The sequence below is a fragment of the Cyprinus carpio genome, chromosome A5 (assembly GCF_018340385.1).
Source record: "Cyprinus carpio isolate SPL01 chromosome A5, ASM1834038v1, whole genome shotgun sequence".
In the NCBI taxonomy this organism is placed as follows: domain Eukaryota; kingdom Metazoa; phylum Chordata; class Actinopteri; order Cypriniformes; family Cyprinidae; genus Cyprinus; species Cyprinus carpio.
In genome coordinates this window covers 18,824,998-18,896,806 of record NC_056576.1, presented here as the reverse complement: position 1 = coordinate 18,896,806, position 71,809 = coordinate 18,824,998, and the positions used below count along the sequence as shown (strand labels likewise).

The 71,809-nt window shown below is 37.4% G+C and overlaps 4 protein-coding genes, 2 long non-coding RNA genes and 1 other non-coding gene across 14 annotated transcripts in view; 5 read left to right on the top strand and 2 right to left on the bottom strand.

Moving 5' to 3' along the window:
- The window catches only part of LOC109061934 (KN motif and ankyrin repeat domain-containing protein 1-like), a 10,916-nt gene extending 8,668 nt beyond the window's left edge, over positions 1–2,248 (top strand). The window contains exons 9-12 of one of the 2 annotated variants that reach the window (XM_042756314.1): positions 961–1,103; positions 1,227–1,427; positions 1,567–1,665; positions 1,762–2,248. In XM_042756314.1, the coding sequence (XP_042612248.1) occupies positions 961–1,103; positions 1,227–1,427; positions 1,567–1,665; positions 1,762–1,848 (530 nt within the window). In that variant the 3' untranslated portion in view covers positions 1,849–2,248. The remainder of the gene's footprint in view (positions 1–960; positions 1,104–1,226; positions 1,428–1,566; positions 1,666–1,761) is intronic. The other variant, XM_042756315.1, reaches the window with a different exon arrangement.
- A 3,636-nt stretch (positions 2,249–5,884) lies between these two features.
- On the top strand, positions 5,885–15,860 carry LOC109061979 (probable global transcription activator SNF2L2). 5 transcript variants are annotated; one of them, XM_042756309.1, is made up of 6 exons: positions 5,885–6,067; positions 12,939–13,168; positions 13,419–13,524; positions 13,938–14,039; positions 14,569–14,701; positions 14,880–15,860. In XM_042756309.1, the coding sequence occupies exons 1-6, from the start codon at positions 5,984–5,986 to the stop codon at positions 15,017–15,019; spliced, it is 795 nt and encodes a 264-aa protein (XP_042612243.1). In that variant the 5' UTR covers positions 5,885–5,983; the 3' UTR covers positions 15,020–15,860. The 5 variants fall into 5 exon arrangements, with proteins under 5 accessions (XP_042612243.1, XP_042612247.1, XP_042612246.1 ...); XM_042756313.1 differs by lacking the exon at positions 5,885–6,067 and adding an exon at positions 6,189–6,236; XM_042756312.1 differs by lacking the exon at positions 5,885–6,067 and adding an exon at positions 6,243–6,551.
- Positions 15,861–19,716: 3,856 nt separating this feature from the next.
- LOC122141874 lies at positions 19,717–21,385 on the bottom strand. Its single transcript, XR_006158165.1, has 3 exons — positions 20,279–21,385; positions 20,147–20,211; positions 19,717–20,001 (listed from the first exon to the last, which is right to left on the bottom strand). It is a non-coding gene; the product is annotated as an uncharacterized LOC122141874 (long non-coding RNA).
- A 1,945-nt stretch (positions 21,386–23,330) lies between these two features.
- Positions 23,331–37,926, top strand: LOC109061977 (ancylostoma secreted protein-like). Of its 3 annotated transcripts, none has more exons than XM_042756306.1 (13): positions 23,331–23,578; positions 26,232–26,258; positions 29,772–29,981; positions 30,352–30,429; positions 30,514–30,696; positions 30,934–31,062; positions 31,432–31,641; positions 31,836–31,913; positions 31,992–32,183; positions 32,315–32,437; positions 36,866–37,084; positions 37,173–37,250; positions 37,430–37,926. In XM_042756306.1, exons 2-13 carry the CDS (start codon positions 26,252–26,254, stop codon positions 37,588–37,590), a joined length of 1,668 nt encoding a protein of 555 aa, XP_042612240.1. In that variant the 5' UTR covers positions 23,331–23,578; positions 26,232–26,251; the 3' UTR covers positions 37,591–37,926. The 3 variants fall into 3 exon arrangements, with proteins under 3 accessions (XP_042612240.1, XP_042612239.1, XP_042612241.1); XM_042756305.1 differs by having other exon boundaries at positions 31,429–31,641; XM_042756307.1 differs by having other exon boundaries at positions 23,341–23,578; positions 31,429–31,641; positions 31,992–32,174.
- On the bottom strand, positions 35,225–36,261 carry LOC122145041. Its single transcript, XR_006160050.1, has 2 exons — positions 36,122–36,261; positions 35,225–36,051 (listed from the first exon to the last, which is right to left on the bottom strand). It is a non-coding gene; the product is annotated as an uncharacterized LOC122145041 (long non-coding RNA).
- A 4,051-nt stretch (positions 37,927–41,977) lies between the features above and the next one.
- LOC122134152 (tubulin beta-4B chain-like) lies at positions 41,978–44,195 on the top strand. Its single transcript, XM_042756304.1, has 4 exons — positions 41,978–42,161; positions 42,562–42,665; positions 42,787–42,902; positions 42,989–44,195. The coding sequence occupies exons 1-4, from the start codon at positions 42,105–42,107 to the stop codon at positions 44,047–44,049; spliced, it is 1,338 nt and encodes a 445-aa protein (XP_042612238.1). The 5' UTR covers positions 41,978–42,104; the 3' UTR covers positions 44,050–44,195.
- A 2,213-nt stretch (positions 44,196–46,408) lies between these two features.
- On the top strand, positions 46,409–54,760 carry LOC109061972. The gene is made up of 3 exons (XR_006158164.1): positions 46,409–46,522; positions 53,616–53,652; positions 54,073–54,760. It is a non-coding gene; the product is annotated as a beta-tubulin family protein (transcript).
- Positions 54,761–71,809: the final 17,049 nt, after the last annotated feature.

Here is a 71,809-nt window from a genome sequence, read left to right as displayed (position 1 = left end):
TTTTTCTTTCTTTTTTTTAAATAAAATCAATACTTTTATTCAGCAAGGATGTGTTTAAATTGATAAAAAGTGATAGTAAAGAATACATATTATTACAATTTTTATTATTAGAATTTTTATTTTTATTTTGAATAAATGCAGTTCTTTTTAACCTTTTATTCATCAAATATATTATACAGCAGAACTTTCCAGTGTTTCCAACACTCATAATAAATCAGAATATTAGAATGATTTCTAAATGATCATGTGATAGACTGGATGTTACATGTGACACTGAAGGCTGGAGTAATGATGCTGAAAATTCAGCTTTGCATCACAGGAATAAATTATTTTTTTTAAAGTATATTCCAATAGAAAACTATTATTTTAAGTTGTAATAATATTTCACAATATTACTGTTATTTTTTCTGTATTTTTGATCAAATAAATGCAGGCTTGATGAGCAGAAGAGACTTCTTTCAAAAACATTAAAAATAGTAATGTTTCCAAATTTTTAACCTTTAATCAGTGTATACAAATAAAACTAAAAAAAACTTTTGTTGGTTGTGATTGTTTCTATTGTCCTCATTTGTATACATATATACAGTCAAATCAAAAATGAGGCACCAGATATAATTTTTGAAGGTTTTTTTTACTAGTGGGTGCAAAATAAAGTAAACTCCAACATATTTTACCCAAAAATTCTCTGTAAAGTGGACTACCAGTAAAATTGATAAAAATTTGAGACCAAAAATTATTCAGATACTTTGACCTGACCATGTTTTGCTTAAGTGTTATCTGACATTATGAAGATGAATTTGTTCTGGCACAGTGTATCTCTGAGTTCTCATCACAATTTTTTACCATTTTCTAAACTGAGTTTTGAGAGACACTAAACTGTTTTAAAGGGGTTCCAATTGTGGCTCCTTTAATGTTATTTATTGTAGGTAATTCATATGGTCTTGATTGCTTCTCATGCAGGAGTATGTAATGTTGATAATCAGAATAAGGCCGGTTATACTCCCATAATGCTTGCCTCCCTGGCTGCCGTGGAAACGAAAGACGACATGATGGCGGTGCAAGAACTCTTCAGCAGAGGAGATGTTAATGCCAAGGCCAGCCAGGTATCTGCCTCAATGTGTTTTTGAGTGAATATTGAGCTATGTTTATTTGAGTAACAGAGAAAAGTTTCTGCCTAAGAGTATCTGTGTATGCTTTTTGTGTTTACTGTACTTTTTGCTCAACAGGCTGGTCAGACAGCTCTCATGCTAGCAGTCAGTCATGGGCGTTTAGATATGGTCAGGGCTCTTCTGGCTGCTGGGGCAGAGGTCAACATCCAGGATGATGAGGGGTCAACTGCTCTAATGTGTGCTGGTGAACATGGCCATGCTGACATAGTCAAACTCTTACTGGCCCAACCAGGCTGTGATGCCACACTGACTGACAATGTGAGTAACCACATGGCTATCTGAGAGAAAAGATTTAAATTAATGATTTATTTTTGTCATTTGTGTTTTAAATTTGCATTCTTGTTTAAATTTGTCTGTGTGCTTTTGCTTGGTATGTTTTGTGTCTGTGTGCTGGTAGGATGAGAGCACTGCTCTGTCCATTGCTCTGGAGGCTGGACACAAAGACATCGCTATGCTTCTCTATGCCCATGTCAACTACTCAAAGGGCCAACCTAGGGTATAACAGTTCCTTATCTACATCTGTACTCTCTAAATATTTTATTTACTTACCAATAACATAGTTTACCAATGACTCACATTAGCTGCACAACAGTTTCTGTTTGTGTGTGTGAATGTTCATCCACAGGGATCCCCTCGAAGCAAGACTCCACCTGTTGCACGCATAAGCTCTTCTGACTGATATGACATTTTTCCATGCTCTCTTCACCCATTCAGACATCCCCTCTGGACTATCTGTTCAATCATATGACTGAGATGAATATAACAGGTTATGTTTTCCATACGGTATAATATGAGGTGTAATATTAAAGAGAGCAGTCATTTTAAAAGGGCAGTGCACTCACTTTTGGCAGTATGAGCTGCATCATCTATTTCCCAGGTATAAAATTACCAGTTATGCAGACTGACAGTAATAAAGACCTATATATTAACTCAAAACTGTTATACTATAAATGTAAACTGCATGTCAAAAAAAATTATGTATTCATTTTAGGTGATATATAAATTATATGCATTTTAGGATTATATAATTTTTTTTTATTTTTTAACATTTACAAGCTTGATTTAATTTCTTGTAATATATATTTTTACCAAGTGTACACTATTAATTTCTAAAATCTAGATTTTAAGAACTCTTAATAAAAATGAATGAAATGTAAATGTCATGTTCATATATATAAGTAAATAAATGATTAAATCACCACCTTCTTTAATGCAAATATTGCTTTACTTTGCTCTCAAGTTGTACAGTAATCTAGATCTGTAGAATTCATACAGTTATAATGCCATCTAATGGTGAAAAGCTGGATTGCAGATGATCAGCAGACATGAGGAAGGTTGCGCTAGTTGCAACTTTGAGGAACAAATCTGTTAAGTTATATTATTTATTTATTTATTTATTATTGCAACAATCGAACCTCACTCCGTGAAATGGAAAACAGTAGGCTTTAAAACAGAACCACCAGAGCCCTGGAAGTGATTATTTGACTACAATTAATCTGTCGTTTGTCAGCGATGAAGTAGGTCAAGTTCAGCACCTGCATATGCAGTGAATGACTGCAGGTTAAGACATTTTCGGAACAAAGGAGTATCAAAACATTACATGAAAACACCAAACGTACAATGACATTACCATGTAATAAGCACCATGGTAACATGAATATAGTAATAATTAAATACCGAGTTGTTAAAGTGCGTGGTTTTACCATGTAAATGCTACAACAGAAATGTGAAAATTCTGTGGAATTTCATAATGACATTCATTATTCATTAAACTGTTTTCCTCAAGAGGAACTTTAGCTGGTCCCTCAGAAGACAAAATATATTCAAATGTTGATCTTTGCCTGTGCTGTATAATTCATTAATTTAAGATGGGGAAAAAATGGGGCTTTTGAAAACACCTGGCCTTCTTGAGGCATATATTACAGCTGCTTAGAATGCTTTCAATGAGGCATTTATAGAAACTGGTCTGGATATGTGAACATATGCCATTTGACTATGATCTGCTCTTCTTAACCCCATAGAGAATTGTGGCGTCCCAACCCAAACAGATGGGTAATTATTACACTGATAAGAAATGCCATGCAGTGTGAAGGGCGTTTGATTGTTCAGACATCATCTGAATTTAGAACTTGTCTTGAAGAGGTTACCATTTGTTACAACTGAATATGAAAACATGATGAAACTCCAAAGACTTGCTTAGAGCACTAGTAGTAATGGACCACTTTTATGATACTGCTTTTCAGTGGCATATCACAAATCTTAGGAGAGGATCTCTTGAGAGCCATGAGGCTGAAAAATACATCAGACAATTCAAAAATATATGCGTCCATATGTATCAGATGGATGTCTTTTGCCATTGCATCTTGCTATTTTTTCAGTTACAAAAAATACGAAATATTAGACATATTTTGTGGTTGTGTAAATAACCACTGGGCAACCTTTTTATTTTTTTAATGATTTTTTTTTAAGCTTAAAAGCTACATTGCCCATTCATTGTAACTGCATGAAAAAAAGAGCAGCCAGTTAATTTTTCAATATTTTTTCGTTCCACAGAGGAGGGGCAAAAGGTCTTACTGTACATGTTTGGAACAACTTGAGGGCGAGTAACTGATGACAGGTTTTTTAATTCATTTTTGTGTGATTTAATCTTTTAAATGAAATCTTATATCATTACATTCTACTGCATAATGACAATCAGTCTGAGCCCATTTTTTGAAGTTACACAATCATGTTTGCAATTGTTTAACATGACAAAAGACATTCTTCACAAAATGAAGGACATTATTATTTAAGAAAAAGGAAAGAATAACATGTGAAAAGGACAACAGCTGACATTCAATACTTACGTAGAATCAGTGCAGCTGAAAAAGATAGCTATCAGATAAAAGACAGCCCTTAGTATTACACAAACAATATCATGTGGTGAGAAATTGATTTTAAAGGCTGCATTCATTTAGATTAGCTTAGAAGAGTTGCTTTTTGTGTAGATTTTGACAAATTTAAGCTATATTTTTGTGTTGGAATTCTATACCCAACACGTCACCTGTATAAGATGCATGCATGGGCTTAAATTATTTTGAATAAATCTTCACTGATTATACTTCAGCATGTCTTTGGATTTTAGCTCATCTTTATGTAGCTCATTGTGTTTGATCATGTTCAGCTCAGTGTGTCTGTACGACAAAGTGTGTGTCTGTGTTTTGTGATGGAATGCTATAGCATTACAGCTCTGTGCGGTCTGCAGCCAGTAAAATGTGGTGTTGCCATGGAAACCGCCTGAGATGTTTTACCAAAATGCCCTTGTCGACCTGATAGCAAAACATGCATATGAAATGTAAAATTATGACAGCATGTAATCATACCACAACACAAGCATACACTAAAAATGTGCTCTTCCGTAATAAAATAATATCGATACTTCTCAGAGGCTTGTCAGAAATATAAGATTATTTGATAAAGCAAACAATGCCTAATAAGGCTGTTGCCATGGCAAATTTAAATGAATGATGTTGCACCTTAAAACTGCATCTGATTTTAAACAGACACTTAAGAGGCATATTTTATTCATGAAAATTATTATGGAAAATACTGAAAGCAGAAATATGACTCATTACAGAGATTTCTGATGACAGATGGCAATTTAGCCTCGTAGAAAGTTTTGACAATTTATTAAACTTTCATAATGGATTTAAAACTAGATTACATAATGCAAAAATGGATAACACGTGACATTATATATATAATATTATATATTTTACTTACTATCACAACCTCTTGTAAGTTATTTTGCTGTTCACGTGTACAGGTATTATGGTTTATTGCTAAGATTACTTTTAAGTAGAAATATGATAAACACATGCCCAGTTTTATTTTTATGGTTGTATGTGTCCCTGACACAAAATTTCAGCTTTATTCCAAGGTCTGTTTTGTCCATTTCAATTATCTTCTGCTTTTTATTTTATTTTATTTTATTTTATTTATTTTTTGTTTTGTTTTGTTTTAGTTAGTTATACAGCACATTTTTACACCTAATTCAGCAACATTGTTTCAACATAAATGTGTCTCAGGTCTGCCATCATCTGATCATATTTGAACAACAATAAATTCTATTCAATAAATTCTAATATTAGGACACCGCTGAGCCCTTACAATAATACAGCATAAGGATAATTAGGCATATAAGCTACTTTGTAAGTTATTAGTCTCAGTTCTCAAAGGGAAGCAGACAGAAACTATTATGTTTTGGACTATCTGGTAATATTTATAGCCCCAAATGATTTCACCAGAATCTCTATGCTTTTTTATGTTGTAAAAGCTCCCAGACGCAGATACGAACATGCCACTAGCCAATTTATGTGCATGTGCGTTTGAGTGTGTGCAACACAACATTAACAACCCTGGCGTCCTCTCAAGATGTAAGTAAAGTTTGCAAAAAACAAAACAAAAAAACATCTCCATAAGCACAAAAATGGAGCCCGATTCTTTTAACACAGGGGCGGTTAAAAAAGACTGAACACGAGTATTAAAGAGAGGGAGAGGGGGAAAGAAAAAAAAAGGAAAAGAAACCAGATTGCGACAGTCGATATTAAAACATGCAGTGAAGGGGGGTGGGGGGAATAGCGAGCTGCAGGCCTTTCCACAGGGATAAACTAGCAGAAAGGCATCTCGCAGCTATCCGCTCCCCCATCCCCCCCTCTCTCTCTCTCTCTCTCTCTCTCTCTCTCTCTCAACATCCTAACGGCAATTGATTTGTGTATGAAAAGCTGGGCGCTTTTCGTCCCCCTTTTGGGCTGTGCGTTTTGAGTGATCAGCTGATGAAGAGACTGGCTGCGCGCTGCAATGCTGGTCTGCTAATTCTCTCTCCTCCAGACTGGAGCCAGCCTGGAGACCACAGTCAGGTAAATCGCCCCCTCTCTCTCTCTCTCTCTCTCTCTCTCTCTCTCTCTCTCTCTATCTCTCTCTATCTCTCTCTCTCTCTCTCTCTCTCTCTCCTTCTCACTTGCTCTCTCTCCTGCGCATAGAGCACGCAGTCACACAGGCTTCAGCACATGGGCACACTGACATAAAGTGAGAGAGGGAATGTGCGCGCGTATGTGTGTGTGTGAACTGTGTCTGGTGAAGGAAAAGATTGCCCAGACAAATCGGTTGTGTGGAATCTGACACCTTTTTTCTTTTTAGAGGTTACAGGAACAGACGTGTGTAGCGTAACGGGGTTTGGCTTGCTGCACCATGTACAGACTCTTCTGAATGTGCTTTTTGCATATTTTGCGTGCAGCGGTTCAGATGTGCGTCTGTGCATGCGAGCGTATGCGTGTGTCAGTGTGCATTCCATTTTTATGCTTTTGATTATTAGGCCTCCTTCTTTCCACATGGTCCCATGGGGTACGTGTGAATAAATGCATTCCGTGTGTTTCTCTGCACGCTCGCGCTTTCATATTTATCTCACGGCCGGATATTTGCATGAAATGTTTGCTTCTATGGGGGCTGCTCTCTCACGTCAATACATTGCGTCTTGTTTTGTCTGATATCTTTGTGCATGTAAGTATATGAGAACTTATTGTGTGCGCGCGCGTTTGATTTAGACAATGATTTAGCCTGCATAACGTCATACTCAGAATTCATAATTTCATTCTGCGGCAGGCGTATCACTGCACTTTAACTGCCTTTATGTAAAACACAGACTCGGCAGCACACACACACACTCTCAGTGAATTCTGCATTTGCTTATTCTCACACGTGAGACGTGTGTACGTTGCTAGCCGCTGCGTCGAGTACCGTGTTTATTGAAACAAGTTCGGCGGACTGTATGGTGAACCGTACGCCACTGACCCGTTATGCAAACTCCAAGGCGTGTTGGCTGGAGATCAGCATCGCCGTAAACGTCAATCATTTCATTCACAATGGGACTGAAGATCAGTGTACCAGCGTCTCCTGCCTCCCCAGCAGCCCCTGTGTTGAACTACACAGAGCTCGTGGAATATTAAGTGATTCTTTATCAAATATTAAAAGGGAAGTGAAAGCAGCTGCTCGTTTTAGAGGGGACTGAAGACTGAAGGCAGATTGCCTGGTGAGACGCATAACCAAGATGTTGATTTGGACCTGGAACTGTTCGGATGAAAGGCCAGAAAGTTCATCAAACTGCTTAGTAATTTAATGCTGACTATATTGCATTAGTATTATTATTTAAAATACATGGCAAATATCCTAAATACTGCAAACTTTTTCATGTTCATAGTGAATGAATTACCACAAAGTCTATTAGCTGTTATTTGAATAGAGAAAGCTGATGATGACACAAAAAAGTTTTGCAATGGTTATTAATCCCTCCATATGCCTTAAGAATATTACATAAATGAGCAGAAAATTAGCATGCACCGTGCATTTAATACATTTTTTGAATGATAATGTCTTAAATAGCTCTTATACATTATAGAATATGGTTTATAAGAATAAGAATTTTAGAAATTTTCACCTAACTCTGGAGAACTTATAACTCAGAAGAACAATAAAGTTTAAATTGTTAAAAGAATAGTTACCCAAAAATGAAAATTTACTGACAATTAAGTCACCCTCACCCAATCCATGATGTTGATGAGTTTGCTTCTTCATTGAATCAGATTAGGAGAAGTTTGGCATTACACCACTTGCTCACCAATGGATCCTCTGCAGTAAATAGGTGCCGCCAGAGTGAAAGTTCCAAAGCATCACAAGAGATAAAAACATCACAATAATCCACAAATTTAATTTTTTTGTGTGAATTATCCTTTAAACATTAATTAATGCATTAGGTATCATGAAAGAACAGTTGTTATATAGCCTAGTATCATTCTGACATTTGCCACTGTCTCTTGCTCTGTAGTGGTTAAACATGAGATATTAGTTTTGGGTATATCTAAAAGGCAATCTTTGGTCTCATGAATCTATTATTTGTTCCTGGTCATATCGTTTTGGCTGAGCACAAAGTTTCCTAACTTTAAATATTTATCTTTACCGTCATGCAGCGCTGATGTATCATACATTTGCCTGAATTGTTTGCTTTTGTCTTTATTTCCTACTATAAAAGACTTTTATATTTCATACTTATACATGTTTAATGGCTATTATTGTTTATTAAAATTAACATTTAACAAAAAGATGCAGAGCGTTTTGTCATACATTTATACATACAGTAAAAGATGATCAGAGTGTGTATATATATGTATGTATAGTATTGTCTGAAAAAAGACAGACAAAAGACACTCTTTGTCTTCACTTTTTAATTAGAACCAGGACAACCATTTTTCAGATGCACCAGCCTAACTTGCTCGTCTCTCTCGCTTCCAGGTCTTGAACTCCCCGCATTAACCCTATTACCGCCGGTGCAGCAATGACAGCAATTTCCTCAAGATTACAAAGTCTGTGCGCTACACTACCCCCCTCCCTTAAGAGACAACAGTCCCAGTGTCCATAAATGAACTCAGTAGCGTGTAATAATCTCTGATTGCAACAACTCTAGTCCTTTATCATTACTTATATACGAGCAGCATCACAGATGTAGTCTCGTAAGTTTCTCGGTTGTCTCCTCTGACGCTGAGGCCGTCCCTCCCCCACCGTAGCAAGTGGACTAGCCGGGAAATAGGCTTCATGTGGTATCATGCTTGCCTGCAGTATCTCCTCCTCTGGGTCCTCTTCTGAGAATTCCACAGCCATGGGGTGGTAAGGGGCAAGTCGATCACAATGGAGCACCACTGTTTGCCGTCGTTGTCTTCCCAGCTTGACTCGGTACACAACATCAGAAATCTTGGCCAGCACTCCATGTGGGCCGTGGCAGAGACTGTGGAGCTTCGGAGAGAAGCCCTTTTTCCTTTTAGGGGAGTAAACCCAAACTCTGTACCCAGCAGCAAAGTCTCTGTTGTTCCTATGGACATCGTATGCCCATTTCTGCTTGGCTGACGCAGCTCCCTGCCGGTCCCGGGCTCCCTCATGCACTACCTGGAGTCTGTTCTGCAGCTTTTGCAAATACTCCAACACCGGTACCCCAGGAATCTCTGGTTCAGGTGAGGGGCCGAAAACCAATTCCAACGGTGTCTGTAGTTCCAGGCCAAACATAAGGGGCAGTTGGTGTGCACGCCGTAGACTTGTGAACTGTCATTCGGTAGGCCTAGAGTAGCAGGAGTATGTGTCAGTCCCAGTCCCTAGTTAGGATGGCTAGCTGGGTTGTCAGTCTACGGTTGAAGCATTCCACCAATCCATCACTCTGTGGATGGAGGGGAGTTGTGGATGTCTTGCGTATCCCCAGGAGTCGACACACCTCAGCCTCAACACTTCAGCCTCGAAATTGCGTCCCTGAATCTGTGGATCTACAAAACATCTCCGCTACCAATTTCTCTGCTGTGGTGGCTACACTCTGGTCGGAGATTGCGTATGCCTCCAGCCACTTAGTGAAGTAGTCCATGGCAATTAGGACATAACGGTTCCCAGCCTCTGAGACTGGAAAAGGGACCAGGATGTCAACCCTCACATGCTCCATGGGAGCCCCAACCAGGTACTGTTGTAGCGGGGCATGGGGTCACCGTGTGGGTCCCTTCTTGGCTGTCCATGCATCACAGCAGAATAATCCCGCCCAATAGAACCGGCTTCTCAATCTCCACAGGGTCTTTGCTACTCCAAAATGGCCGGTTCCTGCTGAGCCATGCACTAGCCGTAGAACTTGACACCACAAGGAGCAGTTCAGCGATGTTCTTTGGAACAGATCTTTTGCTTTTTTGCTCTTTTGCGGTCTGTTTGACCAGTGCTAACTGGAGTGTTCGCAAGAGGATAGGAGAAGCTGTGCCGGTATCAATGTTATGCTGTACTAGCTCCGTTCGTCCACAGTCTTCATCTCATTCGGTGAAGGTGTTCTGGTTGCAGTTAAGCACGTCCCTGCTCCATTGTCACAGCTCCTTAACGGCCTGTACCGTCTCTTTTGATGGGGATGTTACTGGCGCGGTGAACTGGGCCGGCATGGTACTGACATCCCCGGGATTAGCTTTTAATGGGCGTGCTTGACTATTCTGCCCAGTAGCTTGACTCCTTGTTTGGCCCAAGGGCACATCAACAGTCCTTTGCCCTTTCTTTAAGAGAATGACTTCCAGACCGATTTGAAGGTAAGCTCCGGCCACGTTTATACAGTCCTTACTCAACGTCAAAAAGTCTAGTCTCATAATACAAGCATCTTCTATGTCCGCCAACCAAAACTCATGGATGAAAACATTTGTGCCCACCATCACCCATAGGACATATCTCTTCAGATTTATCGACATCAGCATGCTCGGCTTGGTGTACTCAGGCTGGAGGGTGATAAAAGTGAGCTGTTGCTTGGGCTGTCAGGAATATAGTCTCTGCTCGCTCTGCCTCTGCCAGTGCTTGAGTCAGGGTTCGGGGGGCAGATAATCGAACATGCTGTCTCAGCTTCTCTGGAAGCAGGGCTTGCAGGAATGCGTGGAGAGCCAGCTCCTCCTGTGAAGCTGCGACACACTGTGGGTATCCTCACTGCACATTGGCGGCCAAAGCACCCAGACTCTCCCCTTCTTTCCTCTTTCTACCATCCAGTTGCTCTCATCTTTACTCTGCTGTCTGTCATGCCCCAAACTGCTGTTCAAGTGCCCCTATAAGAGTCACATAGTCTCTCTGCTCTGCCGGAGTGAGATCAAGCAGCACTTGTAATACTGGCCCTTCCAGTGCTAATGCCAGCTGAGCCGCTGAATCCTCTTTACTCCACCCAGCCCACCAGGCTGCGAGCTGCACTTGCGCAAAATAGGGCTCAGGTGGCACAGATCCATCATACCTGGGCAGCTTAACATGCACCTGCGCCGGGCCAGACTCAACCCTATTCACCTCCTTTTCAGTTATGGAAGGATGGCACTTCCTCAACAGCTCAAAACCTGCATGTGTGCTTTCACCAGCTGAAGCCTCGTCATTCCAGGATGGCTCTCCAGATCTCGCGTTTTCACCACTAAAGTGGCTCCAACCACTTCTCTCACTCCCAGCGCGGGTGTCCACATCGCGGCAGCCACGGGGTTTTCCCCTTCATAAAACTTCTGACATCAGTGTTATGTCTGAAGAAAGACAGACAAAAGTCGCTCCTAGTCTTCACTTTTTAATTAGAACCAGAACAACCATTTTTCGGACACACCAGCCTAACTTGCTCGTCTTTCTCGCTTCCAGGTCTTGAACTCCCAGAATTAACCCTTTTGTGGCTATTAATAGCTTTTGTAGCCACAAATATTGCACAATGCTACAATATGTTTAAATGACAACGAAAAGAGGCAGTGGTGTTTGATATCATATTTCATCTTATTGTAAATATACATTGAGGGGTAGCCAAAGCGAGCTGGGTGACGTTATCAGGTACGCTGCTGTCCCATTTGGAGGACTACTAGATTTGTGTCCTCCTGTCCTCAGGAGTTCGCACTCCCAAGTTGAACTTGCCAAGTCCGAACTACCAAGGACGCAAGTCCGAACTTAGTTTACTTGGTATTAAGAAACAGACCATGTCTGCAGCCAGGCCAAAGCCACTAGAAGGCAAGCCTGCAACCTTTAGCCAAAAAAGTGAAATGGCTAATGCTAATGCTTCTGGTCTGCCAGTACGTGGGAAAGGAGACCGGAGGCAGTTTTTTGAATGGATGTCAATAGAGGAGAGGCTTCACTATACTAAATAAAGAGCTTTTTAGAGGAAACAGCTTATAATTTAATGAATCGACAGCCTATCAACTAATCTCCAACATGTTTTACACTAAGCAATACTTTGGGATTGGACTATTTTTAGAGTTTACACCGATAAAAAAGGCATTTTATAAGAGAAGTCACTAACTTTTTGTGAAAGCTGGGATACAGCTTAGAGCATTTCTTATTCATTCTTATGGTATCCGTAAACATGTCGCACAACTGACTGAAATTCAATTATGTCAAAGCTGTACTGTGAATGGTTATTAAGGCACACGTGATCCAAGTTGACTGTTATGCTTTCTCTAATAGAAAGTAATACAGACCCTCGTATCTCCCTATATTAAGACAATCTCTGGCCAGACTCTTCTCAAATATTTGCGCTGCTGAGTGAATTGCGTATGTGAAGCGTGCCAGTGAAAGAAATGTCAGTTTGACGTTTTGTTGTAAAACTGGCAGCACATAGTCTAGAACTATGCTTTCAGTTTGAATGGAAATCTTATATAGAATTATAGTTAGTTGTTAGTCGATCTATAACAGTGAATGTGCATTAACAGCTGTCATCCATGTTGGTACGCAAATGAGCAGTCTGAACTTATTTACCCACCACTTTTTTATTTTGGTTTCACATGCGCTCCACATGCACCCCTATATAAATATATCCTTATTATGAAAGAACATGAATTTACAATGAACAATAATTAATTTATAAATTAACATTAACCTTTATTAAATTAATTATCATGACAGGCTACCTGAAGTTAATGGATTGAACCTTCTTGTAAAGTGTTCCTCCTAACTAGTCTCTAAAAACAAGTATTAACAAACCATCACTTTTCTTTCTTGTTAATTAGCTAACATAAAGCAAGTTAATGACAATGCAACAAAAGAAAGAAATGTATAGAATAATGACTATTCATTGTTTTAAGTATTATTTTTGATCTCAAGTTGTCCACACTGAGAATAGGCTACTCTTCAGTTCCAGTTCATGATCACAGTTTTATGTTCTTAAAACTACAAAATCCTTATTTCTGTTAAATCCAGTACTGCTCATCACTCTTCCAATGGATTATGTCTTTTCCTCAGTCTCAGGCTATCCAAAACGGAGTGTCTGAGGTTATGGAGGAGGAAAGGAACTTGAAGAAACGAAAAAGCGATCAACAAGGCAACCAGGGCTCTGAGACTGGTCAGGAGGTGGTGGAGAAGGTCAAAAAGCGACGGGGTCGACCTCCTGCTGAGAAGCTGCCACCCAACCCTCCCAAGCTCACAAAACAGATGAACACCATCGTAGACATGGTCATCAACTACAAGGACACGTTAGTAGTTAAACACACAGACTTAATTGGTTGTTGTTGACTGTTTTTACTTCATGACATGATGTAAATGGTGACACAAAAACAAAAGGATTTACACTGAACTGTTTGAAGTTCATACTCATTCCCTTTGTTTGTCTGTTTATAAGTCAGGTCAGTGCATGTGTGATGTCAGACAGTACAATAAAATGCATAATAGCTCTTTTTTGTACTCCTTTTTTTTTTTTTTTTTGAATTTATCACCATTCTACAGGTTGGGCCGACAGATCAGTAAAGGTTTCGTTCAGCTGCCCTCAAGAAAAGAGGTGCCAGAGTACTATGAGCTTATCCGCAAGCCAGTCGACTTCAGGAGGATCAGGGTGAACTTGAATTGTTCTCAGATACAGTATATTTAAAATCCTATCAGCATGTTTATTCGAGATCCCATAGTCCTGTCTTATTTTTCTAAAATGACCAATCCTCACCCTCTGGTTCGTCACCCCCTTTTCCACCAGACCGTTCTTCACTCAACGCACCCCCCCCCACTTACTGTATATCCGCCCTGACATAACTTCAGCTCAAGAAATGCATTGATTCTGCTCGTCACACAGGTTGTGTGTTTTTTGCTGGCTGTGTTTTAGAGTAATATAAAGGAAGCTGAATTTTTTTTGCAGATTCAATTAAAATCTGTCATTACTTTAAATGTTTCACAGGAAATACATGCATGGCTCTTTATATAACTTTTTCATTGTTCTTGTATTGATTTGAATCTTTCCTGGTTTTGTTTATGCAGGAGAGAGTGCGTAATCACAAATACAGGTGCATTGCAGACCTGGAAAAGGATATTATGCAAATGTGCCATAATGCTCAGACGTTTAATCTGGAAGGATCTCAGGTGTGCCTTAAGAACATTTTCTTCTTTTAAAAAATACTTTTTAAAACATTTTGAATTCAAATTTCTTTGCATTCCCTGTTTTCAAATGGTATTTACACAATGAACCAGTTTTCTCACTTTGATCACACATTTAGAATCATTTTTTATTTTGTTTTTTTAATGTTTTATTTGCAAGTTCTTGACTTATATGGGTATATGGGTATATGTAAACTTATAGCCTGTATAACATAAAAAAACAGTCTGCTCATATTTGCATTTAACATTAAAATTATTACTTTAGTACTTAAATGGATAGTTCACTCAAAGATGAAAACTCACATTTACTTACAAATTGTTCCAAACCTGTTGACAGCAGCCATTGACTTCCATAGTATTTTTCCCCATACTATTTTCATTTTGGGGTGAACTGACCCTTTAACGGGTGTGATAAATAGGTCTGAATATTTTCAAAAACTTATGTTTCAGTGAATATAGAAGGTGAACTGTGTAGAGATTGTTAAATGTCTTTGTATTTTTCTATAAATCTTAGATTTTTGAGGACTCCATTGTTTTGAAGTCCGTTTTCGAGAGTGCAAGGCAGCGAATAGTGGAACTCAGCGAGGAAGACAATGATGCTGTTGGAAGCAGTGAAGCAGATGGTGGCCGTCTTTTAAATCTAAAGCGTAAGTCAAAATGCATCTTTGACTTGTCCCATTAGAGATGAAATGCATATTAAAATATGTGGAAATTGAATCAAATTCTGGCAAATTATTAATGATACAGTGTGCAAATCTTTGTTTTTTTAAGTGTAAAGTACATTTTTTTATTATTATTATTTTTTTTTAATTTTGTCTATATAAGGTACAACGAATCCCAAGATGGATGAAAAACATGAGAAAAATAAAACCAGTCCTATTAATTCCAGCCCAAAGGAGGTCACAAACAGTGATGAAGATATTGGAAAAGAATGTGAGACTTACACAAGAGGACTATTAAATTAGACCCCAAATGACAGCTTCATACAGTATAACGAGCATTGTAACATGGTATGGCTATTTCAGTCCAATTTCCTCGATATTTCCGTCAAGGATTTGCTCAGAATGTGATCTCTCATTATAATGGTTCCTTAAAACACCTTTGTAAACGTTTGTATTCTAAAAATGACATTGTTAATGCAGTTTCTCTGCATTAATACATCTGAAATTGGCATTGTTTTCATGTATTTATAAAGTGTAAATAAGTCATAAAACCAAAATTGATAATATCATGGTGAAATAAGTTCAGACTACCTGAAAACCTTCACTCTTTTTTCCGCAAGGATGGAAAAATTATAGTATAACATATGATATTGTATGATCATTTAAATGGATGCATTCAATTTTCAAGATGGTTTAAGCTGTGCTGAATTTTGCAAGCTATTATGTCTCTGTTTCAGAGAATTTTTAATCTGTGGTTTTTGTGACTATGAGCACTTGGTCATTCCCTCTTTGTACGTTTCCCTTTCCTTCATTAACTGTCAACATCTTTAAAAAAATGTAAATTTTTATCTAGCAGCTCTTTATCTTTCTTTAGTTATCACAGGATCTTAACTATCTGTACATAGAGGAGCTTGGGCATGATGGCAATGTATGCTTTGGTGACAGATCAGATACTGCCCTCAAAGAGAGGCACCTAATTGATGATGCTGTCACGTTTGTGTGTTCAGTTTATGATGAATGGGAGATGTGGTGTGTTTGTGGACAGATTTTGGAATGAAAATTTATGTGGTTTATATGATGTGAAAGGGCAAGAAGGTTTGAGACATCATCTTACAAAAATAAACATTTTTATGAAATTGCAGGAGCTAATGTGAATCAGTTTCCTCTTATTTGATTTGAAGGTAATCAAAAGCTGTTGTGTGTTATATTTCAGATTTACATTTGGATATTTTGACTTTGCAAAAAGCAGTGAAACAATAATTAAGCATTGAGTTCCTGTTCATTTAGTAATCTGGCTTTGTAAATGCTTTATTTTACAGTGGGATAATTGATGTCTTGTTACACTGATTCGTGAATAGCACTTTTTTAATTGAAAAATTGAAGTTGAGAATTAAGTGTGTCCTTTAACAACATTTGTGGTGAGAAATACGGCATATAACTACATAACCCGATTTCATGAAAGTGCATATAAATAGTACGCCAAAAAAAAACTTTAAAACTTTATGAACCGTAATCTCTAGCTTCCACTAACTGACATACAGTATGCATGTTCACAATTTTTGGTTCAGATATGTTTTATGTAGTATAGTTTCACAAAACTAAAGTCAGGCCATTCTGTTTTTGCTTCAAATTTCGAAATTATACAGTCTTATTTAGATTAAAAACTACTCATGCTGCATGTATGCTGCATCTTTGTTTGGATCATGATTAAAATCCAGTGGCTGCCTCTAATTTTAAATGGAAAGAGCACAGACAAAGCCTTAGTTTGTTCATATTAAGGGATTTCTTTTATTTGTGTAACTTACTTGTTTGATTTGGGGTTTGTTTTAAAATCTCAATTTAGTTTTGTTATATTTCAATTTCACAAAGAAACGTGCAGCAGTAGCATAATAAAACAACACCTTTTCATTTACTGTATAATGTCTTCAATCTCATTTTGTTTTAAAAAAAAAAAAATCGAATCGTGAAATCAAAATGGTGAATCAAATCGAATCGAAAATGAAGTGAAAAGTTACATCCCGAAACCCAGTCGAAAAAAAAAAACAAAACAAAAGTAACCAACAACTAAAAACAAAAAAAAGAGCAAAACAAAACAAAAATCACAGATTAAAAGTACAAAATGAGGATTTGTAAAGAAAAATGTCAGAGGATTTCGATATAAGCCAAGAGGAGACTGGTTTTCCTTTGCTAAACAAAGGAAAATTTGCTTCCTTTGCTCCTGTAAACAAAACTTGATTCTCGCGAGACTAGAATATTCTCACTTGAGCTTACTCTACGCCTACGTCATCCGACTCAACGGCGTTCTATTGCATCATGGGGTAATTTTCTTTTTTGGGTGAACTATCCCTTTAAGTGGGTTCTTTTTAAAGTTCTTCTTTCAAAAGTCCCCGGAAGGTCTACTATTTCATGATAGTATGTCCCAAAGCTTGCCTACTCTTCTACTACACACTCAGAAGTGTGTACGTTTTCTTCACCAAAAGAGTTCATACTTTAAGGGGGTAGAATTAGGCACATTGAGTAACAGCAGTTTCTTAATATGCGTTCTTGTCTGTACTTGCGTTCTTGTGCACTTGTAAAATAAACAACGATTGTATTCGTCTGTAAGAAGAAAGTCGTTAACACATAGGATGCCTTGAGGGTGTGTAAATCATAATTTTCTGTTTTGGGTGACCTATCCATTTAAGTGGGTTCTTTTAAAGCACCAAGTATGGATTTGTAAAGAAACATAGAATATTTTCTATGATATGTACATAAATGTTATTAGAATTAATGGGAATCATAAACGCTTTAAACCTATACTATACCTATAACATACCTATACATTTTTGAAACCTTTAGTTTTAAGCGTAACCAGTGGGTGTTTTCCTAAAGACACATTATCTGCATGAGAGTATTCCACAAAACCACAAGATGGCGCCAACAAACTAAAGTTGCACGTGGAGAAGCGGGAAAATATCAAAACCATGTGCAGAGACAAAACAACAGCAGCTGCACCAGTAATGCAAATGTTTTTGATTTTTTTTTTCCTTTTTCTTTTTGAGATTGCGCTTTTACATTTTTGCAAGCAGACTGTAATTCTGAGACCTTACAGATAGTCTACTATAAATAGGTACATACATAGATTACTAGAAGATAGATGAGTCAGTCAGATGAGTCATGTCCTGAAAGGGATAGCTCACCCAAAAATGAAAAGGGTGTTATCATTTACTCATCCTCAAGTTGTACTACACATGTATGATTGTGACAGTTGACGGTGACTTCCATAGTATGAAAAAATGCATTTGGCAGATGTTTTTATCTGAATTATCTGAATCTTACACTGCATTGATGCTGTACATTTTTATCAGTTCATGGATGCTAATTTTATTGGGAATCCAACCCATGATAGGCGATGCTACAGTCCCATGCTTTTACTAAAAAAACATGCAGAATAAGTGCACAAGAACAGTTTTTTACTGTTTACAATGTTAAAATGTCTTTAAAATTTAAAAAAAAAAAAAAAAAAAAAAAAAAAAAATTGTAATACAGTTTATAAAATTTGCCATTTGTAAAAAAAAAATAATAATAATAAAAATAAATAAATAAAGGTTTTAAAAATAAAAAGGCTAAATTTTCATTTACATTTTTATATTACTTTTTTAATTAAAGGGTGATTTTGATTAATTAGTATGTATCTAACTGAATTTGTACCTCTAGCCTTCTAAGGATGTCAGTGTTAGAGGAGAGTGGCAAAAATGTATTTTAAATTTTAACAAAAAAGTTGAATACTTGAAATTAATTTGCTAGTATCTTGGCAAGTGATTACTAGCAATCTTCTTTATTATTAGAAAGTACAAAAAAGGTGCTCAGTGCATTTTATAAAACGAATAGTTCCGGTCCTTGATTCTGATAGATTGAGCCCAGAGCCGCGTTCGAAACATACGCCTTTGTTTATTTCTGTGTGTAGCCCACTGATCTATATATGTTCTATATTATAGATCAGTGGTGTAGCCCAACAACCACTTTGTTGGAACCACAACTGTTTCTGAGGAACTACATTGTTTGGTGGATGAATACTGTTTTTATTTATATCGATACACTTTATTTGCTCTGTTTTATTCTGTGAAACTCCGCTTCGCGTCATGACTATACAACGCCCCTTAGCTGTTATAAATTCACTGTAAACCACGGCTTCTTGAGGCTTATTGCTTTATTAAAATGTGGGGAGGGGGAACTTTCCATTATATATATATAGCTATATATAAAAGACAGAACGAAATTTTCATTCAAACCATTTTGTTTTACAGCATTAAGGCGAAAAATCCATTTACTTTCAGTTTTAAATAACTTCTGTTCCAAATTCGTATAACGACCACTGATCTATAATATAAAATATATTAGCTATCGATTGGTTTTACCCACATATTAAAGACCACAAGGGCAAGAATATCACATTGGTTGAACGACAAGAAATAAAATGTCTAATTTCAAAATCCTGTTTTCTAGAATATAACTCACAAACTTATTTTTTTTTTTTTTAAATTGCGACAAGCCAACCAATGTCTGCATGGAAAATATTCCAGTGGCCCTTTGTTTTTGGATGCGTTTCAGAGCTGTATCGGCGCGCAACAAAATTGCGTTAATTTCTTCCCTTATACACAAACAGAGGCCCATTATTAAACAGTTCTTAACATTTTTCTTCTGCAGGCTACTTAGAACAGCCTATGCCAATGTTTTTTGATGATGTTTTTAAGATCCTTACTATTGGTGTGTACGTATAAAACATAAAACAGACGATTTTTCTTTTTTCCAGATCTTTATGCAACCCTCCTCAGACCTTACAAGTGATGGGGAAGATGTAAAAGAAGGGCAACAACCACAGTGTGTTTATTTGCAAGTACAACAAAATTTATTGAACACAGAAGGTAATTAGAAGTGGCCAAGAAACAAAAATTAAACAAAGAAAAAACTAAATACAAAACATATCCCCAACCAAACACAAAGAAAATCAATCCGCAAAAAAAAACAAAAAAAAAAATACTCACAATCACAGCATGAAACCAAATAACACTACAAGTGTCAAAACCCAACACTCACTTGACTCAGACCACTACAAATTGCTCCCTCTCACCTTTACAGAGTCAACTATGTGTAAGAAATTGGGAACCCTGCTGTTTGCTGGTTCAAACAAAACAAAAACACAATCTCACAAATTCAAGCCACTTATAACATTTAAAGTCATATCTTACGACCTAACATCAAGCCTCCAATATTTTCAATAAAAGTAAACGACAATCACGCATCATCTGTAAAAAAGAAAATACAATTCATGATTGCCCCTTTAAAATATTAGAATAAAAAACACTTAACACAATAAAACATAACACCACTAAGAATAGAAAGCTAAAAAACAAAGTTCACATACTCCAGTAATTCAATTAAAATCAGTACCTTTGTTATTGAATAAATCTACTCAATTCTCTGAGACACCCATCAGTATATCTCCAGTAAGCACACTATGAAAAATAAACACACGTTAAAACTAAACACACTAACTATAACCATGTTAACCACAACCCTTACCTCCACCCTGTTCACAAGGCAACTAGTCGTTTCATCCATCACACAGCCTTGAAACATGCCACACAGCTTCTCCTGCTTGGCACATGGTACCACAAATAGGAAGGCCAAAAAGTTGGATATCCTCTTAACAGTACTTGGACTCATGGGATTTGTAGTCCAACACATTTGTAGTACTAAACAAGCCTAATATAGAGCCACTACCAGTACTACCTCCACCCCACTACAATTCCTTAATCGAAACATCATCTAAATTATTCACTTTTTCCAAGGCTGAATCCAGCCTTTTATATCCTCATGCTAAAAATGGATCATACAGTTTTCTTGACGCAAGATCAAAGTCTGTTCTATAAGAACAAATACGTTTAAATCTTAAGAACAGGGTAAACCCTGCTATAATGGTCCAACATGGCTTCTTGAAGCACGTATTAGACTGTTTCTATCTGTCAGTTTACGATACACCTTTAAGGTTTGATCAACTTTCAAAACTTTAGTATCAAGAAATGGAAGCTCTCCATCATTACACTACATATTGCATTTAATCAAACCACAAAAACTATTCATATATATGTAAAAAGATTGTAATTCCTCCTGTGAGCCCTTGAAAAGTATAAAAATGCTGTTGAAATATCTCTGATAAAACAGAAGTTTACTGGAGAAGGGGTTGTTGAAAAACACTAACCTTTCCTCCTTGCTTAAATTCAATTGCTAAATCCAGTGTGAAAGAAGAACACATCGCAATACCTTGTGTTTGCAAATAGCAATCATTGTCATACAGAAAATAATTTTTAGTAAGAATCAATCTTGCCATATATACCAATACAGCAGGTGGAGAGTTAATATCTTCACAAAGATCTAAATAAAACCTCAAAGACTCCAAACCTATTCATGTGGGATGGTTGTACATGAGCTAACCACATCCAAAGAAACTAAATAGGTACCAACAATAAAAGATTTATAAAGTAGCTTGTGTCTTGTAAATACGATGGAATATTAACCACTAAAGGACGCAAATGTACATCAACAAACTTATGTACAAACAAATGTATTCCCCTCAACAACTGGTCTTCCCGGTACATTATGATTTATGAACTTTGGGAAGAATTTATAAAACCGATAGTCATAATTATAAACTAATTTTAACAAATAAATAATTTATCATTTGTAATAAAATAATTTATAACAATAATTTATAATAAAATCTTTAATCATTTAATATTTAATAATTTTAAAATGTATAATAAAAAAGTTATTATAAAATAATTTATAGCAAATATATTAAAGATAAAAAGAGTCACTCTAAAAACAAAGAATGAAACAAAGAAAGTGGTATTTTAGGATGCAATTGACTCTTTGCAACCCCACCAGTTATTGTTTCTATGTCCGACAAGCGATCTCAGGCCACACATCATGTTCTCATGCAGTGAAAAATACATAGCGGAGTAAAGAAGACACTGACAATGCGCGGACAGACAAGACAGAGCAGGTTACTTCTGGTATGAAACAAATTAATTCAAACAACAAATACTGTTTTGTGGTTCTTTAATGTGTCGCGACAGATCGCTGTAGCGTCTCAGTTCAAGCACCATGTGAAAAGATCATCTCTTCCTCTTTACTAGTCATAGCATGAAATAAACATGAATGAACATCAGAAGGTATCTTGTTTGACATCAATTGAAAGACGTCAATAAACGCGATTTGTCAAGTCCACCAACGTTAATCTACTACTGGTTTGCTTGTCAGACCAAACGTCTGGCATTTGATTGATCAGATCGCTGAACTGAACTAAAACTAAATGAGGAGAACTTATGCAATTTCTTTGCTTTGTTCTTATGCACTTTAGATAGTCATAGCCTGTTTGTTCTTCCACTTTAGATAGTCATAGCCTACATCACAGCTTACCCCACTTTGATAGGAACAGCCAATCACAGTATAGAAATGGAGAAGCGCCAAATTGCAATCTCCTCCTCATTGGAAATGGATAAAGGTACCCTTCAAACAGACACTCCTTCTTCTGAGTCTCTGGCCTGCATGATAGGAAACATTAGCAGATACACACATTCTGAGTCTCTGGCCTGGAAATCTTTCATTTATTTGTTTGAAGCATAATAATGTTCTTCACCTGATTAGTTTCAGTTTAACTTTTGATAAGATAATGTAACTCTGCCATAGCAACACCCAACTGAATCACTTTATTCCTTTTTCATTTATGGTATTCATTTAGTAGTTGTCTATTACTCTTATCTATCTTTTGTTAATAAAATGTATTTTATTACACAAGTGTCTTCTTTGTCTTGTGCAAGGAACCACACAGAAGTCAGTGTTCATTAATTGATAATCTGCCTCATAATCATAATTTTCATGAAAAATAATAAAAGTTGTTGGTGTTTTACAACCTCTAGTGTTTATTTCAGCTGAAAACTGCAGTGAATTGTGTACGGGTACATTTCGTTTTAGTTTTGTCAAAATGTTGGTAGAGGCACGTTTTTCCAATGACCCTGGGTTGTGCAATTAATATGCCTAAATCCATAAAAGAACTGTGGAAACTCCTCAGAGATGCATAAAGCAACCTATCTACAAGATATAAATTGAAAAGGATATAAATAACCTTTTTTTCAGCATCTAAGGTGCCAAAGACTTTAACATAGTACTTGCATAGTATATTGTAATGAGCACAAGCACATTCCACTGCACCACAGCTCAGACACATAAGGTTTGTGGAAATATATTCGTTCTCATTTCTAAGCACATCATAGTATTTTTTAAATGTTTATGACCTTTCTAAAACACCTCAATTGGAACAAAATGACCTGTATCTGATTGAGAAATTGTGTGCATTATTAATACTCATTGTGGGTGATAAACGGAAAAAAAAAAAGTCTGTGGAAACAACCACAAGAGAGGAAGTGCTATCGCAACATGCAAGTGTAAGGGCAACACTGAAAGAGAGAAGATGGCAGGAGTGAACATGAACTGAAGAAATTAAATCTCACATGATTGAACAAGTCAGACACACTTTGTTCTCCTGTTCTTAAAAGCATTCAAATTAGTTTGTGATAAAGAGTGAGCGTGAGTGAATGTGTGTGTTGTATGTTTGTGCAATTCAGTAAAACTGAAAAAATGTGGGACTGTGTGTAGTGTCGTCAGAGTGCTCTTTCCTGGAGGGCGTTGCATCACTTGACAGATACAGGCTATACAGTACATAGATTTCACTGCTTGTCCGCAAGATACAGGGAAGGAGAGGAAGAGAAATACAGTCAGCGTTCATAGACAAATTCCTGCCTTAAGGAGACTACAGGACAGGTATGTATGCATTTTAAGTATGATTGCTAGTAAAACCAACTGTATAATGCCTACTGTTGCCTAATGCATTTTTATTTTATTTTTTTAAATATAAGACACTAATTAAAAATCTATGTATCAAAAAGTGCACCGCTGATGCTTTAAGCACAATAGATGAAAAGAACATATAGCTTTTATTCATACAACATTTATGTTATTTGAATTGTAAAGAACATTTGGAGTCCCTTCAGCAGATGCATTTTGGTCTCAGACACCATCTGTGTTTGTTGCAGTAATGCTTTTCTGCCAATCTTCAAACTATGCAAGTTCACTATAATGGTATGCCATCAAACCTGTTTCACTCTAAACAACAAACTAGACTTAAGAACAAAATTACGACAAATACAAACATGCTCATTGCTTTAAGGAAAGTTAAGAGTGGCTTGTAGGTGTTCCGTTACACTTCATTTTAATGCCGCTTGACTACATGCAAATTACAACCCATATCATATCCTGCAGTTAAGTGTTGCTGTCCTGCAAGAAGTTTAATATCAAAAGAATAACAGTCTTGCAAAAGTAAAATTTTTGCTCTTTCATTGACTGTGCAACAGCAGAGCAGTTTCCTGTCACGTACACAAGCTCACATGTGGACACCTACTCATAAAAAAAAAGAAATGAAACCTTTTCATGTGCAAACCCTTAGTGTAGCTAAAGGTTAAATTCAGTCAAAAGTTAAACAAAAATGGTCCATACACCTGACAGTTTCCTAGAATCACAAGGAGCCAACTGAAGTGTTCTACTGTATTATGTTAAAAATATGAATACTTGTGTAGAGATCTAATCAATAAGAAAAGGGATTATAACATTCTTAATATCAGGCAGAGAGGGCCATCATAAGTCAAAGCAACCATACTATGAATTTGGAGAGAAGGCATGTAAGGTAATGGCATGGCAGCTTAAGGCAGACCAAAACAGGCAAAAATGATAAATTCTATAGATATCGGTCATAACATTTCCCATAACCCTACAGAGATAAACAATGCTTTTAAAGAATTTTATGAAGCACTTTACACATCCCAAGTAAATGAAAATCTTAACCAAATGTAAGCTTTTGTCTCCTCTGTCGATCTACCATCCTTATCTGAAGAGAATTGATCTAGCTTGGATAAACCATTCTCTATATCTGAGCTGAATGAAGCTATTACAGTTATTGTCTTCCAATAAGCAACGAGGGGAGGATGGCTTACCCCCCTGAATTCTATAAGAAATTTAGATATTTGCTTACACCATTTTTAATGGATGTTATGGACCAATCCAGACATGATAAATGCTTCCCAGATACTTTTTCTAATGCAATCATTTCAGTTATTTATAAGAAAGGTAAAGACCCGTTACAATGTACTCATTTTTTAATAAAGACTATTAAATAGTAACTAAAATGATTGCTAGGAGAAAATTTGCTACCTGTATTGGTGAAGCCAGACCAAACAGGATTTAGGTTGTCCTCAGATAACCTAAGGCATTTTTATTTATATAACTAACTGCTAATGTCAATCAGATACCTGGAGTAGCTGTTTCCCTCGACACAGAAAAGGCATTTGACAGTGTCGAATGGCCATACTTATTTCAAGTGCTTGAAAAATTTGGTTTTGGTGTAGAATTCATAGACTTGACTCAATCACTTTACAAATCTCCTAAAGCTAAAATTGTCACCAATGGAGTCACCTCTGCTCCATTTCCTCTGTCTCGAGGATGCAGACAGGGATGCCCACTTGCAAAAGACATTTGGACAGAAATAATTTCTTTCCCCTAAGACACCAATATGGGGCAACAGATTGCTTCCAAAATGTTTTCAGAATAAACACTTTAAAATATGTGCTGATAAAGGAATTATTTGTCTAGAGCAAAGGCACGAGGATGGAATATTATTCTTTTGAACAGCTGAAATCCAGGTATAATTAATTTATATAAATTATTATAAAATTGGTTTATATGAGCCAACAAACCTATAAGATAATCTTTAGAATATATAATGCCCTTATGACAAATAAACCTCCACCTGAACTAGATAAATCTAAAGTCAGATAGGAACGTGATCTAGGCATTAGTCTGGAGTGAATATGCAAGAAAGGAAACACATCTTATTAGAACTCTTGGTATAGACTCTAGTGCATTGCAATGAAGTGGAAATCGGATTATTCCAATAAGTTTGTGGTCATCTGAGGTTAATAACTGTATACCTTTAGAAATGCTAACATACTGGTTAAGAAATAAAAGTACAAAATTTTACAGAGTTTGGCAACACTTCCTTATTTATATAGAAAATACACCAATATACCAGATGAAAATTTTCCCCTAAAAAAAATATCATTTTTTAAATTTACTTTCCTGTTTATTATTATTATTATTTCTTTCTTAAATGTATTGTATTTTATCTTACATTTCTGTCCATGGAACACATTTAAAAACATTTAACTGTGCCAGCACATTTTGTTTAAATGCATTTTCCAGTGTTCTAGAAGAGCAACACAACCACCATTTAAGTATCTTCTCCATTGCTCTCATTCCCACAGATGCACTGGGAGTGGTTCAGATATTCTGTTGTGACGTTTAACTGTTTGAAAATTATCACTGTGGTTTATGTAACTGCCATGTTGATGTGTTTATTTTGCAGTCTGTCACATAGCTTTATGCATGGCGGGTGAGTCTAGATGATTTTTTTCAATCTCAGATCTATTTTTCCTACTTTGGTGTTCTTCCTGTTTATTTATTTACTTATTTATTTGTTTGTTTGTTTATTTTATTATTAATATTTTATCCATTTATCCAGTTTTAACTTAAGTATTACTTTTAACATTTAACTGATCCAAACTTATTCAAAGCTAATGATGAATACTGTCTAAGAGCTGAAGTAAACCTTTATACAAAATATTACTTGATTTGCTTTTATTACTATGGAGTCAATATAATATCACATATATACGCAAAAAAATAAAAAATTTCAAAAAAAAAAAAAAAATTTCAAACAAAAAAAAAATAAATTATTAAAAAAAATAATCTTTCTGCAAACAAAAAAAATAAAGAATTGCAAAACATAAATGATACCGCGCGAAAGCAATGATTTTGCAATACATATTTTCCATGGTCATATCTACAATTTTATTTGCAACACTGATTTTATTTTGCGCGTCAGTCTAGTTTGAGCTTGCGCTGCAGTTTTTCCCTGTGCGCTTCATTTTTTCTGCGCGTCTCGCTTTGTGGCGCTGTTTTGACGTGGGGGTGGAGTCAAGGGGCAGGGGCGTGTACAACAAGCCTCCCTGGAAGTGACGTCATCGGCCCGAGACGCAGCTCACTGATCCAGGTACTGTCATGATGAGCAGATGCATGCGAGTGGATCGCTTCCTTTTATTCACTAGCATTAAAACATGCATGGTTTCGTTTTATTAACTTTATTAACAAATGTATATGTGTATTAGCAGCGTTTGCTCAAGTTAAAGAAGTTGTTACCATGCACATCTGTTTTGTTTATTTCTCTCGATGTGCACTCTTTTACTGGCATAAAGTTTGGCTTGACGTTGGACGTTAGATATTCGCAAATCTAGGGACCGTCTCTAAAGTTACATGCGAAACTACTATACACTTCTCTAACGTCAATAGCATGCAAGGAGAATGACTAACAGTCATGAAAACAACTGTTAACTGTTCATCCAGGTGTCAACTATAATGCACACCTTTTATATTTTTTTGATAATTATTAAAATAAACGGTAAATCATATGTAAAATATTGCTACTTTTCATTACCAAATGGACGTAAACACTAATTTAAAGCTCAAAAGCTTAAATGAAAAACAGCAATATTTTACATATGATTTACAGTTTATTTGAATAATTATGAAAAATATGAACGGTGTGCATTATAGCTGACACGAAGATGAACACTTTACAGTATGTTTTATGAAAGTGAGTCATTCTGTTCAAATGCTATTGAGCTTTAAATTTGTATTTAAGTCCATTCGGTAATGAAAAGTAGCAATATTTTACATATGATTTACAGTTTATTTGAATAATTATGAAAAATATGAACGGTGTGCATTATAGCTGACACCTAGATGAACACTTTATAGTATGTTTTATGAAAGTGAGTCATTCTTTTAAAATGCTATTGAGCTTCAAATTATGGCATATTTTAAATTTGAGCCCATTCGGTAATAAAAAGTAGCAATATTTTACATTTGATTTACAGTTTATTTTAATAATTATCAAAAAATATAAAAGGTGTGCATTATAGTTGACACCTGGATGAACAGTTTAACAGTTGTTTTCATGACTGTTAGTCATTCTCCTTGCATGCTATTGACGTTAGAGAAGTGTATAGTAGTTTCGCATGTAACTTTAGAGACGGTCCCTAGATTTGCGAATATCGAACGTCCAACGTCAAGCCAACTTTATGCCAGTCACACACTTTTATAGCATTAAATGTGTATTGTTACATTTGGTTAACTGCATGTGTATTAACAGTGTTTGTTTAAGATCTAACCTGTGGGAGGACGCCAGCGCACAGAAGCGTTCTTTGTTCACATTAGTTCAGAGTTAGCCTACTGCTAGTTTTAATGTAAAATTATGCAATTAACTTCATAAACTATAACGTACATCATTAAAGAGGTCTACGACTCAAGTTTTATATCGATCTCGACTTCGTTTTTCATTTACATAACTCCTGGCATAAATTAATAAAATGACTGTCATTGTAAGATAAAAAAAAAATGAAGCTCGAATCTTTTTTGGTTTAATTTTGCCACGAGTTTAATGCATAAACAAACCCGCGTGACCATAGCAACCTGAGATTATCAGAGATTGATCAAATATTTTTACCTATCCATCCCACAGTCCGTTGATCGTGTCTTTTTATGTAATATATGTGCATATAAGGCTTTTATTATTTTTATCATTATATATACATAATATATCCAAGTGGATGCTGCACACTGCTGGTGGTTGAGGAGAGACCCCCACATGATCGTACAGCGAATTGGGTGTACAACAATACATTATAAAACGCTATATAAATGCATCATTCATTTATTCATATAGGCTAACCGTATATAATAATTGATAATAATATTATATTAAATAGGGCTATATTTTTATATTTATTGTTATGCTTATTTCCCCTTTTAATTCGTGTATTGCTTACCTAATTAACGTTCTTTGTTAAATTAGTGTTTTCATTTACAAATGAAACTAGCGAATTATTCATTTATAATTCTAGTATTTTATTATTAAGGGTTATTGTTAAATTCATCCTCTAAAGTGCACTTTAATGAAAAGTGTAATGAAAAGTAGCAATATTTTACATATGATTTACAGTTTATTTTAATAATTATCAAAAAATATAAAAGGTGTGCATTATAGTTGACACCTGGATGAACAGTTAACAGTTGTTTTCATGACTGTTAGTCATTCTCCTTGCATGCTATTGACGTTAGAGAAGTGTATAGTAGTTTCGCATGTAACTTTAGAGACGGTCCCTAGATTTGCGAATATCGAACGTCCCAACGTCAAGCCAACTTTATGCCAGTAAAAGAGTGCACATCGAGAGAAATAAACAACAGATGTGCATGGTAACAACTTCTTTAACTTGAGCAAACGCTGCTAATACACATATACATTTGTTAATAAAGTTAATAAAACGAAACCATGCATGTTTTAATGCTAGTGAATAAAAGGAAGCGATCCACTCGCATGCATCTGCTCATCATGACAGTACCTGGATCAGTGAGCTGCGTCTCGGTCCGATGACCTCATTTCCAGGGAGGCATGTTGTACACGCCCCTGCCCCTTGACTCCACCCCCACGTCAAAACAGCGCCACAAAGCGAGACGCGCAGAAAAATGAAGCGCACAGGAAAAACTGCAGCGCAAGCTCAAACTAGACTGATGCGCAAAATAAAATCAGTGTTGCAAATAAAATTGTAGATATGACCATGGAAAATATGTATTGCAAAATCATAACTTTCGCACGGTATCATTTATGTTTTGCAATTCTTTATTTTTGTTTGCAAAAAGCAAAATTATTTTCCTCAATACTTTAATTTTTGTTTGCAAAACTTTATTTTCTTTTGCAAAACTTTATTTTTTTGCGCGTATATATGTGATATTATATTGACTCCATATATTTCAGCACATCGTTAAACTCTGTGCTCTCTTGTTCCAGGCAGCAGCTTTGAGGCTGAGTTCCTACAGACTCACAATGCATACCGCAGACAGCATGCAGCGCCGCCCCTCACCATAAACAAAAACCTGTGCCGCTCCGCACAGGCATGGGCAGAGCATCTGCTGTCAATCAAGACCCTCAAACACAGCAACAAGGACTACGGAGAAAATCTGTATTATGCTTGGAGTTCGGCTAACAAAAAACTCACAGGTTAGATTTCTGCTCGAAAAAAGAAAAAACAAACAAACAAACAAACAAAAACACATGAAGTCAAATTCTTCTAAGAGGCATATCAAGGATAAACCTTTTTACAGTCTATTGGATAAACGCTATATCAGTCATTTGATAAGGGACAGCCAAATCCAGTTATACCGCTCTGGTCAGAGTTGAATGCATTAGAATTAGAAGCAATTGCAGCGCATTGTGCAGGGTCTCAGAACTTTGTAACTTCATAACAAGACATTAAACTGAAGATTTATAAATAATTTGTGTTTTTATAAACGTCATTTGTATTGCACACTGTCTGTCAACTAATTTCTTTTAGAAAAAATTACATGCCTTATGTCTCCACTTTCTACAGGACATGAAGCAGTGGAAAGCTGGTACAGTGAAATTAAAGACTACAACTTCAGCAGGCCTGGATTTTCCTCCAAAACAGGTTAATCCACTTGAAAACACGCTGGTGTGGCTAAACGTTTGCACTAGTCTCTTTTACAACACTGACTCCTAGTGGTTTCTTCAGGTCACTTCACACAGGTGGTCTGGAAGGACACTAATGAGGTGGGAGTTGGACTGGCCACTGACGGGAACACAACTTTTGTTGTGGGTCAGTACCTACCAGCTGGAAACATCACAAATGCAGGTTATTTTGAAAAAAATGTCCTACCGGCAGGCACCAAGGTAGACTCAAAGTCCACTGGTACAAGTGAGTAAACTTTCTAGTAGAATATATATATTCTTTTTTTCTTTTTATATGTTCTTATTAAACTTTCTTATGATTATTTTTTTCAACATATAATTACTGAATTATTAATAAAAATGATAGAGAGTAGTTCTAATAGTAGATATGTACTTGACAGTGAATACTGTAAAAGATTGTATTGTAAAAGAGGTGTTGATCATTACAGTATATTAAATATTTTATATATCTGGCAACATTCAGCTGACAAAGTGCAACCAGTGCATGGTGCATCAGGCATACATTCAAAGCAAGCACCTTCAGTGCCTCGCAGTACTGAAATGTCAGCACCCGGGGGCCGAGGAGAGCATCATGTGGGAAGCAGCTTAAAGGGTAAGTTGAGTTAAAGTTATTTGTTTCATGTAAATACTTTATAATGATGAATAAATGGCCATGAAATGTATTTTAAATTGTGCAGCTTTTCTTTCAGCACTTTTTCAGGTGGGGTCATCTTGTTTATACAAATGCAAACATGGACTGTGTTTAAACACTCACCATTCATCACAAGTATCTGTCTAGCCTTAATGCAAATGAAATATGATAGTCCGTTCTTTGTACAGATGCTTTATGGCTTCTGAAATGGAGCATGTGTGTCGCACATTTAAAAGAAAAACAAATGACTGAAAATTGTCTTTATTCTTTCAGTCAGCATGGGATGTGCTTTGTGCACATCAAATAACTCTTTATGTTTGTCTGTAGCAGACAGCAGCTTTGAGGCTGAATTCCTGCAGACTCACAATGCATATCGCAGACAGCATGGAGCCCCACCCCTCACCATAAACAAAAACCTGTGCCGCTCCTCACAGGAGTGGGCTGAACACCTGCTGTCAATCAGGACCCTCATGCATAGTAATGGAGAGTATGGAGAGAATGTGTATTACGCTTGGAGCTCAGCTAACAAAAGACTCACAGGTCAGAGTTTGGTAGCAACTATATCTATAACATTTACTAATATTTCACTTGCTCACTTTTCAGCCAGTCATCTTAGATGCAAAGTCTTTACATAAAATCCGGAGCTTGGGGTTTAACACAGTTATTTCATCGCCATTAGTGTGCTATGATCTTGTCTGCATGTTTTCAACATTGCATGTTTGTAATTTACACAGGACGTGAGGCAGTGGAAAGCTGGTACAGTGAAATCAAAGACTACAACTTCAGCAGGCCTGGCTTCTCCTCCAAAACAGGTGAATCCATCTGTAAACACTCAGTGGTGGTTAGACAATGGGTCTAGTCTCTAGTCTGACATCTGCTGGTTTCTTCAGGTCACTTCACACAGGTGGTGTGGAAGGACACAAATGAGGTGGGGGTTGGACTGGCCACTGATGGGAACACAACTTTTGTGGTGGGTCAGTACCTCCCAGCAGGAAATATCAGCAATGCTGGATATTTTGAAAGAAATGTCCTACCGGCAGGCTCCAAAGTAGACTTCAAATCCACCCCATCTGGTGAGTCTGGTATGTGCATGGATATAATACTGATTGAACTGAAAGTGTGACCATATATAAACACACGTGTATATATAATAAGACACTTATTGTACAATATACAATATTCACAGCTTTAAAAATTTTTATATGATGTTCAGCTGACAGAGTTGGACAAGCACTTGCTGGTCTCAGCATCAAGTCAAACCAATTGCCTTCATCATCTCACAGTTCTGGACCAGCACCACGTAAGAGTCAGTGTCCACAGAGCAGCAGTTCAGAAGGTAAGCAGTCAAAACAGACACTATGAAAGCTTGTTTTGACCATGTTAGAAAAAATGATGCATTGATAAATCCGAATTATGATGTAAAAAGTCATAAGTATGACATAAAAGTCAAAATGATGACAAAAGTGGGAATAATATTATGAGATTTTATGTCATTATGACTTTTTTTAATATTTTTTTAACCTCGTAATTTTGCCTTTTCATTTATCATATAATTGTAACTCTTTATTACCTCCCACCAAAGCATCACTTTGTATGTGGCAGAAATTGGCTTCCATAAGAAACAGAATTGCTTTTTTCATAGTGGTAGAACAAACTATTTTAACCGCTTTCTGATTATCACAGCACACTATTGTTTAATATAGCAGTGTTCATTATTTATGTGGTTTTGCACCCATTTAACATCAATGATTGAATGAATGGTGTATTTATATAGCGCTTTATTGTGTGTTGTTGTACACCCAAAGCGCTTTACATTAAGTGGGGGGTGGGGGGTCTCTCCTCAACCACCACCAGTGTGTGGCATCCACTTGGATGATGCGACGGCAGCCACAGGACAACGGCGACAGTACGCTCACCACACACCAGGTACAGGTGGAGAGGAGAAAGCGATAGAGCCAATCAAGTGGTTGGGGATTATTAGGAGGCCATGATTGACAAAGGCCTGGGGGCCAATTTGGCCAGGACACCAGGGTTACACCCCTACACTTTTACAAGAAGTGCCAGGGCATTTTTAATGACCAGAGAGAGTCAGGACCTTTGTTTAACGTCTCATCCGAAAGACGGTGCTTTTTGACAGTATAGTGCCCCCAACACTATACTGGGGCGTTAGGACCCACACAGACCACAGGGTGAGCACCCCCTGCTGGCCTCACTAACACATCTTCCAGCAGCAACCTAGTTTTCCCAGGGGGTCTCCCATCCAGGTACTGACCAGGCTCAACCCTGCTTAGCTTCAGTGGGCATCCAGTCTTGGGCTACAGGGTGATATGGCTGTAGCAATGGCCACATTTATTAATTTATTCTACATTTATTAACATCAACTTAATAGATGTAGAATAAATGATTTTTTTTTTTAGATAAAGACATTTTAATTGGTCTTTGCCAGTATGTCCTTATTCAGAAACTATTAGTGATTTTATAGTGCCCCTATTATGCCATTTTTAAGGTTCCTAATATTGTATTGGGAGTCTCCTTCAATAGGATTACATGCATGCAAGGTCAAAAAATGCTTTAGTTTTCTCAAAATATGCCTTTAATATCACTTAATTTTCCAACTATTCTCAAACAATTTATTTCGAAGCAGTTCTAAGATTAAGTCTCTCTAAACCCCTCCTTTCCGTGAGCCTACTCTGCTCTGATTGGTCAGATGGCCCAGTCTGTTGTGATTGGTCTACCATGCACAGTGCGTTTTGGAAACGATATGGCCATTGCCATTGTTCAGTATTTTGAATGCTTGTGTCATAAATCCGGTCTTCGAACTTCCATTCACTCACCACCAGAGGTCACCCGCTCACTACATGGACTCTCACATTACACAGACATTACACATACCCTGGGACTACATTTTCCATCATCCATTACACTGATTGCACACAGCTGTCATCAGTCTCCTGCTCACCTGATAACAATCACACCATGCACCTGAGACCAATTACACACACAGCTACAATCAATCAGACACGCTTTATAAGCATTGGACTTCCTCTCTCATACTGCCGAGTATTGTTCTGCATTTCTCACTCTCCCAGTGTTAGCTGCGATACGGAGCCAGTCTACAGTCTTACAGGTTTCCTAGTTTAGTCTAGTCTTTCCTTGCCTGTTTTCCCGCGTATCAATCTCTGCCTTTGTTTTTGGATTACCCTGCCGTCTTGCCGTTTGGACCCTGTTTGACCCTGCCTGGATTATTATCTGTGCCTGGATTATCTCTTTCTGTCTAGCCCTCTGGATATGGTTCGCTGATCGTAGACTCTTGCTTGCCCTTGGATTATTCTTGTGTCTTGCCCATACCATACCTGTTTGCTACCGTTTCGACCCTGTCTGTGTTTAGACCATGTCAAGGAATAAAGGCTTGCATATGGATCCGCACGTCTCACATCTCTGTCACTCCGTTACAGACTGATAGAAAATGACCATTATTAATTAAACTTACAGGTTGTAATTCAGTGGAGCCAACTGGTTCAAATAAACTGGGTACTGAGCCATCTTTCAAGAGCAAGTGTTTTATTAATCCCGTGTTTAGCATTTGTGGGCGGGGCCAACTGGGTGTGCCTCACACATCCTGAAAAGTGAAGCTGTGGGCTCTTTGATCGACCCCTGGTGGCTGGCTGCAGTACAGGTCATAAACCCCACCCTCTCAATGTAAACAAATGGGACTTGAGTCAAAAAAAAATTACACTTCCAATACAATTTTCCGGAAGATGGTTTTGGTCATTAAAGATAATTTTTATTACGCTGATATATGTTAAATTGTTTGTTTTTGTGATAAGTTTGATTTTAGCTAGTAATTTAATAAAAACAGGGCATGTCGTTATGGTTGATTGGGTCTGCGGAAGTTTGATACCGCAGCTCCACCTCACGACACTACTGCGCAGACTCTAGCTCCAAATGACGTCATTTACTCAAGATGGCAGCGGCCATACTAAGAAGCTTTGGGTTCACTTTTCTATAGTGGAAGGAATAGGAGATGCATCGTCCATCTTTTTTTACAGTCTATGCAGCCAACGTAGAACATAGGTGTCACGGGTATGCTACTGTGAGGAGCAAGGAACAAGGAGACTAGGAGTACAAACCACAGAATTTAATTATCTTCACACAGGGAATCACACGTAGCACAGGGTGTAGACAAATGATAGGAGGCCATGGCAGATCAGGAGACGCGGGAGGCCATGGCGGATCTGGAGACTCGGGAGGCCCCCATGCATGCCTCAGCCTCTACAGCTGGATCCCTACTACCCCCAACCCCCCAAAAATACTTGGGGGAACTTACGGGTCTGAACTCGGGGCCTGGAACCCTCCCTGGGCTTAATGGGAGATCAAAAGCCCTCCCTGGGCTTAACAGGGGATCAGGAGCCCCTCAATGGGCTATACTCGGGAACCGGGAGCCCCTCCTGGGCTGAACTGGGGATCGGGAGCCCTCCATGGGCTATACTCAGGCACAGGAGCCCCTCCTGGGCTGAACTGGAGAAATAGGAGCCCTCCCTGGGCTTAACTCGGGATCGGGATGCGCTTACGTGGTGCTGGCACTGTAGGGTGCACTGGAGGAACAGGCACAGCAAAGCACTTTCGAGGAGCTGGCACTGGAGTGAGTTTTGTGGCAGGAGCCAACACTGGAGTGAGCTCTGGACGCGGATGATGGCGGCGGGCATGGGTGAGCCACAGACAGCTGACTTGACTAGGGACCAGCCGGTGGAGTGGTTCCGGATCGGGATTGGAGACTATCCAGACACCGGATGACTGTCTCCTTCCAGTCGAGGTTGGTGGTGTCTGGGAGCTCCGTGGGATGAAGTTAGCCCGATCCAGAACAGCGTCAGCAGCACAAACGCCCTCAGGAAGATGATGGGGTTGGGGCTCACTTGGGCCACGGCTATGAATCTCACTCATTTCTCCATTCTAGCACGGCAGAATGAGCAGGAAAAACAAAAAACAGAAAATAAACATGGGGAAACAGGGTGCTGCTTACTTTGATTTGGTCCGGTATTCAGTCACAGGTATGCTACTGTGAGGAGCACATCAAGGATCAAGGAGACCAGGAGTACAAACCACAGAATTTAATTATCTTCAAACAGGGACTCACACATAGCACAGGGTGTAGACATAAACAATACCGGACGCACATGATGCGAGGAGGGGATGACGTGACACACCTGGGGTCAATGGAAATTAAATGGGGAACACCTGGAATGAACTCAACATAATCAGGACAGGAACAGGAAACTAACTGGGACACAGGGAGCACATGGGGAACAAAACACAACACAAGCCTAACAATGGGCAGGGATTATGCAAATGTGTTACACTGCGACGTGTAGCCATCATAGAATTTGAATTTGAATTACTAACGACTTGTTTAGGCTGTTCAGAGTCAATTCTTTATTTTGTGAGATAATAACTTTATTTATCGTGCACCTTCGGCTTTACAATTTTGCAGATCTTTTACATTCACATACAGCTACATTACACATCGCATGAAAGGCATGAAGTGGCATAATAGGGGCACTTTAATTAGTGTAGTAGTTACCAGTAATTAGTTTGAGAAGTTCATCTCCCACAAAGACTACTTTTTGGAAACAGCACCATTTGATGTACAGGCAGTATGTGCACAAAATTATTTGAAATAAATGTTGAAATTGAAGCTAAAGAGTCCAAAGCCTTCCACTGACATGCCTCTTCAGGATTTACAGCTCTTTCTTTTCCTTTGATGAAGGTGAGAACTTGTCCCAGTTTCGTCAGTCTCTTCTTGAAGCGCAAAATGATTACAGACGGCAACATGGAGCACGGCCTCTGTCAATGTGTCCCATCCTCAGTAAAGAGGCTCAGGATTGGGCAGCACATCTGATTAGCATTAACGCCTTAAAGAACAGCAGCAAAGGTTATGGAGAGACTATGTCATACAAATGGACATCCACCATGGTGCCTCCCACAGGTAAATTGGTTATTACTTATTATTTAAGGAACTGTAGAACACTATAATTATAACCTTTATAGAAAAACTGATTATTTTTAAACTATAGGGAAAGAGGTTGCTGAATCGTGGTACAAGGAAAATGGGAAGTACAACTTTGCAGCACCTGGCTTTCAGAAAGGAACTGGTAGGCTAATTTTGCACTCATATCTGTTGAGAGTTAAAAGAGCTAATAAAATGGCAAATATCAAGTACATATGTAAGAGATGTTTTATATATGTACATATCAAAGTCAATACAATCAAACAATCAAAGTACAATCAAAGTCAATCACAAACCATAACTGAAAATTGAAAATGTGCACAGGTAACTTCACCCAGATGATCTGGGGGTCTTCAGAGCAGGTTGGGGTTGGCCTGGCATCAGATGGAAAGGGCAAATTCATCACTGTAGCCTTTTACAAACCTCCTGGCAACATCACCAACCCTGGCTACTTCCAGGATAATGTCAAACCTGCTGGGAGATGATCTGTTGAATAAGAAAGAATATTCAGTCAGTTATACAGTCTTATGCAGTTTATTAATTTTTTAATTTTTTTAATTTTAATGATCAACAATATTATTTGTATGTTAACAGAAAGTTAATCATCTGAATATCACAATCACAATCGAGTTCACAATCGACAACTGTAACCTTTGTCAATATGCTTGTTTTAATTTTCACTTCTTTTTTGTTTTGCTTAGTTCTGGTATAATTATGTTCTCATTCTTTGCTGAGGTGGTATTCATTCCTTCATTGTGATAAGAGATGGTATCTTGTAATCTATAAAAAGATGATAAATCCTAATAAAATATCAAAATATATTTTTGACTAAATAAGACATTATATGAATGCAAATGTTCTGTACATGCAGTAATTTATCTTAATTGTAGTCTGTGGTGTTACTGGTAAACATGACTTCTATGCTGGTGACACAATATTTATTTTTATAAAAAAAACATTTTAATATTTCATCTCATACGTCAACTTTCATCAGCTATATAAAGCTACTGAAAAGTATTTTATCTCTTTCCCAAACACACACACATCCTCATAGTTTGAATTCACTTATAAATATGCATATTCATCTAGATGTGAACACTAACCTTGCACAGCCCCAAAGAGCTTGGGTGGGAGTGCAAAACTGAAATGGCAAGGTGTCATGTTGCAGGAACATCTCATCACATTGTGTTGCTGGTGAAACATAAGATGCTCTTATCTTCATTTTTACATGCCCTCCTTCATGAATACTCACCCTGAGTAACATAAAGGTCAAAAACTTGTTTGATAAACTGAAATGTATATACCTTTGCTGGGGTTGAGGTTTTGTGGAAATATAGTGCCTGTTGGCGAAAAAGAAAAAGCTTCCTTATTAAAGAAACATGTAAAAACTGCGTTATCAGTAATATAAATAGACTTTAAGATAAAATTCAGATTTTAAAACTAACATGAGAGCATTGCATTGTAAAATAGGAGTATGCAAAAGAGTGTAAAGTGTCAATATCCAAGGAAGGATATATAAAGAATGTTTTCAGACCCATGCATTTGTTAATAAAATTTTGACTTGAATGTGTTTTTAGGTCTGTTCCAACTTCAAATGAACAAGGAAATGAACTTACAATGAACAAAGGTTTATTGTTTTCTTTTTTATATGTTGGATAGCAAACAAACAGAAAAATTAGCTTTGTTTTGCATTTCCTTGGTCATGAATGTACAGTACATATAGACCTACATCACTCTGTATGAGCCTTAAAATAGGCCTCTGTGTGGGGAGAGTTTCTATAGCAGCACTGATGTTTCTATAGAGTTTTTGCTGTGCCTCTGGACAGTGGAGGATGTTTTCCAGCTAGGTTAGCTTTCCTCATAGGGATCACCAGCAACAGAAGAAAAAAATTAATAAAATAAGACCTGTAAACCAGAGTGAGTGGAACACAAGCCTAAAACATTTTTTATTTATGTGTCTAGTCAACTTAAACTAAACTGAAGAAGGTGAAATCATAGTTTCAGGTGAAAAGCTATAAGGGAGTGTGCATGATGTCCCATTTTGCCTATTCAAAGTTCTTCTCTTTTGTATTGTTTAAAAAGACGTGTGTGCGCGCGCGTGTGTTCAAGGCAGCTGCTGCCAGTGTTGTTAAACTTTGAGTGTTAATCAATAATGCAGTGCATGTTTTGCCTTACACTCCTCTCACACACACACACACACACACACAGTATATACAGCCTCTCAAGTTCAGACTTTCCCGGGTCCTGAGAGAGTACCTCGTTCACACATCAGCGCCCTAGTTTCGATGAGTCTTGCTGCATACTGAGCGGAGGACATAGATTATATGAAGTATTAACAACTAATATCTTGAAAACACAGTACCTTCAAACGTTTTGGGTCGCTGATCATTTTTAATGTATTTCAAATAGAAATCTTTTCTCATTGAAATGGAATAGAAATCCTTGTAGCAATCAAAATGTCTTCACTGTCACATTTGATCAATTTAATGCATGCTTGGAGAAGAAAAAGTATTATTATTATTATTATTTTTAATCTTACTGACTAAAAGTAGGTTTGAGAGTATGTAATAGTTGATACCATTGCTCTGTTGAGCTTACAATAGTCACATAGTTCTGACAACTAAAACAGTATTTAATCAGAGTTATGTATGAAGGCTTAGTAGTAAACTGTCCTCTTACATGACATAAAATCTTGGATCTTTTGGTCAAAAAAACCCTTTTGGCCTTGTTTGTGGTCTGACAAAGTGCTGATAAGTAGACCTGATTATTATAATACAAAGCATGTTGTATGTCAACAACCAGCAACAACTAGCATAACACAACAGATGTCCTGCTGTGGAAATTCATTATGCCCTTGTCATTAATCAAATTTCATTTTGTGCTTGCGCAGCCTAAGTGTGCTTCTGTCAAAGCATGCATGAACTGAATTCCCTCCAAGGATGTTTGACACCTGTGATACTCATAAATAATGAATCGATGTTGTACATCCCACTTGTGCCCAGCACTTTAGGGATGGCAGCATAATACAGGCCTACACAAATACTTCTTAATGCTGTATCCACATTATTTTACTCATAAGAGCGGATGCGGCCATTTGTTATTACAAATTTCATAAAATGTATGGGTCTGACTTCCAGTGTCATCTGCTTCCAGCTATTTTTAGCTGTACAAAACAGTTAGTTTTGCTGCTTGATAATGCTAATTGGTGTGTCTTACCATATTATATAGTAGCGGCTAATGAACCAGAAGTCTCGCACATTCACAGAAAATGGCTTACTTCCATGTTGAAAAATAAGGTGGATTGGAAATTTGAGAAATCTCACATCAGCGAGGAATAATTTACTACTCAAAGTATGTTCTTCATGTTCTTTAGCCTTTGTATGTATGCTTGTGAGTGTGTGTTTCTGTCCGTACCTGTGTATGTTTACAAGTTTCTGTCAAATTAAATAAAAGGGTGCTGTAACAGGGTCAAATATATTAATTTCAAAGCCACAGGGTACTATAACTATTTTCTCATGCTCTCATTCATTTGTTATTTACATCAACAGCGATAGATCGTTATCAAAATGGGTCAACTAATGGAGGTCCTATACAAAAAGAAAATACAAAGACTTAGTGGAGGAAGTATATTTTTGTGATCTCTACGGCAGGATACTTTACTAAGCCTTCATACAGAACGTTCAAACAGAACAGAATGTTTCAGTTGTCAAGACTATATGACTATTGTAAACTCAACAGATTAACACATTTCTTAAACAATGAACTGATTACGGCGTGAGCTACAGTGTTACTTGCACTACAGCAAAAGAAGACTCAAAATGGTGAATGTCAAGCAGATAACCCCTGACATACTTTGAAAAGTCAACGCACTCTCATGGCATATTTGTTACTATTTTACATTTTTGCAAATCTGTGGTTAATTTAGGTTTTCTGTGGCCTAAGGTTTAGAGTGGATAGTGATGTTTCCATACAAATCACATTGTACAAATTAATAAAAAAAACACTTCGTAAAATAGTTATGTTTTCTTATGAGATCAGGAGACATGAGGCAAACATAAACTTGGAAATAAAGAGATATAGAGCTGTGGTTCTCAAATGGTTTTGCTTTATGACTCAGAATTTACACCAAGTTTCTAAATGTCAGCCATAGATGTTTAATAAGTAACATTTGAGTTTTTCAAGTGCATGTCTTTACAAGCAACTCCTCCAGCCATGACATACAACTGATGCTATACTATACATGTAAATCTCAAATCCCAGCACATGCAGCTTCTTTCAATTAATTACATTTTTCATTCGAGCTGGCATGCCTGAAGCAAATATAAAACTTATTGCAGTTTTTATTTCTGTTGTTGTTATTGCTGCATGATAGTGCATAGCATAAGTTACACCTTAATAAGGTCAAGAAACAAATAAATGGTAAGACAATATTTGCCAGGTAGCCTAGGTAAATGTTCACGTAACTATAATCTGTTCAAATTGTTTCGCTTTACGTTATTGTAAAATTATCATTTATTTGAAAATTAATTTCTAATATTGTCAAGTGTGGCAAAAGTTAAGCAAATGCATGCAGTGTACGAACGCAATTATAGTTAACAAGTCCAAACGCGCCATGCACTGTTTGGTGAAGGTGGCGCTTGGTAACATGATTCTAAATGAGAACATAGGTCTATCCAATGATAGAAGCTGCTTATCTGGTTACCAATACAAAACGGTTTCTGGGCGACCTCGCAGTGTTGTAACCATTGACAACAGATTAAACATCTCTAATCCAATCAAAAACGGAAGCGACACGAGAGCGCGAGCACCTCAACCAATCAAACGCGGACAGAGAATGATTGACGTCTCGTTCATCCACCTGTGTTTAAATGCGAAGGCTGGCGTTATTTAAAACTGAAAACCGTTCGTGGTGTTCTCTGCAGAGTGTTGACGCGCGGTGGAAGAGAGTTCACTACATTTATTTTGAGCAAAAAAAGTGCATTTTCTTTAACGATTCAACATGAGGGAAATTGTTCACCTGCAAGCTGGTCAATGTGGAAACCAAATCGGTGCCAAAGTGAGTAATGGTATCGATTACGATATTAGCCAAGAAAAAGACAAAAAATGCCCGGTCGCGAGGGGCATAACGTTAGTTTATATGTTGTGTAACGTAGTTATTTTATTTATATAACCAATTATAGTTGACTAACGTAGTTATATTTATTTGTGCTTTTTCTTGAGCACAAAATACATATTAGTCAGTGTAACTGGCGATCTAACTCGTTATAGATCTCCACAGTTTGGTTTTAACATAACGTTACTCGTCTGTAAACTTGTGTTTGTGGGTTTGTGAGTTGCCATGACAACAGTGCAAAAGAGGACGTTATTTAAACGTATCTTTGAAGATTTGTGATATTACTTTTATGCAACGTTCTAATTTTACGTCAATATCGACTAATTTTCTTTTGTGTGATCAGTTTTGGGAGGTGATTAGCGATGAGCACGGAATTGACCCGACGGGAACTTACCACGGAGACAGTGATCTGCAGTTGGAGCGGATTAATGTACAACAAAACCAATCCACAGTTCACATTTCAATCACAACAAAAAAAAAAAACAAATAAATAAAAATAAATTACTTTCATTCCTTTCTTTCTTTCTTTTTTTTTTTTTTTTTTGATTGTAAATGTGCACTTTTCTATAACAGGTGGAAAGTATGTACCTCGTGCTGTTCTTGTCGACCTGGAACCTGGCACCATGGATTCAGTGAGATCTGGACCATTTGGGCAGATCTTCCGTCCAGATAACTTTGTTTTTGGTAAGTCTGGTTGTATGTCATTTAATTAAATGTTGAATTCTAGAGCAAAATGAGCCTGGTATGATCTGTATTTTCTTCAATCATAGGTCAGAGTGGCGCTGGAAACAACTGGGCCAAGGGTCACTACACAGAAGGGGCTGAGCTTGTAGATTCAGTTCTCGATGTAGTCCGTAAGGAAGCAGAAAGCTGCGATTGCCTGCAAGGCTTCCAGCTCACCCACTCCCTTGGAGGCGGCACCGGGTCAGGCATGGGCACGCTCCTCATCAGCAAAATCCGTGAGGAGTACCCAGACCGCATCATGAACACCTTCAGCGTGGTGCCCTCACCCAAAGTCTCAGACACTGTTGTGGAGCCTTACAACGCCACGCTGTCCGTCCATCAACTGGTGGAGAACACAGATGAAACGTATTGCATTGACAACGAGGCACTGTATGACATTTGCTTCCGTACGCTCAAACTCACTACACCCACCTATGGAGACCTTAACCACCTCGTGTCTGTCACAATGAGCGGGGTCACCACCTGCCTGCGCTTCCCCGGCCAGCTCAACGCTGATCTCCGCAAACTGGCCGTCAACATGGTGCCTTTCCCCCGTCTGCATTTCTTCATGCCAGGCTTTGCCCCTCTCACCAGCAGGGGGAGTCAGCAATACCGGGCTCTTACTGTGCCCGAGCTCACCCAGCAGATGTTTGATGCCAAGAACATGATGGCTGCTTGTGACCCCCGTCACGGCCGCTATCTCACCGTTGCCGCTGTTTTCCGAGGCCGCATGTCCATGAAGGAAGTGGATGAGCAGATGTTGAATGTCCAGAACAAGAACAGCAGCTATTTTGTGGAGTGGATCCCCAACAACGTCAAGACCGCTGTGTGCGACATCCCGCCTCGTGGGCTCAAAATGGCAGCCACTTTCATCGGCAACAGCACTGCCATCCAGGAGCTGTTCAAGCGCATCTCCGAGCAGTTCACTGCTATGTTCAGGCGCAAGGCCTTCTTGCATTGGTACACAGGTGAGGGGATGGATGAAATGGAGTTCACGGAGGCTGAGAGCAACATGAATGACTTGGTGTCAGAGTACCAGCAGTACCAAGATGCCACTGCAGAAGAGGAGGGAGAATTCGAAGAAGAGGGAGAAGAGGAGCTTGCATAAAGTGCTGAATGCTCAAGTTCTTGTTCACTGTTGTTCTTGTTGTTGTTCTGGTCCGTTTCTAATTGGTTTTTCTTTTTGTTCTGTTCTTTCGTTCATGAGCAGCTAAAAGGTATCAATGTACACGTCTATTAAAGCTCTAAATTTGATAGCAGTCTGCTGGGTGTCTTGTCTTTGGCCTTTTTCCTTGCGCATGTATTAAAGTGGATTGTAGATGAAGCTCTGTTCAACTTTACTAATGTTGTATTGTACTATTCTTTGTATAACAATATAGAAAATCAATGTAAGATTAGTGGCTTCTTTAAAAAACAACAAAAAAACATCCCATTTTAAAACTAATATCAACAGTGGTGCAAGCTAGATGAAACCATCCCTGCGTACTTCTACTACGCCCTTAAAATATGTAATCTTGGTGATGAAAAAGTACACACTTCTGAGTGTGTAGTAGAAGAGTAGGCAAGCTTTGGGACATACTATCACGTCACACAACTGCGTCTTAGAGGACCGCTCTGTCGCACCTGTTACAGGCACCCTGTCACTGTAAACTGACTTGTCAATCATCTTGTAACAATTAACATCCTCCACATTTAATTTAATTTAATTTAACTTTCTACCATACTAGAAAGAAAAGAAGTAGCTCGTTGATCTGTCATTTGCGCGTCTTTCAAGCGAGAACTCTGCTCATATTTTCTGCATAATGATGCATTTAAAAGTTAATGACCAAATGGATGTTTATAAAAGTTCACATTGCTGTTGCAGATGAACTATAACACGGATAACAATAAATAAACATTTTTTACCAGGTTGATTATTAGTAACGCAAACCCCTTTATGTAAACCTCTCTACCTAACCATCGATCGCGCACGTCCGCCACGTTTGTGGTTTTTCTAACGCGTTTTATTCGTGTTTGTAGTTCTGGACCAAATCCTTCGCCAAAGCGCAATGGATTGTGGGCAATTTTAGCCATTAGGCTGTGCATGGATCCACACTTCAAAAATCGACCTGAAATAGTAGATCATCCGATGACTTTTGGCATACTCTTTTCAACATACTATGCTTTGGGACACACTCATTCTATTCTCACATACTATTTAGGATGGATAGAATGAACATTGAGACGCAGGGTAAGTCTTCAGTGTGCAGATCATTAAATGACGCAAGACTGCCATCTAGTGTTCAAAATGAGACTTCACATGCTGAGATACAGCACTGGTAAATTTCAGTGTTTTTAAAGTTCTTAGGGAAAAAAAAATGTGTATGCCTCCAGAAGTACACACTGGCGATTTTCTTTCAAATTTAATACAATGGAGCATTAAAAATTATGTTTTGTTTAAAAAAAAATCTGTAAACATTATCTATAACACAGAAGCTAGTTAAGAAATCTTCAGTCAAGTTTTTTTTCAAAAGTCAGTATGCACTTAAATCAACAGCACGAATGAGTAATCCAAGAATATTAAATCACATTGACCATGTCAACTAGATGAGCCCCAGAGACAGATCCCCTGCGAAGACAATCGGCAATCGGGAACCAGACGAGTCCTCTGCACAATCTGACCTGTGTTGCATCCTAGAATTAAACCACACCATGCTGGTTTCGTCTGGCCAGAGTAGAACTGCCCCCCCCACCGCCCCCCCGACTGAGCCTGGTTTCTACTATAATACACACGGTCCCAAGGTTGTTTTTTTTTTTTTTTTGGTTCCTTGCCACTGTCACCTTTGTCCTGCTAAGTTGGGGACACTTGACTGATTGCACAGACACTATTGGAAGAGAGCTGAACTGGATGATGACATAAATGGCTGCCCACTGCTCTGGGTGTGTGTTCATGGTGTGTGTGTGTTCACTGCTGTGTGTGCACTTTGGATGGGTTAAATGCAGAGCACGAATTATGAGTATTGGTCACCATACTTGGCTGTATGTCACGTCACTTTTTCCCTTCACTGAATCATCAATGAACTGACTTTAGCTGAAAAATTGACTGTTTAAAATATTGAGATGAACTCAAATGTTGAATTTTACATTACATATGTTCTTTTGGCAGATGCTTTTATCCAAAGTATCTTTAAATTGCATTCAAGGTATTGATTTTTAACAGTTAATGCATTTCCTGAAAATCAAACCCATGACCTTTGCATTGCCAGTGCCATGCTCTACTGTTGGAGCTACGAAGATGAACATGAAAAGCTTTAGACTGCAAATATAAGAAATAGTAAATCAATGCAAAAATAATATTTGATGATATATATGATTACTGCTGGTATTTTATATTTCAATTATGCATGCATCCAACAACACAACACTTAAACGTAAAATACCCCTGCATTTATATTGTGTCGATATTCTGTTCTAGCCAGCAGGTGGCGATAAAAAGTTACTGAAAAGGTCGCACATGAGGTGTAACTATAGTTCACAAAGAAAATCCTCTGATTTTATAAACCTTGATTTGTGCCGAGATGCTCAGTCTTTAAACTGGAAAGGTATGTGACCCATAATTACACAGAATATACAGATGCTGTAGGTTACACATGCACAAAGACAACTGGGTATGAAACGCTACATACAGTTTTGCATAAGAGTGTTGTTACTCTGCTGCATCGCTGTCACATCTTTCTTAATCTCAGATAAAAAATGTTGAGCTTTACTAAAATATCATATACAGTCTTGTCATCAAAGCAGATCTAATTATTAACTTGAAGCTCTTTCAATTCTACGAGGATTACATTAATTAACGTGACACAACAATCTGGCCCAATTTCATGGAACATTGAAGGAAGGAAGCTTCGAGTTGAATTGCTTTCAGTCGACACCAGAGCAGAAGGGGAAGGAACATTAATTGAATCAACTAGCTGTGCTGGGTTGAAGATCGCAGAGGAGGGCTTCATTTATTGAGTAATGGTGTCTTTAGTTTGCAGCGTTTAGAAGTTTGGCATTGCCTTTCTCTAATCAACTCCCTGTAGATTGACAGTACATTATCATATGGCATACTTATACAGGCTGTGCTGTAATGTTCATAATAACTCTCCATTGTTTTATATTTAATATTATTTTATATTAATATTAAATGGTAATATTTAATATTATTATTTTTCAATTTTATATATTTAATATATTAATATATTTTAACATATCACTTTTTGGCCCATATTGTATATATTATTTTGAAAGTTTTCATGTTTTTAATAGTGTTACATTAAGATTACATTTGCTGTAATTTAACACATTAAGTTCATCTTTTAAAACAATAATAATTTATTAATGTAAAGTTTTTCATGCTGTACATTATAATGTGATCCATATTAAATTGAACCATTTCACTATGTATTTACTTATTTATTCACACAAAACAGTTATTTCTTTTTTTTTTCTTTAAATAATACCATTATTTTTATTCTGGAGTACTATGCACATGGAAGTACCATGGTAAAGTACCACAGCAGTTTCTTGTAAGCGCTCAGTTCTATTTTAGAGTCTCAGTAATCCATATCTTGCTAGAAAAGTGGCAATACTCGTAAAATACAATAAAATGAAACAATCCAAAAGCATACAGCAAACAGCAAGACCTTCATACCATTAAAAAAGAAGAACTGGTTTTGTAAAAGATTTGAAACAGATTGTAGTCTGATACTGTGAGCACCAGCTCATGTAAGAGCCACTAATGTGATCTTTTGCTGTCTCAGCTTTCACAACCTAATGCATGCACGTTATTCCTTTTAATTGTTTTTTGTGATTTTATTCCTCATCCATATGGCACTAGAAAAAGCCTCTGTCTGAGTAACATAAATCCTCTCTGTTTTAGCACTGCTATGTACACAATGTTGATGAAGCGCTCTAAACAGATGATGGATTGCTCTTTAACAGCCAAAGCAACTTCACTGTCACTGTCACTGAAAAAAGAGATAGGGAGAGAGAGAGAGAGAGAGAGTATGTGCTATGAGATGCAAAATGTGGTGGCAGCAAGAGGTGTGAAACATAAATTAGGATGGTTTTAGGCTGCACAGATGGGCCTCTGCCACTCTATATACTGCATACAAATGCTTAGCGCCTGAGAAGCACCTCTTCATACAAACAGATTGAATGGGCCAACCGTATAAGCCAGTCCACAATGACTCTGACTGTACATACAGACACAGACAGTTGACAGGACAGATTTATTGAATATGTGCTCTATGAATCTCACAAATTTATTAATGTTTTCTGCGTAGTCTTTTTTTACCTTCAGAAATTTCTTCTTGTCTTTTATTTTTTTATTTTTGGCTTTTGACAAGGGCCTTTTGGAAACCCATCCAAAAGCTATTAAAGCCATATGTGCTAAGTTTATCAAGTAAAATTGATCTGGCAAAGAATAAATATGAATAATAAAATCTAGGAATGACAAATAAAGAAGCAGGTTGAACTGCAGACGTTTAATAAATGTACTATAAATGGCTAAAAAATAACTTTTTAAGTACATGAAACAAAAGGGAATTTAGATTCATTGTTTTCAAAATGAAAACAATTGTATACCTCATTAAATATAAGTACTTCATTCAGTGCAGGTACAGCAGTCTGGGTAATGAAGTGTTGTTTAACTACATTTTGTTTATATTTAGCTACTGTAGACTACTGTTTAAAAGTTTGGAGTCAGTAAGATTTTTGAAATCTTTTCTTAAGGTGCAGTCACAATTACCAGTGCTTGGCAAAACATTGTGAGCGAAATACAGTGATTTCAATAGGAATTATTATCCTTTATTTTACCAGGAATTATCCCACTGAGATATAAAGCTCTTCTACCAGGGAGTCCTGGCCAAAATGGCAGCACAGAAAGTTTCACATTCAGATTAGACACACATAAAACAAAAACTGATAAAAATATCATCCAACATCATATTTAAAAAAATTACATAAAACATTCACAAGTTTCTTCCAGGTAGAACTCCAATAGATTTCTAAAAATATTTAGAGATGGAATTGTTTCTAACATCACAACACTCTGCATTTCATTCCTTCGCCTAGGACCATAGGAGGAAAAGGCAGTTTTTTGCTTCAAAAGGAAAGCACGCAATCAGGAGTTTTGGGTGAGAGCAAAAAAACCTCCAAATGTAGATTGTGCTTGAGTTTAAGTTGGTCATAGATTTGCTGCGTTGACCATTAGAAATTTGCTTGTTTTAAAAATGACCATTCTAATATGCTTATTTGGTGCTCAGCTCAAGTAATGCTTATCAGTTATTATTATCAGTGCAGGGTCTATAAACCTTCAAACTTCAAGGCTTTAAAAAATGTTTTAAAGCTTTAAAGTAAGTCTCTTTCAAGCCAACATTCATAGTTTGCCTCAAATAGCTTTGCTTTTCTGCCTAAAATTGCAGTTGTGTGAGTTTTTGTTCATTTTAAATCTACTTCTTACATTCAAATCTGAAATGCAATTCTGCATCCCATTTGCTACATCATTTCAATACAATTCAAGTTCATGAATTGAAGTGGAACTCAAAAAGACATTCTACATTCAACTCTGAATGTCGCACAACCCTGTGTCACAGGGCTCCAAATGCTCCTCATCCCAAGCTGCTTTGAAAAATATCACATTGCCCTACTTGCTTTGTTCTTGACAGTTCACTTTGACGTGAGAAGATTGGCCAAGCGGCACTTCTTCCCTATTTCCTCCCTCTCCCCAGTCACTCTCCTCCTTGCCTGAGGCGCGTGTGTGTGGTTGTCAGCACGCGTGTCTATGTGTGGAGCTGATGGCTTCCGTCGCGCAGGGTGCCATACACGCAAAAGGGGTCCTGTCACTCACTCAGAGCGGCCATATGTGTGCCTGCGTGAGCTCAATGCCAGCGGCAGAGGCTCCCGCCAGAAGACATTAGGGGAGCAGTGGGGCGTCATTACCCAGGCACCATGATTGATTAACCGTGAATCAGGAGCACCAGGGCCCCTGGAAAGCCCCATACCGATGGGCGGAGGGAGCCCCCTGCAGATGTGGGGGTGTAATTGCATCAAGGCTTGGCAGGAGGAAAAGTAAGCAGGGGAGACAAACACACAGATGAGTGCCCTCATTAGTGCGTGAATGAGATCAGTGTTTCTCCTGATGGAGTCGGTCGGGTATGCGGCAGGGATCGTTTAAATATAGCTATTTAGATGGTTGAGTTGAATCTTGGGGGTCTCTGCACTGCAAAAGCATTAAATTAAATAAGCAAATAGCAACGGAGGCCTTTGAAAAAATCTACATTTTGGTCCAGATTCATGTGGTGTTGCAGTGAGCAGCAGAGTTGATCAGAAACTACTGGAGAATAAGGACATTTTCTTCTTTTCTTTTTTTCTCCTCTAACACTTTGATCCTTAGCAGTAGGGAAGCTCGGATGAGATGATGATCCCTTAATGGCCCCCTGCCCTTCCTCTCCCTCTCTGCCCCTCTCTCTTCTCCATGTCCCGGAGCCATGCAGCGCATTTGTGTGCTGTGGAGGGGTGACTAATGAAATCCAGTGAGAGGCAGCCAGCCCTGGGAATCCGATGCTAATGTTTTGTTTGGTATTAAGATGCGCAAAGGCAACTCAAACTCCCACTGACTTGGACGCGAAAACATTTGGAATGGGCTCATCAATCAAGCCCCTCCACTCTGGAACTGTCTAATCCTGGGGTGCGTCACGCGCCGTGGCGACACATCGTACACTGCACGCACACACATTAGATGTCATTCACACATTTATGAAAAAGTGACTTACAAACTGACATTAGTAGAAAAGTCTTTTGGTGTTTGGATTTTCCCTCTGGAGTTTGTGCTCTCCTGAGATGCCGGGATTAGTTTCAGTTAATATGTATGTTATCGTCATTTTATCAGATGATAGTATGTGGTTCTCCAGTTGACAGTAAGCTATGTGAAGTGTGTCTGTATAGATTTGATTTCTTTTGTCCTTCTTGGCCCATCATCAGTATACCGTAAGGAAGGTTTCCTAATACAGGAGACATGCAAATTATAATGCAAAATCTTTAGAAAAAATAAAATAAAATAAATAATAATAATCGTAGGTTCTGGCAATGAGTCACTCTTAACTGACACATTTGGTGTGAATATTACATTTTTGTGTTTGTATTGGAGGTCAAATGCATATACACTGGCAAAAATTTGTTTTAAATGTCACGATATCACAGCAGTCTAACTTTACCATTTCTATTTTATTGCTTCTTTAAGTAAGCAAATATATCGCTCCACAACAGACATGACTATAAAATATAATTTGCTAATTATTATTATTTAATTCTTTTTATTTATTTATTATTATTATTACTGTTATCAATATATTACATTATTATTATTTTTAATAATAATTATACATTTTCGTGAAAAGACATATAAAATATGCAAGATGCAGTGTAAAATACTGTTTTTGAACGGAACTGTACATTTTAAATAAATGAACTGAATTTATTTAGATTTTATTTTATGTTTATTGGTCTGGAACCATCTTATTATTTGCCTGTAAAACCTGTACTTAATGCAATAAATATCAGAAAAGAAAGGGATTTTAACATGTACAACCTATGAACCTACCAATATTGTATATATTATACTACAGTATATTGCATACAGGGTTGTATATAGGGTGTGGTACTCTACATTGTGCACTACATATTAGTATTCTGTATTGTGTTAAAAAATGAATTCTTGTCTTGCATCTTTATTGTACAGTCTTCCTATTTGTGAATGCATTAATGTTTGTGAAAGTCCTCAAAGCAATCAGTCTCTCAACGGTTAGTGAGCGAGGGCTGGCGCTTCCCTTGAAGCTCAGTCAGCTGAGATTAGGGCCCGTGATGACAGAGATTTAAGTAGACTGGAGCACACACTGTCACGCCTCTCTGTGGTGGGCTTTAATCAGAACAGTACACATCACTAATGCCATACTTTGATTGATGAGCGAACGTTCTCTGGGGGCTTTTCCTCCTGATTGTGACTCGCAATACAAAACTGACTTAGTTTTTCACAATCTAGTCCACTTTTTTTTTCACAATATGGTGTAACGAGGACATGATTACAGTGAAATTTCAGTTCACATTTTTTTGAAGTAAAGTGGTAGTGGACTCCTTTGGGACATTGGTTGGTGTGTCTGTGGTGTGAATCTTTTTTAATTCCACAACCTCATCATTGTTTGTCTTTACAGGCTTATTGCTATTTGTGTTTTTGATCAATACATTTACTTTATAATTCTGATAAATTTATTAGACAAACAAAGTAGATGCTTAATGGACCTTGATGGCAGATACGACTTTGAGGTTGCATGATTTTAACCACCAGGAGGCAGCGGCAGGCAACCACTGGAGCGGATTGAGACACTAAGTTTTTGGTGTAAATTAGCCGGTGCTAAACACACTTGGAAAATTATCTGTTCTGGGTTGTTTCTCTTTAGCATGTCCGTTTTATAGCAGGGGAAAATTGATATGTCTGCGAGCCAAGAATACTCAATTGCAAATAGCACACAAAAGCACATCAAGGCCTTTAAAAAATTGGTTCAAAGGCGATCAATTTAACGCATCCTTGCTGAATAGAAGTAGTTTCTTTAAAATAAAAAAATAAAATAAAAACTTGCTGACCCAAACTTTTTTACTCTGTAACATGTCTAATTATGTGTGAATAGTATTTCACATTGGCATGTATTTTAACATAAAAACATGCAATTAATAAATGTAAATTTCATGTAATATAAATATGTTTCGTGTATACTGCTCTTTCTGCATCAGAATTCAACACATTTATTCTGATAGCCTCAGTGTTGTCACTCTTCTCAAGGGTCATTTTTATATGGACAAGTCTCATCTAAGTCTGAGGCATCTGGTTTCTCGTCTATACTGCCTTCAGACTGTCCAGGGAGAGTGAGAGCCTTACTGGTGAAAACAGAATAATGAAAAGGTGGGATTTTGGCCATTTGACTTCAGTGGCAGCCTTTAAGATATTGCACCAAAGAAATGTCAGACCAGATCTTATCAGTGTGGTGATAAGAGGACAGCGCCCCCTAGGTGGCACTTTTTACTGAAGGTCAGAATGGGGTCAGGGGGGCAAGGCAAAGGGAGATCCAGGTCCAGGACTGGCCACCCACTGTGTAATATCCAGTTTCCGTTGAGGGATGGGATGTGAATACAGAAGACACAGAAGGGAGAGAAAGAGTCAGAGTGTGAGGGGGAGAGCAGACAAATCTGAAATCATGGAGCATCTCTGTCCTGTATCCATCCACAGCACTCTATCTCTTTCTGGCTTGTCTCTCTCTCTCTCTCCCACGCTGATTATTTCCTGGTCTGAAGCCCCTGTGGTTTTCCAAATGATTTTAAAATGGATTTCATTTCCTGTTGGGGGGAAGGGGGTAGCGATAGTAGTAGGACAAACCTGAATGCTAGTTGAGTGGGAGAGAGATGAGGAAGGGAGATGGAGAGGAAAGGATGTGAGAGAAATAAAGAGAGAGGGGGCTTCTTTTTCCTGGATATGAGGTTTTGAGATTTGCCCTCAGGCCTCAACACCACGCAGCATTCAGTTACAATGCTCATTTCCTCTCACAAACCCTGGAAGACTTATTTTATTTGGCACCACTCTTATTTCTTATTTCTTCCTTGCAGTTGCCTTGTCTGAAGAAGAAGAAACAGGAATTACCAGGTTTGATATTCCTCTGCTGCTTACAGTTTGTAAAATCACTTCACACAGTTCACCCACAAAAGATAAGCCTGTCATCATTTATTCACCCTCATGTCATTCAAAACCTGTATGACTTACTTTCTCTCTTTTGTGTAAAAAGAGAATATTTTGATTTTATTCCAAAGTTGTTCAATCTTCATTCTTGAGAAAATACCTTCTTTTTTGTTTTGCAGAAATGATAAGGACACACGAGTGAATAATTAATGACAGTATTATTATTGTTTTTTTCTTTTTGGTGAATTATCTATTTAAGCAAGGAGCCAGAATGAGGATTCTTTTCATTCTTTGTGAATCATCATGAAGATAAAGTTACAAAAAGCAATGCATGCACCTTTTCCCAGTTCCCTCTCGATGTATTTCTTTCATTCCTTCTCCCACAAGGCCCGGGGAATCGGCATGACATAATCGCCTTCCTCTCGAGGTGGAGGTCGGAAGACAGAAGGAGAAGAGGAAGGAGGAAGAGAGAGAGACTGGGCTCGATAAGCGCTGCTATCAGAACGCACCCAAACACAGCGTCCGGCAGTTCTCCCTTGTGCAGGCGGAGGAAAACAGATACCCTTAGCAGGTTTGGGCACTTTTCCATGCTGTCTCTTCCCTCTTTTGTCACCCATTTCAATAGGTAGGACTCAAAGAGGATGTCTGTTAGGATGTTCGTGACAAAGAATAAATACAGCAATTGTCTTCTGCACAAGAGGCTTTATTGTGTGTAAAACTCTCCAAAGTAAGCTGCGGGATTAAAGGCTTGTTCAGTGTATGTTGTTGGCTGTTTTAATCAATTTGAAATTTGTTAAAGAAAGTTAATAAAAACAGAGAATAAAAAGCAAGCATGTGAGAAAATACTGGTGTCATCACCTACTTCACTCACATATTTCTTTAGCTTCAAATCCAACCATCCTATATCTGCTCATCCTGTATCCCCCAATGAGCCATCACTTTCCTGATCTCTCCATCTCTCCTAATGAGCAGACATTCTCTCTTAACCTGTGCCGCCATCAACTAATGTCTTACAGCTAATTACCATCGGTTTGTCACAGCTTATGCAGCTCACTCATTCCCCTTGGGTTCAATATAGCACCTCTCACAAACTAGTGTGAAACCAGGCAATGAACCTATTTTTGATGGATCTTTGAGAGACTTTTACCCAAAGTTAGAGTACTTGTTCACCAAGTTTAAAATGTTCCACCACAGAATGGATGCAAAATGACAGATGATGCATGTATGTACAAATTAAAGAGTGTAAAAAAAATTAAACATGTTAAAAGTGTTTAAAGGGATAGTTCACTCCAAAAAATTAAAATTCTGCCGTCTACCCACCCTCACACTATTCCATATAGAAGAATAAAAAAAAAAAAAAAAACATATATATAGAATTAGCATTTTTGGGTGAACTGTCCCTTTAAGAACAATTAAGAAAATGTCCATAGTTGAAGAAATAAAAATGCACAGTAAACACAGTATACTTAGTAGCCATAGTCCTACATTACTCCACACGATGAACCCTGGCATTAATTATTGTTTCAGATTTGACAGTGGGACTCTGAATGTGTGTTAGTCACCCTGAGAAATTTCCCTCTGCAAAGGCCAAAATCTTAATTTAAAACAGAATGTACAGCATCTAACCCAACTGGGCATCATACAGAAATGGAGAGAAGCCTTAAGAGAGAGAGAGAGAGAGAGAGCTAATGTGTGACCTTGACCACCAGCATAAACAGTAGCATCCTGTGAAACCGGATTGCATTCACAAACCGGATTGCATCAGTGGTCAGCAGGTAACCAACAGGAGGCTCTTAGGTTCAGCTTTGTTTATGAAAAATTAAAGGAAAGCAACACCTTTGCTCTCTTGTGATCTAAGCTTTATGTCCACTCCTTATAAACAGAGATAATGAACAAGTGAGTGTGTGAGTAGAACACATGCTGTTTGTCATTAATTAAAGGAATATTCCAGGTTCAGTCAACAGCAGCACAAAATCTGGGGTACAGCAAGGCACTTACAATTGGAAGTCATTGGGGCCAATTTTAAATGTTAAAATGCTCACTGTTTCAAAAGTACAGCCACAAGACATGAATTATATATTTTTAGCATTAAAACATCACTGACTACTCTTTTCTGTGTAAATGTATGTGCAATTTAAATCTTTATGGAGAGATGACAACGTAGGAAAGCCATAAACCCTAAAATTGATTGAAACCAGCTTGCAAGCCCAAATTTTACATTAACAGAAGAATAAATGTAAGAGCCTTTATAAAATGATAAGATTCACATTTCGGCCTTTAAAATTGGCCACACTCATTTCCATTGTAAGTGCATCACTGTAACCTCATTTTTTTTCTTTTTTAAGAAAGCAAGGGACAATCGATTGACCTTAGCTTATATATAACCCAGAATATTCGTCTGAGTGTGAAGACAAATGCCAAATCCTGAGAATAGAGCTACTGTAGGTGCTCATTCCTTCGGTTTCCTCAAGGTGGAGCAGAGCGAAGGGAGGGAGAATCTTGCAAATGCACAAAGAATTCAGTCAGTTAGTAGGAGGTTTCTGGGATGGATGAAGCCAGTTTGGGGTGTGTGGGGGTGTGTGAGTGAGTGGAGGGAGGGATGGGGTTGTCCTTGGCTGCGCTCGGCAGGGTTTGATCAGCCTGGCTCAGGGCTAATCACACTCGCGTTGATTAACAAGCTGCGCAAACACACAGGGCATGATTGAGCTGCCCGGGTAAAGAAAATAACCAGCAATCTACGAGAAGCCCAGGACACACATACCTTTCACTCGTCTCTCCTCAACCCCAAACAGCCTAATACATACACACACATCAGAAAACAGCTCTCTCCTTCCTTTAGTTCCTCTGGTCAGAAATCTTTCTGTCCTTCCCAATCATTTTTCACCCCCACTGTTTTGATTTGCTTAAATGTGCAGTGCACAAAGCGCTGAGGTAATCACATACTCTCCATAGTCTATCATATGGCTATTCATAGTGGTGCTCCCTCTTGACTTTTTCTCAACATTGTTGACTGTAACTTGGCTTGTCTAAAGCTCACTGATCACTTTGGGGTAGCACTCTGGCCATACAGACACTAGATTTCAACTTAAGCAGGGTGTTTAGGTATGGGATGGGGTAAAAACTTACCCTCCTGGTTTTGAAAGCTGCAAATGAAACCAGATGGACTCATTTATTGCCAATTAGCTCCAACGCTGTAAGTGAAGCATCACCTATACAATTTAAACTTTTTTATTGAAACCTCCCAGCACCTCTCACACTGCATCTCAATAAGAGGGCCTTACATCTTTATAACTTCACCTCCCACCATTGCCAGGAAAGAAAGAGATAGAGGCTGCAGTCTTTGAGGTTTCTTTCCAGGCAGATGTAAAGGTATACTGATGTATATACACCTACCGTTCAATAGTTTGGGTTGGCAAGATTAAGAAGTCTCTTTTGCTTACAAGGCTGCATTTATATGATCGAAAAATACATTAAAAAAAATGTAAATATTGTGAAATATTATAACTATTTAAAATGATTGTTTTCTATTTTAAAATGTCATTAATTCCTATGGTGTCAAAGCTGATTTTCAGCAGCCATTACTCCAGTCTTAAGTGTCACATGATTTTTCAGAAATCATTCTAACATATTGATTTGGTGATTAATATTTTTAAAGAGACCATTAAACTTTTTTTTTTTTTTTTTTTTTTAGGAATTTTTAATTCATTTAATTTCAAATTAATATTTCTTGTCTATGTATTTCTTTATCTGGTTTATTATCCCTCACATATCGTTATTTGCTCAATATTTATTACATTTTTAAAAAGTTAGTTTTTTATTTGGATATATATATATGTATATATATATATATGTTAGGTGTGTGTATATATATATATATTAGTGTGTGTGTGTGTGTGTGTGTGTGTGTACACACACACACATCGGGCATAGATTGTGTAAATTATGTGATTCTGAAATATATAAAAAGAATATGGGACAGCATTGAAGACTCAAAAGGTCTTTATACAACTTAACACCCACATTAGTGAGCCAAGAGGAAATGGCTAAAGCGGGGTGAACACGTGTCATTAATCCATGGAGCCACACTTTTGGAGGTCCCAAGAGGAGGATTTCCCATTAACATGTCTTTTTAGTCATTTAGGTCAGATGAAAACTGTGAACTCCATACCAGTCTCAAACAATAATGCTTTCTTTCCATTCTTGTGGCATATTCTTACTCAGTTAGTTAATTAACTGTAATGATGTTGTGGTTAAAGAGTAGACTGTTAGTCTTTCTTTAATCTGAAGGCCATCTGTAAGCATTCATGGAGCTCTAACAGTAGAACTTGGTAGAACCAAGGTCATGGGTTTGATTCCTTGGAAATGCAAAAATTTTAATGGATGCAGGGATTTCTGTTTGGTCATTTTTGACACATATGTACTCACTTATGTATTGGCCCTGCTTCATTTACCATATAGTTTCTTGTTGATCTCAATATATTGCTTTATATTGCTTTTAAGAGGGTACTGAACAATTTGATGTTTAATGAATTGAATAGACCTCCAGTTGCTTTCTTTTAACTGTCAGATACATGGCAGCTGGTTTTACAGATTTTGAGACTCTTTGAATTCCTCATGCACATTCAAATGGCAAAGCGATGAAGTCTGAAAATACAGCCCCATGCATGTTTGCTTATTAAATATGCATTCAGCTAACAATACATTGTAATAGTGTCAGCTCTGCTTAACACATTTCATGATTCTGTGGTCCATTTCCACACAAATCAGCATTAAAAATGTGAAAAAGGTCCCCCAATTTAATCTGGGCCTCATCTTTGCTCTTTAGGTTTCAGAAGAATGAATAAGCTTCAGTAGGGATGACCTCTGCACAATATATTAAATGTTCCACATACAGTCCAATTAGATATACCTCTGAAACCTCATATCAGACACACGCCTCATGACCTTAATTGAAATGCCACATAACCTGACTGACTGTCCCATTATCAAATAATATACTCAAACGTTTTGTCTCAGTTCTGAATGTGTGTAGATGGACATGAACCATTAGCCTCACGTTCCATGTGACTACTCTGTTTATTTTTCTCTCCACCCTCTATAAGCAAAGCCATATGTCTGCTGACTTGCATGTCACACGGCTCATTGGCACACAGCCCCGCCCACCTCCTAACATGTCCTGCCCCCTTTCTGCTCTTCTCCAATCAGTAAGCTGCTTACTCAAAACCACTGTGGGGAGCATTCTGAAGTTATTGTCATTTCATTTGATAACGCAGTCTACTTCACCATATTTTTATCAGTGCTATTCTTTTGTTAGCAAATGTAAGTCCTCAAAGAGAGAATGAAAAGTCTGTCATCATTTACTCACCCTCATGTAATTTCAATCCTGTGGAACACAAAAGAGGATTTTTAAAAATAATTTTTTCACTGTTTTTGTCTTTATAGACTAATGAAGGTCAGTGAATTCCAAAGTTGACTTTCATTGTACAATCTAAGAAAATAAAAAGCACTAAAATTGTGCCTTTAAGGGTATAGTAGCCAGTCACTGGGAAAGTATGCTTCAAGGTACTTATCTGTACCTTAGTTACCCCTAAAAGTTGCATATTAGTATCTTAAAGGTACATATTACTACTCTTAGATACTAATATGTATCTTTTAGGGGTAAATAAGGTACGAAAGTGTCTGATTAAGGTAACTGCCTCAGTGACAAGATGGAAACAATTTTTGTAAATTTTTTCTGATAGTGTGTGGACAAATAAAACACAGATATATTGAAAATGACCTACATCTGGATAAGATTTACAGACTCAAAAAGAATCCAAACAAATTCTGTGAGGGAAGACACATGGATAAAGCATTGACGTTATTTGTGTCCAGGCGGAAGGAAACACATCCAGTTAATTTGTGTGTGTGGTGTTTCAGTGGACTGAAAATGATGAGGAAGAGGTTATTTTCAGTGCTCCTCATTGAGACTGGCGCTAATTGTCCCTGCAATGCTAATCAGTTCCGCCAATCCCAACTGGGCCAGAAAGAGAGACCAATTTTCCTGTTACTGATCTCATGAGGGTGTGCTTGTGGGTAATAGTATGTGTGTGAATTTATATGTGTGTCTTTACAATTATATATGTGTGTGTGTGTGTGTGAAAACCACCAAACCATAATTTCCTTACAAATAAAAAACCTATAAAAATGAAATAAAAAAAAAATAAACAAAATACTCCATTTGGGGATGTCCTTATTTGTAAAACTGGTATAAAAATGAAGTAAACAAAGTATTTTTGAAATTGTAAAAATGCAGAAAGCTTTCTGTGAGGGGTAGGGTTAGGGGCGGGGTTTAGGTTATATAACTATAACTTTCTATTATATAACTATTATTAAAGTGTAAAACTATCTGTATATAAAAACAATGAAAGTCTATGTAATGTCCCCATTTAAAAAACCAAACAAATCAACCAGTATTTCTGCATTCACAAACAAGTGACTCTTATGAGCTGGTCCTTTTAAACAACAAGTTACCATTGTATTAAAACCACAGTCAAAGAAGTGCAAAAGACCTAAAGAGATCCCCTGGTAATCTCAGTATAGGTGCTTGATCATGAGGCCTAGCTCTTGTGCTGTTGGTATGTTTGTCATTTTTAAATAAAAATTTAAATAAAGAATTTCAGGCAGGGGTATGATTTAAGTAACCTTTTACAAACCATTTTAATATCATGAGCTAATTCTTAATGGCCAGTCGGGGATTAACCTGATCTAAGAAGTAAACTGTTCTGCGACAGGCCTGAACAGCACATGACCAGATGGACCAGATTATTTTCAATTCAATTCAAGTTTATTTGTATAGTGCTTTTCATGATGCAAATCGTTGCAAAGCAGCTTTACAGAAAATTAAAGTTTCTACAGTATATTTAGTAATAGCTTATCAGTGGTGACTATCCCAAGTTGATTTCTGTTGTGTTTACAGTTTCAGTTAGAGATTGTTCATGGGTGCAACTACTAAATACTTTTAATGTGGAAACACCATAGCGGCAATTTCAATCTGGTCAACCAGCTGGATTCTCCCTGGAGGAAGTGCATTTAATGTCTGACAAACTATCACAACACATTACATGTGACTATGTGGTGCTACACAACACACCCGGTGGATACTGCACAGATGTTGTTAGAATTACAATGGAACTATATCTGATTTCTGTATTCCGTCTTTATGAAGTCCCTTGAGTCATACTAAGATGAAATTGTAGGTCTTGAGTTTGTTAACAGCACAATCAACCAACCTTATAAATCAAATTTCTACCTACTGTATAGAAAGATGTAAACTGATAAAGACCAACTTGCCTCCATTCCTATATCCTCATACTTAATTACTCATAAAAATAAAAAAATAAACAAAAGGTTGCTAGACAGATGGTGGAAATGAGACCTAAAAAGGGACAGACATTAACAGACTGGATTTCTTCACTCAAATGTTTCAAGCAAAACATAATTCTTAGCACTGAGGACTCATTCATGGTTACGGATACACTGTAAACTTCTAGAGTGATGTTTTGTGTACTTTATTTAATTTTAATTTGAATTTAAAAATGCACTCTTTGGACACAGACTCCTATATGATATGAGTCTATGTCCAAAGAGTGCATTTTTAAATTCAATCTAAATGTATGTCACTCAGAAGTATGACTACTTCACCCAAAAAATTACATTTGGATCCCATTGAGTTCCACTGTATGGGCAAAAAAACTGTTTTTGTTTATTTTTAAGTGAATTATCCCTTCAGGACAGAGTGCAAGTGAAGCTCTGTTTTATTTAAGTGGAAAGCATTTGCATTTCATAATATGTGGCATAACTTCATCTTCTCAGAAGCATATTTATAGAAGCAGTGTATATAACAGGTGATGTGATTTCAGCAGGACATTAAAAAGTGTGACGTTTGACCAGTCCTTCCTGCCAACAGTAGCCTTTTCTGGATGAGGAGTGCTGTGGAGACGTGGGAGGGCTGGAGGGGGTGTCAGCAGCGTTAATCAACAAATGACTCTAACACTATTGTCAGCTCCAGCCCCCCCTCATTAAAACATTCCCCAAACTGCCCACGTTGCCCGTAAAGTCCCCTTTTTATTTTTAGGTGTCTAATTAGGGGCCTTTGGCTTAGGCTTCTCGCACTCTGAGTCGACTTTAAAGGGGTAATTAGGGAGATTATGTCTAGGCTGCTGTGAGAGTTTAGGGAAAACAGACCAAATGGATGGATGGATCAGGCTGGAAGTTTGGAGCAGGCAGACGAGCATAAGGTTGCGTTCCTGTTTGGCACCAGGTTGGCATTGTGAGGCTGGCAAGACAAACATGTCCCACAAACCAGACCCAAAAGACAAGCTATGAATAACCATGTTTTCCATTACAGTTCTCGAAAATAAGTAGTAAACATTTTTGTGTAAATATGATAAATACTTTTTTTGTAAGTCATATAAAGTGTATATATATAAAGGAAATTTATTAAATAAAATAAATATAAAAATATTAGGGCTGATTTAATAAATCAAATAAAGATAAAAAATAAATCAATAAAATATTAAAATATTTTTGTAATTAATGGCAAAGTACATTCAGTTACATTTTTACAGGAAAGAAAAACCCCCAAAACAATTAAGTTTTGGGTTCAGCAGTTTGTTTGGATGGCACTCACAGCAGAATATGTGTATAAACACTGGTGTGGAGGTTGCTTTATGCATTTCAATTTTATTCATCTCATTTACACTCCTCCAAAACAATACACCACTCTTTTCTATTTTTGTTCTATTTTATTCTTTATTTCTCAGACTAAGTTTGAGAGGAAGCTGCTAGGTGAGTTTTCTAGTCTTTTTAATAATATATTTTAATGCATTTTAATTTATTTCTTTAAAAGCGAGTCATTAATATAGGCCATTTTAATATTATTAATGCAAATTCTAAATAATAATAATATATAATATTATTTAAAAGGAATGCATTTCCTGTTTGGTGTCAATGAATGGTACTTGAGCCTTAACGATGGGACTGTAAAGGAAACAATACAAAAAAGCTTTGGAAAAAAATGAGAAATGTGATATTGAAAGTCTAATTAGCAAATCCAGTAGAAATTTCTAGCTTGTCTTAAACAGCATGCATGCTGTTTTCAAATACCCAGATAAAAATTCCTAGCAATTTCCTTTAAATTCCCACAGGGATGTCTGCAGAGGCACTCATTTCAAACGCATACACGGCCCTTTTTTAAGAGACAGATGAGTCAGGCTAAGATTTTGATGCAAAATCTAAAGTCCATTTAGTTTCTGGCTAGTCCTAGCTTAAACTATTCATTATAAATGAAAGCCCGTTTTTGCTTTAGCACTTAGAGAATTGGTACTAGAGACAGACAGAAAAACAGAGGGAGATTGGGGAAGGTGGCACTGGACCAACATGGTGTAATGGAGTTGGAAGTGTCCTTAATTACACATGTAGCTCTGTGAGTATGCAAGTGTGAGGCGAGTGAATCTGCTTGAGAGAGAACAAGCAAAAGGTAGCACAAAAAATATAAGCATCACTTCTCAAAATCATACTAAACATCTGAAAAACAAAGAATCTAGAAAGAGAATCAAAATTATTCTGTAGGTAGACAGAGAAGAAAAAGAAAGCAGAAAAACAGGGAGGGAGGAAGAGAGAGGAGTGCTGCTTGGTGTGGGCCCCGTGCTGTAAATTGCATCTGTTCCTAATTAGGGAGTGCTAATGAAGGCTCGTGTTCGTCCCGGTCCCACTGAGAGACGGGCTGGCTCACAGCCTTCATCACAGAGAGACTAAAAAAGAGAGCGAGAGTGACTTTAATATCATTCGGTTACTTAACAAAGTACCAGCTTTATTCTAAACAAAAGACTGAAAGGGAATTTGGTGGAAACTGCAGACAAATTCAGCTATTTGAATGCATATTTCTACAGAACTACTCAGGTGATGGTGTCTTGTGTCTTTTTAGGCTTACACGCTTGGCTGTGTAAGTGTGTGCGTGTGCACATTTGTAAGCAGCAGGCGTAATTAGCAGGGATTTCTCAGATAACGAGTTTTTCTTCCAGCAGCAGGGGACGCGGTAAGGTCAGGCTGAGTCGGACATTCCCACACCCTGCAGTGAATACAGGTGGCCTTCCTCTTCACCACACCCTCCATGGCACGCGCACACACACTCATTTTTGTTGACCACAAGCTCATCGCTAGCATAATCTCACCATCCCAGAAGTGCAAGTCCATTCCAGTCTTTTAAATACTGTAAACCCAAACAGTGAAATTAACTAAATGAAATGAGTTCATTTCACTCAAATGTTACTGAAAGTTTATTGTACGTCTCAGAAAAAAAGGTACAAAAGCTGTCACTGGGGTGGTCGAATGGTACTACATACAGTACCTTTAAGTACTCATATATACCATTTGGCGGCAAATAAGGTACGAAGGTGTACCTTTTGAAAGGGTATACTGTCCCAGTGACAACTTTGGATCAGACTGTATAGGGAGAATAAATGTTGATATTTTGTGCTCTTTTGTGTATTTTTGTGTAATGTTCTGTTTTGTATATATAGTGGCTATATAGGTGTTATCATTAATAGGGGTTTCTGTTATGTGTGTGGTTAGGTCAAGGATCGGCTGCAAAACCTTAAAGGGTTAGTTCAGCCCAAAATGAAAATTATGTCATTAATGACCCTCATGTCGTTCCAAACCCGTAAGACCTCCGTTCATCTTCGGAACACAGTATAAGATATTTTAGATTTAGTCCGAGAGCTTTCTGAACCTCCATTGAAAATGTATGTACGGTATACTGTCCACGTCCAGAAAGGTAATAAAAAACATCATCAAAGTAGTCCATGTGACATCAGAGGGTCCGTTAGAATTTATTGAAGCATCGAAAATACATTTTGCTCCAAAAATAACAAAAATTACGACTTTATTCAGCATTTTCAGAAGACAATTATGAATAAAGTCGTAATTTTTGTTATTTTTGGAGCAAAATGTATTTTCGATGCTTCAGTAAATTCTAACGGACCCTCTGATGTCACATGGACTACTTTGATGATGTTTTTATTACCTTTCTGGACGTGGACAGTAGACCGTACATACATTTTCAGCAGCGTTCACATCTCGGAAAATCTAAAATCTTACAGTGTTCAGTTGCTTAGCTGTATATGTTCACTAGTATAGTGATAGTCTCTTTGCTAGTTACAGTAACACATGTTAGTTCTACTATTGCTAGCTAGCAGGTAACCGCAAAAGATTTAAATTAATGTGATGTTTATCCAATCAAATTGTATGAGTAAATTGTTAGTTCTACGGACCCTAGCTGAGGTAACCGCAAAAGATTACTTTGATGATGTTTATCCATCACCTTGTATGAGACGTGTGTAATTAACTGCCACATACACATTCTCTCGAGAAAAATCCACACATTTAAAATTAATCAGTTTAATCAGTTACACATGAGGCCGAATAGTTTTCCCATGCAGGTTTCACTCATTTTCAAGCTGACCTCAAAAACACACATGCGTGAGCTGTTTCATACATTTCTATAACCCATAATCAATAAATTATTAACTTTAAATTAATTATTTCTATATGCTATTGTCAATAAATGATGCAGTTTCGCTGAAGTGACCTCACCCTTAATCTTTGAGTTGTTAACTTTAAATTAATGTAAAAAAAATCAAGAAATTATCCGGAAATGACTGGAAACACCATTTGACCAGAGGATGGAATGCAACCAATGTGTAAAGCTACTGATGCTCACAGTCCGCTGTAAAGGTATTCAACTCGCGCAAAAGGAACAGCTTGTGTGCTTCCCCTCCCAATTACTGACCCTGACAGGGGTAAACAGAGCTCCCCTCCAATCTCGCCTACATCTCCCACCACCCAGGCCAAGCTGCGGCCCTTTGATCAGCCTGGAGCTCATTAATGCTCTTATCTGCTTTAATTAGCTCCCAGGGTCACGGCGGCCCCTCTAAAGCTCACCCTAGACCAGCTGTTCAAGAACTCAGATCAGCACACTACAGAGGGCGGATCTGGGTTGGAGTTCTTTCCAAAAGCGGATACAGGATCAGTTTTTTTCAAGTTCCATCATGAGCCTTATGCATATTTTTCTCTGGATCAGTAGCTTTTGAGTTTTCACTCTTCATTGCTTTCGATCTGACAGGGTCAAATGTAATTCCATATACATTATTTATGTTTTAATATGTCTGCATTTGTGAAGAGCATGACAAAATCCTCATTAATGAGTTATTTGGAAACTTAGGCCCAGATTAGGTCATCCCACCCAATGTTACCCATCAGCCAAGAGCCGTACGCGATCAAATTTCATGAGACATCTCATAATGAGGTCCACTGGCTATAAAAGCTTACAAAGTTACTCAAGCATTCAGCTGTGCTGTTGGAACTGAAGACAAACATTTGTGTCATTTAAAATGTGTTGTGTTCATGCACACGTGTATACAAGCAGGTGTCTGTCCATTGTTGTTTAAACTAGCACACAGCATGTCTCTACTGTAGTCACAAGAGAGGGGAATAGTGCATCAAAACCAAAGCAATTAATCCACAGCATGCTCTCCTGCTGCTCAGTAGGACAAACTGCCTTTGAGGCAACTGAAGGTAACCCAGACAATTAACTAGAGGGATCAGGTCTGGACAGGGCCCCCAGATGCAGAGACACAGGGAACTGAGAAGATGCTACATGGAATGTTCTGAAAGTTTTTAATGTGATTAACTGGGTCATTGTTGTTATGTAGTACAGTCTGAAAAGTCTAATATGCTCACCAAGGCTGCATTTATTTGATCAAATATACAATACAAACTCTGAAACATTATTATTATTATAATTTAAAATAAGCATCTCTTTTATTTTAATATATTTTAAAATGTTATTTATTGTGGAATTTTCAGCAGTCATTACTCTTCAGTGTCACATGATCTTTCAGAAATCATTCTCATATGTTAATCTGGTGCTCAAGAAACATTTCTTATAATTATCAATGTTGAAAACAGTTGTGCTGCTTAATATTTTGTTTAAACCATAATAAGGATTATTTGATGAACAGAAAAACTGAATTTATTTGAAATCCACATTTTGTATAATGTCGCTTTTGATCAATTTAATGCGCTTACGCTGGATCAAAGTATTAATGTTTTTAAAAAAAAAGTCACATTCACCCCCAAACCTTAAAATATAATACTCATAATATATAACATAAAAAACATAAAACTAAAAAAAAAAATAAACTACAGAATTCATTAAATTTTTTAGTTGAGTCCATTTATGATGATTCAAAATAGCTGTTCACTTCTATTGTGATGTAATATTTCTTGTATGTATACCGTAGAAGAGCAAGAAAGAGAGAGCAACAGCCACACAAGTGTTCCAGTATACCCAAAAATACATGCTGAGGTGAGGCTACACGTTGCTCCTGGCATCTGCAAGCACCTGTAACTTTGTGACAGTGTATCAATAATGATTCATTTCATTAACAGCAGACGTGTCGGGGACTCGAATGTGTGCATGCAGCATGTGCACAAAGTTATTCCTATAAGTGAAGGTGGATTGTTAAAAAAAAAAAAAAAAACACGGCAAAGACCCTCCATGTTGCTAATTCATTTACAGATTTAATTAGATGGATGGAGCCCCTCACAGTTATTAAAACAGAGGGGAGAAAATGTTGCCAGCACCACAGCACTTTTTAATTATGACTCCAGATCCCTGCTTGCTGACGTCTGGGGAACTGCTTAATTAAAATCCTCATTATTTTACTTTTAATTAGTTCCCCCCTCTTTTGTTTCCTCTCACCATATGGCCATGTTCCATGGTCAAATCAACTTAATTGAGCTAATTAAGCTGATCAGTTTAATTATTCAAAGTCTTCTGATTGGATGGAATTGCTGTCCAGCATCCGTGAATCCGTGTACCCCCCTCGTCACCCCCTAATGAAGCATTTTTGTCAGCCTTTTCAACTGGCTGTCTCCTCCTCAGTTATGCTCAGATCATGCTTATTTATTTATCAGTGACGTGCACACTATGTCCAGTGACCTCACACCCCCTGCTGCTGGGACAACAGTGTCTACTGAGCCTATTTTCGTGTCCCTGAGGTGCTTTACAGCCACATAAATCCCTCGGTAGTAAGATGAGCTGACAACCAAAAATGTACTTTGACCGTCAGTAAATTATATCCTCACAATATTTATCTGTGAATAAAAACAGAACCTTGCTCTCTGGTGTTGTTTGCTAACTCTGACTGGCCTGAGTAAAATAGTTACAAGGTCATTAGGAACAAGAAATGCTCTGCTAAGTCTACTAATGAGAGCCACTAATGATGGCTGACCTGTCTTTCGTTTCTGCCAGTAACACCTCCTCCCTTCCCTTTTATTCTCCTTACTGGTTTATTTCTCTGTTTAAGGAAAGAAAAAAAGAAAGGATACTGTTGTGTTCTTCTAAGCCACAGCCACGCTAAGCAAAGAGTGATGCATTTTATTGATCTGTTTGTTTGTACTTCTGCTGAGTCACGCCAGGTTGCCCCGCCCACACTGCAATCTCATTGGATCGAAGTATCGTCAATCAAGTATGTTGAACGTCAAACAATGATGAGATGATGTTGATTGTAAAAGCTTAGCTATTCCGTGTTCCACAAGGAAACTTACCATCTAAAGAGTATTCATACCCTGTGGTGAAGCATTACTGAAGTCATGAAAATACGACGTCTTGGTTTTATGCTCTTCAGCTGCAGAAAGAGCATTCAAATGGATCCACGGTTTTGATTGGGTGCGTTTTGTGATTGATTGCATTGCGTCACACCCCATTTCGCGTGAGGTGTAGACAGACATTTTGCTTGTGGAAGGAATCCAGCCGTCTAAAATGCTTAGAGTGAAAAACATGTTGCTTATTAATCTACATATACATTCATGTATTTACTAATGCTTATTAAAGACAATGATATTAAAAGACTAAATTCAGTATACACCTTGATGATGCATGCTACTGTATATACAGGCAAACAAAAGTATTCTCAATAAATAATTAAAATGTGATGTAATGCATTAAGTCAGTCACACTGGAGGATTAAATTCAGTATACAGCATACTATGAACAGATGAGCAGATAATCCCAGAATATAAATGCAATGCACAAATTTTCATGCTAAGTGAAAATAAAATGCTTTGATGAATAAAATGTCATAGCATGTTACATAGTCTTGTCTGTGCATTTGTCTGCCTATGCATCATCAATAAGATATACCGAATTTGATCGTTTAATATCAGCATTTTAGAATGTCCCAAGAACAGATTGCGCCTGGTTAAAAAAAACAGTATATACTTTCTTCTGGCGCTTTTGCTGCAAGATGTTTTCAAAGGAGATACTGTACAATCAGCATTGAGCATTCTAAATTGTTCATAAAGTTTCCTTACCCGTCTTCAGTCTCTCTTTCTTTCCAGTATGCTGTTTGGCACTCTTCTCCGCTGCTTTTCTACCACTGAAGCCAAACAGCTTTGGAGTTTATGAAGCTGGCAGCTTAAAAACAGAGCAGAGTCAAGTAGGGAGGCCTGACCATGGCCATATATATATATATATATATATATATATATATATATATATATATATATATATATATATATATATATATCTCAGACAGGCAACAGGATCTGACTCCATAGGCTGCTGAAACAAAAGATAGCTGTGCACAAGAGCTTCAGATCAAATGCACCGAAGTAATACAGGCAGGGTATTAAACCAAAAGCCTTCTCCTATGACTTCTTATATTAAATGACTGAGCATTGGATTAGATTTTCAGATTTCTGTGCCTTATTGGGACATCTCTGAGTTATTAGAGTTAGTTACTTTGGCTGTGGTTAGCAAGCACACAATGACACATGGATATTATAATAGACCTCTTACAACGTGACTGCTCTCATCCACTTGCCTGAGCTGTTTCTGAATATGGAAGGCCGTTTATGCCACTGAATAAAAAAGATCATTGCGACATATTATCATACAATTCTGACTTTTTTTCACGTGATTCTGAGATTATATCTCACAAACTCAGACTTGTGAGATATAAACTTGCCATACTGACATATAAACTCAGAATTCTGACTTTCTTACCTCGTAATTCCGAGTATACATCTCATAGTTATAACTTTTTCCACTGAATTCTGAGTTCTTTTTTTTTTGCCTTCACCATGGAAGAAAAAAATAAGTTACTTTTTATCTCACAATTCTAAATTTTTTCTTGCTATTCCAAGCTTATATCTCACAATTTTGTTTATATCTCGCAATTCTGAATTTATATTTGAATTGAAAATTGTCACAATTAACTTTTGTAATTTTTGAAACCCCCACATTAACTGGTTTCAAAAATTAATATTTTTATATATTTATGCGTTTGGCCAATGATTTTATCCAAAGGGTCTTAGATTGCATTAAAGGTATTCATATTTATTCAGTTCTGAGCCTTTATTGTCACAGATGTCTTAATATTTTTAGGAACAACGTCACATAATCTTTACACAGAGCGATACATAATCTGTTTTTATAGCCTGTTCTTAGGTTATAGGTTAGGTTGTAGTAGCAGAACTGGCCTATTGCTGTGATTTGATAGTTGATGTTGGAATAATGTAGAAGTCTACGGCCTGTGCCTCCCTTCATCTGTTCTGCTTTTTCCTATCTTCACACAACATGAGGTGAGGAAACAATGTAATTACACCAATTTGCATGTGTTAATTTGATTAATTAGTGAATTAAAGGGGGGGGGGGGCTACATGCATATCCTCACAGACAAGGGCTTCACGAAATCAGTGCACTTAAAAATTTAGTTTCTCCTTCCTTTACAAGTTGGCAAAACCTTGTGGTAAAGTTCTGATTTGAGAAACTGTTAATTGGCTTTTGAATATGTCAGACTAATTAGAAATGCACAGTTGAAGCATGATCCGTTTGAATGCAAATAGCTCCTCGAATGGCCAAGGAATATATATATATATATATATATATATATATATATATATATATATATATATATACATATACATATACATACATATATATATATATATATATAATATATATATATTATATATATATTTTTATTTATTTATTTATTTTTGAGATTTGCTATCCCCTCTTCTCACTTATCAAGCTTTGGAGATAATTGCAATTAGAATCATTTGCATAAGTTAATGAATTTCTCTTCTATTTTTTTTTTAATGATCTCAGGCCACAGAATATTTATGAAGCACCGAATTTAAAGTACATGGTCTCAGGATGTCAGGATGCATGGGCTGCCAGATTGGCTTTATGAGAACCTCCAAATGATTTTAATTGGTTTACCACACAACAGCTTTCATTTCAAGCTGCTTTTCCTGATTTATGTTTGCTCTGACAGTGATAACAGTGATGTTATTTTATTATAATTTTTATTTTATTTATTTTTTTACCTTTTTGATGCCACAAACCCCCAAATATGATCCCTGTAAGAAGTACCTGCTTCACACAATATATGCTGCTGTTGCTGTATATTTAATGTACAAAGAACTACTAACACTGTGGTGAAAAATAAATACAAATCTTTTATTTTGTATCCTCTGGTACCTTTTTCTCACCCCCAGAGTATTGTACTGTACTATACTATACTATACTATACTATAATATAAAGAAAGCACACTGAATGTTTTTCAATGTGATCTAACACATTTAAAGACTCCACAAACACACAGAATTCTTCAATGTGAAAAGTCACAGCTGGCTTTTTCACCCCCTTCCCAACATATACACACAAACCAACAGCCATAACGAGGTATGCTTGGCTTCCATTTTTCTCATAAGAAACGCATGGGAAAGGAACTTTTTTTTATTAATCGTAAATTGGAAAGGAACACCTTGTGATTGCAGGCCAAAGTTAGTTGAAAAAAAGAGTGATGGGTTTAATTAGCTAATTAAATAAACAAGATATGGGGGGAGTTTAATGCCAAAAGGCAATTACCAGAATTGCCATGAGAAAACTTCTCAAACCTGAGCAAATCAGATCAGAAAAAGGCAGATTTTGAAAAAGTAAATGAAATATTGAGAGGAGAGCCAGATGAAAGAAAAGGGTGGGAATCTAATGTTCATTTCTGTAGCGAT

Bases quoted from the DNA above. Each gene is read 5' to 3' on its own strand.
- LOC109061979 (XM_042756309.1), top strand. From the start codon at position 5,984: ATGAAGAGACTGGCTGCGCGCTGCAATGCTGGTCTGCTAATTCTCTCT. The intron at 6,068-12,938 runs GTAAATCGCCCC...TCTTTTCCTCAG, and splicing joins AGCCTGGAGACCACAGTCAG to TCTCAGGCTATCCAAAACGG. The intron at 14,040-14,568 runs GTGTGCCTTAAG...TATAAATCTTAG, and splicing joins TTAATCTGGAAGGATCTCAG to ATTTTTGAGGACTCCATTGT.
- LOC122134152 (XM_042756304.1), top strand. From the start codon at position 42,105: ATGAGGGAAATTGTTCACCTGCAAGCTGGTCAATGTGGAAACCAAATC. The intron at 42,666-42,786 runs CACAGTTCACAT...GCACTTTTCTAT, and splicing joins AATGTACAACAAAACCAATC to AACAGGTGGAAAGTATGTAC. The intron at 42,903-42,988 runs GTAAGTCTGGTT...CTTCAATCATAG, and splicing joins TCCAGATAACTTTGTTTTTG to GTCAGAGTGGCGCTGGAAAC.
- LOC109061977 (XM_042756305.1), top strand. The intron at 30,430-30,513 runs GTTAATCCACTT...TGGTTTCTTCAG, and splicing joins TGGATTTTCCTCCAAAACAG to GTCACTTCACACAGGTGGTC. The intron at 31,914-31,991 runs GTGAATCCATCT...TGGTTTCTTCAG, and splicing joins TGGCTTCTCCTCCAAAACAG to GTCACTTCACACAGGTGGTG.